General features: G+C 40.2%; 1 protein-coding gene across 1 annotated transcript; it reads left to right on the top strand.

The window, feature by feature from the left end:
• Window positions 1-22988: 22988 nt before the first annotated feature.
• Window positions 22989-51989, top strand: TES (testin LIM domain protein). Its single transcript, XM_050902448.1, has 7 exons — window positions 22989-23093; window positions 35435-35520; window positions 43886-44138; window positions 45273-45608; window positions 48936-49151; window positions 49714-49872; window positions 51091-51989. The coding sequence occupies exons 1-7, from the start codon at window positions 23067-23069 to the stop codon at window positions 51280-51282; spliced, it is 1269 nt and encodes a 422-aa protein (XP_050758405.1). The 5' UTR covers window positions 22989-23066; the 3' UTR covers window positions 51283-51989.
• The last annotated feature ends 20100 nt before the right edge of the window (window positions 51990-72089 follow it).

Below are 72089 nucleotides of genomic sequence, written 5' to 3' on the forward strand. Positions count from 1 at the left end.
ACACAGGACTTTTTAAGGTCGGAAACTTCTGCATAACAGAAAATCTTTGTCCCATTCAGATCCACACTTCCTCATAGCTGTCCCAAACAATACCATGTTTTGGGGTTTTTTCTCTGATGGGAAGCACGCTTACAGAAATAAGAGAATTCAAATTCTGCTTGTAGTTGATCTTTCTTCCCTTGTACTTAAAAAGTCTGCAATTTTAAGTCTGAGCTTGTCTCACAATTTCATCTAGACCAGTTACTTATATGTTAAAAGGTATGGAAAACCATTATTATTTAACACAAGTATTTGCTTTTAAGATGAAAAAAGTTTTACACAGTCTTGACCCCTGGCCAGGGAGAAGGGCATTCCCTATGTGTGGCACTCCAGAGTACATGGCAAGATCAGTATATCTTCAGTAGATATAGAAGGAAACTCCTTCAGCCATCAACAGGCAAGCCTACCAATGTAAAGCAGTATAGCATGTAGAGAGTTAAATGTCTGTCATCCAGACTGTTAATAGGGTTTTAAAAGTAGTAATTTAAGATTTGAAAAGAATTTCCACAAAATAATTAATAGACTACATAACAGACAAAAATACACATAAGCTGCAATTAATAAAATATAAAAATCTGTTTTTGGAGTGGGGTGTTAGTATCTACGGAGAAGATTGACCTTTAAAGCACCAAATGAGGCAGTTAAATAAGGCAAAAATATGGCAGGGTGGTTTTTTATTAAAATGCAATTAAAAATTAAAATAAATTTGGACTAGGGACAGGTTAGGCTCTCACAAGATCATCTATATATTAAGGAAAAGAATTTTAAGAACTATTCATAATAGTGTTGCATTACCTTTAGGAGAAAAATACTTCACAAACCCATAAGGTGGCAGCAAACCCCTTTTTGGTTGAGAGCAGTAACTTTCTGCCCTCTGTTTTGCACAAAGTTGATGTTTTTGATGTGCTTCAGCACTGCCCCCCCCCCCCATCGTCCAGTTAACACCAAAAAATAGTACACCAGTAGCATATGTATTCCTCTAATTTAAAAAATATTATTTCTCACCAGGAATATCAGATGCTTTCATAAAGTAAAACCAAATCCCATTTAGATACTCAGGAAAAAAACCAAACCTCCCACAATGAAAGGACAGCACGTGCCCCACTGTGAACTGACTGGCAACTTCTTTTCATGACAAATCAGCTGATCTCAGCGCTCTGCCTATTGAATGAGCATACCTAACAACATGGCTTATGCAACAGTTCACTGTGATAAAATCCCCTTTTCTAAGTTTCCATGTTAGTGAGCCCCATGCCGTTTTAATACTCAGTATCTCCGGAAAGCATATATTTGCAAGCAGCATGGAAAATATGTTACTTTTCACAGTCATGTTTACAGCTAAGAAATCTCTCCATCTGTGCACTAGAGAGGTTCACTGTCAGAAATGAACAAGCTGTATTGTACGTTAAATATTCTCATTGCTTCTACAACTCTACGGCTGCAGCATAGTGTCTGTGGCGCTGACAAGTCTGTAAGAGTCTCATCTACAAGCCCTGCCCTGTTTTTCAAATCTGCATGATGCTGGAAACAAGTTACCATATGTTTGGGTTTCCCCAGATATATTTAATCTTTTTGCACTGAAAATGTGTCCAGGCAGAGTGAGTGGTACTGTGCATCTGTCAAGGATTGCAAGGCACAGAGTTATGGCTAGACTCCTGACCACGCAGAAATCCCAGACACGGATATTCTGCATATGCATTCCTAATCTCAGTACACATATAGTTAGCCTGGTACTTCTGCAAAACATTTGATTCACTGAATCTGTATTGCACAAATAGTCCCATAATTTCATCATAGTTTCTGATTCTGTACAAATGCTAGCCTATAGCACCCACTGTACATAGGCCACGCTAACAAACACACAAAAAAATCACAGTTAAGTGTATGTAGCAGCCATTTTAATTTTGGTCATAATATGCACAAGCGTAACCACATTATTGGAGTCTATATTTAACAGCGAGAGCTTGTTTCTTCAGTTTCCAAATAAAGATGTTTTTTATGCCTGCTACCCTGGCAATCTCAGCCTGGAGTTTTGCAAATCAAGCTACGTTAAAAGCTGTTCAGCTTGTAAAAGATAGAAAGAACGAAGACTTGCATTTCTGAGTTGTCAGAGCCTTCCTTGGCTTCATCAACAAACTAGTGAATGAGCGATTTGTGGAGATCCCTAACAGTAAGATACAGCAGCCTGTGGAACTAGACCTGAACTAGATCGCACTGCTTCACAGTCTGCAGGATTTACAGCTACAACTTTAGCAACTGTCACCTTTTCCTTGCCTGTGAAGGAGCGAGGAGGATTGAATTTGCTGTTTCCTGACTTTCTCACAGGTGTTTCCTATTCCTAGGCCTCTCCTAACTGAGTTTTTGTACAGTTCAGTAGACACTGTTTTCCCTGTTTCTGCTTCCATAAACAATCACCAAACATTGCATTTTGTCAGCTGAGACAAAGAGGTCAGTGCACACTACGCTGATATAGAAATACCCAGTGTCAGGATATTCATCTGACCTTCAAAATTTACGTCCTTTTTCATCTGCATTTCATGCATTACTGTGAGCCATCTGTTTTTATGCTTTCCTGATTCCATAAGATCATATATTACTTTGTCATAATTAATGCACCAATATTAATGACTGTACATTACTTCAAATCAAAAGAAGGGAAAAGAAAAAGAATAAAACAAGTCCCACATCTGCTTATTAAATTAATATGATATCAGCTCTGAGCTAAACTTGTCAGAAAATTGAGCTGCTTTAGTCGAGAAGATTTATCAGCGGAGCTTTTACATGGAAGAACTGTGACCTTTAGTTACCACTGTACTTTGGACTTTGTTCAAAAGCTAAACTAACTTTGACTCTTGGGGCAAAGCAAAATAAGTAATAAAATGTCTTCTCTATGTAACAAAGAATAATTCTTCAGGCAGCTGGAAGACGCTCCTGCTTCAACACATACATATTTTGGGAATGGTTTAATGAAACCATAAAAAATACAGTGGTCTAATTCTGAAATGTTTTATATATTGAATACACAAATATTTATACATGGAATAAAATCGTGGCATGGGAAAGACATCTTCATTCAGCACTTACTTAAAGATATATGAATCAATGACAGGAATAAATTCTCTGATGTCATACAGTTATTCGGTTCTTTCAGAGCTAGAAACAGCTCTTAGGATTGCCTTCTTGGGCAATGGAAAACATGGGCCATTCATACTGCTACTTCTTGTATCGGTGGTTCCCTCATACCTCTCCCTTTTCTCCATGTGAGCTGTAACAATCTCAAATTTATTTACATAAGCTGAACCCTTAGGAAAATTGAGCTTTTTAAGCAAGACACATCTTGGAGTTCTTATTTGTGTGTAATTTCAACTGAAATGGTTGGTATGCTTTTAGAATAGAGAACAGCACTGCCAGAGCTGGATTTCTTACCATTGTAAGAGGTTATCAGCTCACCCTTTCATTCTGTTTTGCTTTCTGAGATGCCTGCTGAGTTGTGCCAATTAAATTGTCTTCAGAGCCACATAATAAAAGAGGCTGCTGTGATCCACCCACACCAATGTGGGCACAGAAATGTGCACGTGGGCACAGTTAAGAAGGAAGGGGACTGCTTTGGGGAGTCAGTGGTGATTTAGACATAACCCAAACTACAACCTGAGGATGCTGTTTTGACAGCTTCGGTCTATCTAAGTCAAAGGTGTCACAGTTCGTCTGGTCGCTTGTTTCCTCCCATCCCTTGATGCCAACACTGGCAGACTGAACTAATTCAAACAGGTAAACTGGCAGAATACTACCCTCTTCTAGGTTTCCTGCTGGCTTAGGAAGGCAAGAAAGTTCACTGCAGGATCAGACCAGCAGAAGAGAGGTGGTAAAACCCTGAAACTAGGAGCCAGAAGGTGTGGGGCAGCCTCCTGCTAACACTAGGTTTGATCAGCTCAAACTAATGTGGAAAGGGAAGTTCAAAGGGGCAGTGTTTCACTGGAAACAAGTCTGTGGCTTTCAAAAGGAAGAAGGCGGCTGGGGGTCACGGGCACCATAAGTTGTTTCCTTACAAAACTTAGATTGATGCGCTGGGAACCTTTGGAGATCAACAATTAATTGTAAATGACTAACTGATGCCTATGATGTTATTTGTTTAGTTTTCTGCTTCACATAAAAGTAATTAAATCTTAATTTTACTCCATTACTTTGTCAAAGTCAAATGCAACTTCAATCCCTTAGTATTATAAAAGGGCAAAAGGCAGTAGTATTGCCATCACCAACTGATTCAAGAATTGATTAAAATTTGGCGGCGGGAAGGGGTTAAGCAGGATGGATTGGAGGAAGAAGAGGCAAAGAAACCAAAGTCATCCGTGTAAGATGAAACCCGCTGGCTAAACTCCTTTGCATTATGCCCACAGCTAGATAAATCAAAATACTACTGATTCAGCACCCAGGTTATCTTTGGGTCCTATGAGTAATTTGGTTGAACTATTTGGTTGTGTTTCTACAATCCAAAGGAGCTTTCAAGGTTAATTTCTTCTGAGTTTCTACAAATAGTCTTGCTTTTGATGAAAAATTCTAAAAGAAAGTTGTATGCCTAATAATATCTGAGGTAACCAAACTAAACATTTCTTGGAACCTTATTTAGTGGTTACTCTTGGTGAAGATGTTAATTCATACAGTCCTCCTTCCACCTTTGCTTGGCTCTAACGGATGTCCAGAGGCCCTTCCAAGCTCAGCTGTTCTGTGATTCTGTGTTTCTGTGAATCTGTGAAAATGAGGTAAACTACTCTGGCCTCAAGGCGGCAAACACCACAGCTAGGGGTGATCTGACAAGAAAGAGTGTGATTAACTAAACATCAAATATAAAAAGAAATTGCTGTCTCTAAAGGATGAATCACATCACCCTAAGACTGGTGTCTAAGTAAGCCAGATGAATCACCCACTAGTAGTACTTATTTCTTTCCATAGACTATAAAGGGAGCTCAGAGTGACTAGCTGTGACTCATACATTTAACTCCTACACATCTAAAATTGAGTGATGAAAAGTTCTTGCTTAATGAGAGACAACTGTATCTGTCTTCAGAGGGAATACAAGAAGTTGTAGACTACTCTATGATCTGTGTTTATACCTGAGCAATAACGATGATTGGACAGATTTCTACCGAGCAATGATCTGTGGTAAAAGTAGGTACTGTTATCAGCAGCACTGCTGTTACACCACATACACCTCCCGTTGGTAGCTCTTTTCCCCCCAGTAGCTGGGGTTTGTTCTTTTATTTACTTATTCTCGTTTGGGGTTTGTTCTGTTTATTATTTTTCTTCAGATTGCTGTTTCTTGTAGCTTCTAGGAACATCCACAGATAACAGCATCTGGCTGACTGAGGCTTTTTTAGGCTGGTTCATGATTAAAAATTGCCTGCCTCTTTAGTCATTAGCTTCCTACTGATTAGGGAGCAATCTGCTGTTCATCCACAGTGGGGACACCTATTTAGCTGCTAAATAGGAATGCAGCAAACAGAGTTCGGTAGTTAGTAGGGCAGCTTGTTTAGAGAAGGCTTAAAAAAACCTGCTCCAGGTGGTATGGGACTGTGCAGCAATGGTGGTGATGTGCTGTGTGGTGCAGTCTCCGTCACCAGCTGGAGAAAGCACCCTGGCACATAAAAGACCTCGACCCTGATGGCAGTCTGGAGGGCAGGTGGCCATGTTGTGGCCAGGTGACAGGCTGCAGGGAGTCTCTGGGCTGGGGTTAATGGTGGCCTCATCTGTGGGAGGTGTGCTCTGTTGAGGCTGCCAGGTAAAGGGGTGAGGTGACTGACTGCACACCATCATGGAGGAGGAAGAGGAGACCACTGGGTCTTCCCAGACACCTTACAGAGGCAAAAGCCTGAGCCACACAATGAAGTAAGCAATGAGGCTATGCTTGAACCCATGGTGGATGGAGACTTCCACAGTGGGGGAAACTGGAAGCCTATGACTTCTGGCACCAACAGAATGGGTCCTCCTCTGCCTTCAGATCTGAGCTTACAGTGCCCTGAGAGCCAACAAAGGAGCACAAGCTCCACTGAGGAGACTCTGGAGCCTGAAATGTGCATTAGCACCAAGATGAAGTGGTGGCTGACAATGGTTCAAGATCCTCTTATGTAGGGGATGGAGCTGCTGTCATGGGAGGTTTGCTGTTTGCTGTGGACCTGATCCAGGACATTGTGGAGAAACTGCTGGGGATCATGATGCCCTCAGACTATGATTTCTCATTGCTCATCCACACAGGCACCAAGGGAGACCTGGAGCAAATCTATGGGGTCTACAGAGCTCAAGAGGCAAAGGTGAAGGACATGGGAATCCGAGGGGAATTTTCCTCAATCCTACAGGTGAATGGGAAAGGCCTGGTAGGTTTGAACATCCTCTGAGTTACCAGCTGGCTGCGTGGCTGGTGTCACAAGCAGTAGTTTGGCTTTTATGACCATGTGGTAAATTTCTTTTTCCCTGATAGGGGATCAAGTCAGAGGGAGATGCAGTTCACAGCCAATATTTATTACAGCATTTATGAATTAAGCTGTTGTTATTAATAGCAGATAGCTATTCACACAGTACATTTCCCTTACATAGTTCACTTAAACACACATACATAGTTACTAGTTGGAGCAACAGTTAAAAGGCCAACCTCAGCTGCTTACTCAGAAGCAGAGGGTCATATTGATGCATCAGTGGCTTGTACGTAGGTGTTGAGAATAGTCCCTCCAACGGTCCTTTGTTTCACCAGCTGTATATGCAGTCCTGTAGTATTCATCTGCATAGAGCAGCCACCACTGCTTCTTGATGTGGTCTGAGCTACACAACCCATTGTTGATGCCAGTGTAAGCTAATGGCCAAGTACAGATTCAGCAAACTCTTCATGTCCTGAGTTTACCAGTTCTTGTGGATTCAAAAGGACCACTAGTCTGTGGAAATCCTGGAAGATCTTCTTCACATGCTACTTCTCAGCATGTACTTCTCCTCTCTTCAGATTGCTGTTTTGTGGGTATTTCTCCATCCACGCCCACAGATACCCATAAAGCCCATCCACACAAATTCACACAGAAAGGGTTCTTATGACAACTATGGGTCCCTGTTTCAGGAATGAGGACTGCTGGCAAAAGATGAGGTCCATTTGGAAGAGGCGGCCAGCTTGGCAATGCACCTCAGTAAAGTGGTGTAAGGGTTTGCGGTTAAGTGAGGGAACAGAGGTTAGTAATTGTTAGCACAAGAGGCACGGTGGTGGGAATAAGAGAGCCCTCAGGAAGGATTAAAGAGGGCAAGAGTTCCCACCCGTATGCAGTTGCACACAGCTTGGGAGGAATAAGAGCTCTGCATGCAGACACAGAACTATGACGTCACTGGAACAGTTGCTAAGTGGTGGGACAACTCAAATGACAGGACCTCACTGATGGGGGGACACAAGTTCTGCAGAAAAGACAGGCAGAGGAGAAGAGGAGAGGGCATTGCCTTTTATGTGAAGGAGTATGTGAAGGAGTAGTTTGAGTGTGTGGAGCTCTTCTCTGGAATAAGCAACAGACTGGGCGAGTCAGGGTCAGAGAAGAGACCACTGAGGATGGCACTGTAGTTGGAGTTACAGACCACCTGATCATGGTCAGGAAGTGAATGAACCTTTTTTTAAGCAACTCAAATAAGTCTCTAGACCACAGACTCTGGCTCTTATGGGAGACTTTATCTTCCCTGACATCTCCTGAAGGGGCAACACAGCAGGATGACAATCTAGGAGGTATCTGGAGGGTGTCAGGGACAACTTCTTACCACAGATTTTAGGTGGGCCAACCATAATCTTGAACAAGAAAAACTGGTTGGCAATGTGATAATCAATGGCAGCCTTGGCTGTAGTGACCAGGAAACAGTGGAGTTCAAGATCCCAAGGGGAAGGAGAAAGACAAATATACAGACCCCATCATCAGGAGAGCAAGCTTTGCCTTCTTCAAGGAACTGATATATGGGATCCTGTGGGAGGGATCTCTGAAAGCAAAAAGGAGTTCAAAAGAGCTGGCAGGTCCTTAAGGGAAACCTCCAAGTGCAAAAACAGTCCATCCTGATACTCAGGGAAATGAGATGTTTCAGAAGACCCATTTGCCTAAACAGGGAACACAGCTAAGCTCCAGTGTAAAAAGGCAGTATATAGGAGGTAGAAGCGATGGCAGGCTACCAAGAAGAATATAGAAACACTGCCTGGACATGAACGGATGGTGAGATATTCAATGCCTTCTTTGCCTCAGTCTTCACCTGGCCAGGTGTCCCTGGCCTTTGTGCTTAGAGACAGGATTCAAGAAGAGAACTATCAGCAGTGGAAGGGAATAGAGTCAAATATCTTTAAGAAATATTGAACCATACAAATCCATGGGATCAGATGGTATGCATCTGATTACTTGCCGTCATCACTGTGAGGCTGCTTCACGCCATATCTGAAAGACTAGAAATCAGGAGAGGTCCTGATGACTGGAGAAAGGCAAATGTTGCATTCATCTTAAGATCTTGTTGATCTGAGGAACAGCAATCTGGTTGGCCACAGTTTAGTCCCTGCGAAAATCAAAGAACATGTCCTCTTGGAAGCTATTTCTGGGCACAAGAAGGCAAAGAAGGTGATTGGGAATAGCCAGCATGGATATGCTAAGAGTATACCATGGTTAACAAATCCAATGCCAAATGCCTTTTATGATGAAGTGACTACATCTGTGGATGTGGGGAGGAGAGTGGATGTCATCTACCTTGACTTTAGCAAGGCCTTGAGAAGATCTCCCACAGCATTCTTGTATCTATGTTGGGATGTTATAGTCTAGGTAGATGGTTGTACTGGTTTTGGCTGGGATAGAGTTAAATTTCTCCATAGTAGCTTGTATGGGGCTATGTTTTGCATTTGTGCTGAAAATAGTGTTGATAACACACTGATGTTTTAGTTACTGCTGAGCTTTTCTTACACAGCATCAAGGTCTTTTCTGTTCCTCACACTGCCCTGCCAGCAAGTAGGCTGGGGTTGCACAAGAAGCTTGGAGGGGACACAGCCAGGACAGCCTACCCCAACTGACCCAAGGGATACTCCATAGCATATGATGTCGTGTTCAGCAATAAAACTTGGGGGGGGGGAGGTTGGCAGGGACTGGCTGGGCATCGGTTGGTTGGTGGTGAGCAACTGTTTTCTTTTGCATCATCTGTTTTTCTTGGGTTTTATTTTCCTTTCTCTTTGTTTTGTTTTGGTTTTTTTCTTACAGTTTTTTTAAAGATTTCTTTTTAGTTATTAAATTGTCTTTATCTCAACCCATGAGTTTTCCTCACTTTTACCCTTCTGATTCTCCCCCCATAGCACTGAGGGGGAGTGAGCGAGCAGCTGTGTGGTGCTTAGTTGCCACCTGGGGTTAAACCACAACAATGGGTAAAAAAAAGTCTGGTTCTTCAGGCTGTGTACTGGGCTGTAAAAAAAAAAAAGTCTGCAGCCAGTAAGTCAAGGGAAGTGATTAATCCCCTCAACTTAGCACTCATTAAATCACTTCCAGTGGGGGTCCCCACTGTGTGGGGCCCCACATTCAATTTGGGCCCCCTCAGTGCATTAAAGACATTGACCAACTGGAGAGAGTTCAGCAAAGAGCCACCAAGATCATCAGCGACTGGAGCATTTACCTTGTGAGAAGAGGCTGAGGGAGCTGAGTTGTTCAGCTTGTTCAGAAGAGGCAGCTTCAAGGGAACTTAGGGACCACCAAGAGGATAGAGCCAGGCTCTTTACTTAGGTTCGGTGGGAAAATGAGAAACAGTGCCCATAAATTGCAAGATGGGATGTCCTGACCTCATACAAGGAAAACATTTTTCACTATGAGTATAATTAAGCACTGGAGCAGGTTGCCCAGAGAGGTTGCATAAACTCTATCCTTGCAGGTTTTCAAGATCCAAGAGGACAAAGCCCTGAGCAATACAGTCTGAGTGTTGATCCTGCTCTGACCAGGTGGTTGGAGTAGATGAGCACCCTTCCAATCTGAATGGTTCTGTGAAATATTCTTTTTCCCCTCCATCATTTGTATGCTGTGACAAATCATGGATAACTCTGTGAATGAGAGTGGACATAACTGAGAATGGCAAGGCTCCCACTCCCATCCATGCAGCAGCAACTCTGGAAATCCCATCTGGCTTTCCAAATTCAATTCTTAATTTTCTTTATAGGTGGGAACGTTAAAAATACTTACAAAAATTAGTATTTTGAGAACAGTATCATCTTCCCTTCACTGACCCCTGAAGTACACCAAGATTACCATCTGTGGTATTTTAAGATCTCACTGTAGTTTGATGATCTGCTTTTCACCAGATTCACCTGCCCTTCAAAAGACAAAAGAAAATCATGAATTATTTTTCCCACAAAAAAAATTGATACCAAAATTGTGATGGCAGCCATGGTAGAATTTCATCCTTAGTTATATTAGAATTTCAAAGCAGAAGGTATACTCATGCTATACTATACTAAAACGGGGTTTACAATTTAAATCGTAATTATCTCTGAAAGCTAATTCAAAATCACTGGCATTTTATAATGATCATCCAAAGATGTGAAAGTCTGTAAAGCAACTAGAGCATTATCAGACTTCACAACAAGACTACTTTTAATGTAATTATACCAATTAAGACCCTTCTATTAATAACTTTCTTTTCAGATTAACAAGCCACTTAAGTAGTACAATATAAAGAGGCTTCTAATTACAGTGACAACATTGTGATTTTTGAAAACTGTTTAATAATGTGTGATAAGTGACTGCCAACTTGCATTAAGATGTTTTAGGAATCCTGCATAGACCTGATGTTTGATAATCCTGTTTTGAAGACATGATTTGAATTGCAAATTGAATTCAAAGGAAAATGCAGCATTCTTCTGGCAGAAGGAGTAGAATCTTTTTTTGCAGTGCTGAGCAGACCTTTAAAAGCATAGCATACCCTTGATAAAACAAGTCTGTAATTTGTTGTTATTTGATATAGCTGGCCATCTGATGCAAAGCACACTGATGACAGGAAAACTTCTCTTAATCATCTGAGTGGATCAAAATCTTAAGTGAATTATCTGCTTTAAACAAGGCATCCTCTCAACAGGAAAGATAAGCTAGTCCAGAAGAAATAAATAGATATACGTTATTTGACTTAACTAACATCAGGAAATTGTAAAATGTTGGAACTGAGTCTATATTTGATTGCTCCAGAGCAATGTATCTATTTTAGGTATTTATGAAGTTACTCCCTTGCTGCATATGAAGCTCTTGGATTCTTGAATTTTTTTTTTTTTCAAATGTCATATGGGTTTAAGGAAGAGTTTTTATTCATATTTTATACATGAATAATGAGATATAGAAACATCAGATTTTTCAAAAGAGAAATCAGTAAGATTTAAAGAATGTTAGCTGACTTTTTTCCTGAAATTTTTATCTCCAATACATTATTCGGAGTCATGTAACCATTTCAGGTTACTGAGCCTAAGGTGAATGATTGCTGAGCTACATGGTATTGACAGGTTTCAAACTGAGCTACCAACTTGTGACAAGTTTTTGTGAAGACAATTTTTTAGAAGATTATAATATGGCAAAGTTAGAATCAAATTCACCTATTCTTTACAAAACATGAAAAGAGAAAACCCAGACTTACTTTCTGCAAAAATTCAAGTATTCATTGCACAGATTAGAAATATTAGTCTTACAGTTGGATGCATTTTTGGAGGGAATAATTGACTTAACAAAAAGGCAGTTTTACTTCATCTGATGGCATTTGTGAAGCTAGGCTGAACTTGACAAATAGATTTTATTTAAAAAAAAAAAAGGCCATTTACAGGGCATATTTACAAAACCAGGAAAGAAGGGTATATTTTCTTCCCAAACCTTACCTGCTAAGTGTGCATATATAGTGCATACCTGCTAAGTATGCTAATAGTGCATAATAAAGTTGCCAGGATTATAGAAATTGCCCAGTTTATATATTCTAAGTGTGACTACACTCGCAATTATCCCACATTAAATGGAGTGGATAATTATCCAGAAGCAGGGGTTGCTCCTTCACAGCAGGGATTCTGCACAAAAAGATATATCAGAAAAAGAACATTTCTTGTCAAAGCTGTTCTGCTCAGTACAAAATATTTTAAGTACGTAGTTGGTGAGACAGAATGTTTCCTTACCTTAGAGGTTACAGGATTTGTGTGGGAGATTCAGTATAAAAAGACAAAGTATTAGACAAGGACCTCCCATACTTCTACAGTTGAAGGCCCTAACCACAAGACTATCCAAGAGGAGATCAGTACATCCACTTCGCTTGTTTGCTGGATGTAGCCATTAACTTTTGTTCAAAATGCCTCCAAAATGAGCCTCTAGCTGTCAGTAAAATTTCCAGTGAAACAGGCACAAGAATTTTTAACCCTGACAAAAGAAGGCAAAATATTCTCCACAATTCGTGTTCTAGGAAACACTTTAATTATCTGGCATTAACAATAAATCAACTTCTTTCTCTCCTCTATTGTTCCACATCCACAAGCAAATAAAACAAAAAAGAAACAACAATAAACAAATCTTAAAAAAAGGATTATGCTGGGTAGGATGTGAGGCAGCAAAGCTTTCATCTCAAATGGCTGATGTTTGACAAAGCTATAACAAACTGAAAATAGACCCTGTACCAGGAAGTGTTGGATAGCCTTGGCTGTTGGTACTATATTTTGTCATTCATGGAAAAATGAGCAAAGAAAGAAATGAAAGAAAAAAGCATTGAGAGGTAGACATGTACGTAGGCACAAAGACTGCTGACTTTCTTTTCTTGTGTACCTTTTTGTACATATTCCCTTAGTAACACATAAATACAAGATGTTATCAAGCTATATTAAAATACTTTTTTTTGAGAAAGGAAGGCAAAACATGGATGAGAAAAGTAAACTAAGACTTCAGTCACTCCGTATAAGGGAGTGGGAAGAAGATGGAAACCAAATAACAGAGCAGCAAAGGGTAAGAGAATGCATACATAGAAAAAAACCAAGGAAAATATATGAAAAGCTCTAATCTGATGAACCATGTTGTTCATACTGCTTCTTTTTATTAATGTCTTGTGAATCCTTTAGTCGTTACCAGTAAAGGAGTACAGCTGATGCACATATTAAACAGCTGTCAGAAATTCTGCTGTAATTTTTCATGCCTAATACATACAGAAAAGAAGAAATACACCATATGGGCAATGAAGAAGTGAAAACACAGAATAATTTCAACAGCTTCTGTTTTTTTCAGCATTAATGCATCATATTCTATCCAACAGTTTTGAGACAGCAATACACCCATTGCTCATTAGAACTAGATGCTTGACTACTGAATGACTTGTTTTTCAGTCCTTAGCTTATATACTGTAATTATTTTACTACTGCCCATTGAACAAGCCAGAATCCAGACAGTACTGTACTTCAAGGTGTGCAAACATACTGATAATCTGTGGGACTCGCAGATTTGTTTCTTGCTCTGTGGTATGTAGAACAGCCAGTTTCCCAGTGATAGTATAGAAGACATGAATTCTAGAGTGTCTCCTGACCAACCAGCCACCCGTGCTTGCCTCTGCCTGTCCCATCTTCAAGACCCAATCCCTAATCCCCTCTGGGCATCACTTTGTAGTAAAACTGTCTCATGGCTGTCTTTAGTAGTCCTACCACTTCTGCTTCTGCGGTGACTTCTCCCTTCATCTGGCCCCCTCATTGCGGACTTCCATAAGAACTTCTCTGCTCCCAGCTACACCATCGTGTCCCTCTCCTTCTGCCCTCTCTGGTGTTTGATTTCCTCCACAACCACTTCAGCTCACTAAGCTGACAGGAAACTAATTAATTAAAAGATGAATACTTTTCTTCTGGTCTATTGAGTTGAACTGGCTACTCAAGGAAGCAGAGAAGCACCAGAGGTGGCACAAGGAAGGTCATGAGACTGCGCAAAGGGCAGCAGGGAGGGAAGTAGGAAGAAACAGAACTGCTGCTTTAGTCAGAAATGGCTGTTAGATATGATCAGTTGTCTTCTCTAATTGCTCCTCAGCTACATAGGTACCTTTACTGAGTTATTTTTTTAAGCACGTGAAAATCCTTTTATTTTTCCCCAAAACACACTTGTTAATTGTATTCAAATCAATAAACCATCTGAAGTCACTGGCACTATGTGGCTGTGTAAAGCTAAACACATAGGCAAACTACTTGTAGGACAAGGCCTAACAAAGACCAAATGTATGTCAGCATCAACCTGTGGCTGAACTCATGCCTTTGTAGGCTCTTTGTCACAGGAAAAGAAAACAAGTTTCCTGAAAGCTTTTGAAAACTCTTTTTCATTTGCTGAAAATGCAGTTTGCTCTGATTCTTGATCTGTTCTTGAGACAATGTCACCTTTTTTGTAGCGAATACCACTCCTGAAGATCAGTCCTCTTGAGCCATGCTTTTGATCTGTTTTGGAGCTAGAAAACCTCTACACCAAAGGCCTCCAAGTCAAACATCAGAATACAACGGCCAAAACTAATTGCATGTGACAGACTCCACAGCCGCCACAGATAAAAATGACACCTTTTCAATTTAAATGAAGGCACAAATGTAGGGAAATTCTCTCCATGGATGACTTATGAATCTCAACTAGCATTCCCATCTGCTGGATTAGGGACTAAACTTGTATTTAAATAGAGGCAGCAAGTGCTAGACTCATAGCAAAGTTGTATTATTATATGACACCACTTAAGTCTGAAGAAGGATTACAGTGCAGCAGAAAATCTTCCAGGACTGAAAAAAAGAGAAGTAGCAAGCCCAAGCAGGGAGTTCACTTACTGTAGTTTAGATAATTGTCCTAATTTTAATTTTTCTCACTGTATATCATACATAACACCAGAAACTATAAATCATTCCCACTGAGACTAGTCCTTTGACAAGCTGTAAGTTACTGGGTAAGATCTCAAATGGGTACCTTTTTGGTTGGGCTAAGTAGGTTTGATCAGTGACAGAAAAAGCAAGAGCGTCTGATCTGTCGAAGTGGCAGCTTGGAGATATATGACCCTAATGACAACCTCAATCCACTTGAGAGAAAAATTTCTGCATGCAGAGCCAAGCCAGAAGATTTTTCGATGGCTATAAAAGGAGTCTGGTATGCAGGAAAGCTGATGACCAGTGCCTGTTTCCTAAGACTTAACAGGCTTGCTTTTCTCAGATGTGGGTGGCAAGTATCGTAAGAGTCTGTACTCTGTGAATGGACACATAAAGAATTCAATTACCTATTAATGTTCCTTGGCATTTGTAGTCATAAAAGCATGACCTCATATACTGTAACTACTTTCTTTCAATAGTGTTAGACATCATCTCTGCAAGCCTAGGCTGAAGTTATTAAATATACATTATAGCAAAAGAGTCACTATGTTTCTATCCAGCTGGTACTTATGTTATCCCTTTTTAGACATTATATACAATCTTTATGTAAATTATTACTAATGGAAAATCTGAGAACTGCAGAACGTTTGCTGGAGCTCTCTAGCATGGGAAAGAAGCCAAACAAGTGCTCATAACATTATATTGTTAGCAGAGCCGTATAGGAAATTATTTCCCATCGCATAGTTTTTTGAGAGATCAAAAATTGTCTTGCATTGCATTGGAATGAAACCAAGAATGTTCAAAGTGAGAAACCTGACAGAAACACCCTTTGCCCTTTACTGAACTAACTACCCCCACAGTGAAAGCATTCACCATGGTTACATTTTTCTAGTCTGAACGAGGCGGAGCAGGATCAGATATTGGTCTTCTGTAACTCATGCAAATACCTTAATCCCAGGTGAGATGGAAATATTTTTCATGTGTTCTCTCACTGTGATCAGAAATTCCACTCCTAGTGTTTGAATTCCTGCAGAAAGTTTTGATTTCAAAGAACTGGCCTGTTCTCATGATAAAATAAAAACTGTCTGGCATAAAATTCCCAAATAATTCTAGTTTCAAAATTTTGCTACTGGACATTGACAGACCTCTGACATAATTTTCAACAAAAAACGGTTAAACTCATTGACTTAGATGAAGTCAATGCAGCTAATAGATAAACATCAAATTTTTGGATCTCTCTTCAGATGGAAAATACAAGTGTCTAGATAGCTGTTCCAAATCAAAGTAAAATATTAGAAACCAACAGAAATTATAATAAGGAAAAACTGCCACAACAGAATTCCTAACAAAAAAAATCATATTTGCCTTTTGCTATTTTTTCTTATCTTTAGGTGAGACAGCACCTCTCAGTACTGTCAAAAATCAAATCACAGAATCACAGAATGGCTGAGGTTGGAAGAGACCTCTGGAGGTCATCTGGTTCAACCCCCCTACTCAAGCAGGGCCACCTACAGCACGTTGCACAGGACCATGTCCAGATGGCTTTTGAATATCTCCAAGGAGGGAGACTCCACAAACTCCCTGGACAACCTCTGCCAATGCTCAGTCACCCTCACAGTAAAAAAGTGTTTTCTGATGTTCAGACAGAGCCTCCTGTGTTTTAGTTTGTGCCCATTGCCTCTGCTCCTGTCACTGGGCACCACTGAAAAGAGCCTGGCTCCATCCTCTTTGCACCCTCCCTTCAGATATTTACAAACATTGATGATATCCCCCCCGAGCCTTCTCCAGGCTAAAGAGTCCCAGCTCTCTCAGCCTTTCCTCATATAAGAGATGCTCCAGTTCCTTAATCATACATGCTGGCCTTCACTGGACTCTCTCCAGTATACCTGTGTCTCTCTTGCACCAAGGAGCCTAGAACTGGACAAAACACTCCAGGTATGGCCCTACCAGTGCTGGGTAGAGGGGAAGGATCACCTCCCTCGACCTGCTGGCAACACTCCTCCTAATGCAGCTCGGGATGCCATTTGCCTTCTTTGCTGCAAGGGCACATTGCTGGCTCATGGTCATCTTGGTGTCCACCAAGACCTCCAGGTCCTTTTCTGCAAAGCTGTTTTTCAGCTGGTCAGCCCCAGCAGGTACTGGTGCCTGGGGTTGTTCCTTCCCAGTTGCAGGACTTTGCAATTCGCCTTGTTGAACTTCATGAGGTTCCTGTCAGCCCATTTCTCCAGCCTGTCAAGATCCTTCTGGATGCCAGCATGACCCTCTGGTGTATCAGTCACACCTACCAGTTTTGTGTCATCAGCAAGCCTGCTGTGGATACACTCTGCCTCATCACCCATTAATGAAGATGCTGCTCTCATCTACCAAGCCAGTCATCTCATCATAAAAGGTTATCAGGTTGGTCAAGCATGACTTCCCCTTGGTGAATCCATGCTCTTTTTTTGTCCTTTATGTGCCTGGAAATGGTTTCCAGGATTAGCTGCTCCATCACCTTCACAGGGATCAAGGTGAGGCTGACTGGCTTGTAGTTCCCTGGGTCCTCCTCCTTGCTTTTTCCGAAGACAGGAGTGACCTTTACTTTCCTCCAGTCTTCAGGCACTTCTCCCAGTCACCATGATTGATCAAAAATTATCAATTGGCTTCACAACGGCATCATCCAGCTTCCTTGGCAGTCATGGGTACCTCCCATCAGGGCCCATAGACTTACGTGTGTCCAGTTTGCTTGTGTATGCCCTGATCTGATCCTCTTCCACCAAAGGTACGTCTTCCTTGCTCCAGTCTTTCCCCCTGGTCTCTGGGATTTCTGAAGGCCAGTCTTATTAGTAAAGACTGAGGTGAAGGCGGCTTTCAGTACCTCAGCCTTTTGCACGTCCTGTGTCACCAGGGCCCCCGCCCCATTCAGCAGCAGGTCCACATTTCCCCTACTCTTCCTTTTGCTACTTGTGTACTTAAGAATCCCTTCTTGTTGCTTTTGACATCACTTGTCAGGTTCAACTCCAGGTGGGCTTTGGCTTTCATAAACATGTCTTTGCATGCTCAGACAGTGCCTCCATATCCCTCCCAGGCTACCTGTCCCTGCTTCCACCTTCTGTACACTCCCTTTTTATGATTGAGTTTTTCCAGGAGCTCCTTGTTCATCCATGAATGAAATATTTATGGAAACTTACTATACAATAAGCTTTTCAAAGAACAAGAAGTGTATCTCTGGCTTTACTTAGTATTTTTCTGATACCATATTTATAATTTTTTTATAATATAATTTATGATACATTTTGAGTAAGTGTTGGGGTTTTTTTGGTCTAAGTAAATTCACCTCAAGTAGAGATTTAATAATGCAGGAACATTCTTCAGGTTGGCATGTTTGTAACTACTGATTTTGTCACTGGGACTAAAAAGCAGAGGTGAATTAAAGAATTAGCTCCATTCTCCACTACATAATTTCTGAGTTATATTCAGTAAAGGACTTAAAAGCCTAAAAGTTATGCACTATAATGCTTGGTTTCTATGCTAGGGCACCTAAAGCACATAGAGTTGATGGAGCAGTTCCATAATCCAGAACAGACTGCAAGCTATGAAGCACACTGAGCAAGAAAGGAACCACAGTCAGCAAGCAGCTGCCTCCAAACTTGTCTGAATCACCCATACTTGACAGAAAACACCTCTGCCTGTTGGGAAACAGAGCCTCCTCCTACCCCAGTTCTTTCAAAAAACAAAGCACAGTTCATTCTTTCCTTTTAGAAGAGTTTTTTCTTTTATTGTTTTCTCCCCTCCCCTTCTCTTGCTGCCTCTAATACTGTCCCCAATGTGGAAGATACAGGTTCAAGTTACTCTTCTGATTAAAGGGAGCTTTGATTTTCCCAGCAAGTGCCATAATCATGAACCTACAGCACATTTTTCCACCATTTTGCTTTGCCACTGTTTCCAGAACTGAAGACTCACAGGGACAGACACGGAGAACAAGAAAGAGCATGACTGTAGCCTGTGTTAAGGGTTCGTTGGGATAACAAGTCCTCCTCACTTGTAAAACTGTAGGTCTACCCAATATCTAGTTAATGTAGGTCTTGGGACTGCACACCCACTAACTTAGACATACTACTCTCTCACTATTTCAATGGACCTCTTTTTCTCTCCTGTACAGTGGCACTACTTCAAAAGCATAGTTAAAACATCTCGTTTAACTATGCAGCCAAAGTCTGGTAGCTAGGCCACAGTCCTAACAGACTGAAGCTGTAGTTTGAATCCCCTTCAGGCTGAGGAAAGCTCACAACTTTGTATTCCAACTTGGGGGCAAGTTCACTATCTACTCGGGCTTTACAGAAAAAGTAGGGCAGAGCCTCTTCTCACTATATTCTTTTAAAAAAGCAGTAGTTGTTACTGAATCTTGTAAGGATCTTAAATCAGCCTCTATTTCATGCATGGTCTGAAACTTCCCAACACATTAAGCCTCTCTGAAGAGTTAAATACAATGAAGTTTATTCTCTAGATCTTGAATGGACCAAGCATGAAACAGGTATCACATTACTCTGTCAATACCAACATTCACAGAATCTCAAACCTAAGTAAGCAAAAAATAAAACAATTAATGTACAATGGAGAACTAAGCATATGCTTAGCTGGGAAGCTGATAAACAGTAATGCAGTAAGATTTGCAACTTTTGATTTAGGTACCCAAGTTCCCTTCTGGGTTTTTTATTGGACCTACCCCAAGACATTCCATGTAACAGTCCTTTGTTTTATCCAAATGGATACAAAAAGGCAAATGTTATTCCTTTCTCAAACTGAAATGTTTTTTGAAAACTAAATGAGTGTATTAAGCCACTTTGAGGCAAGACAGACTCCTATATTTATATTACACTTAAGATAATACTTACAAAGAAAAATCTTAAAAGCACACAGTGTCATTAGTTATAACATATGAAGCACTGAGTAAACAGCGCAACTGGAAGAATTTAGCTGGAAGCTAGTCTGAAGTATTCGCTTCAAAATTTAAAGAAAAGAACTGTTTATTACATAACAGCTTTATTAGAAACAAATTTTCAGCATTGCTAAGTCATTATGATACTATCCTTTCTCTCATTCGAGGATGGACTTACACATCATCTATATAATCTATGTATCTAATGTTTGGAGACATACAGTTACTCCAAATGCATTCATCATTATGGTATCTGAGTGCAACAAAAATCATAAAACCAGGAAGACAATCTGACAGATTGTCCACTCTCTGTTGTCTATGTCCCCAGAAGTGTGTATGGTAGAAGTATTAGCTTTTTCCCGTCTTCTGGCTGTTGTCTCCATGAACGTTGTTGTGGGAAAGTTAATGCTGGGATGCGTCTTGCTCTTTCTTCAAAAAATACTAAGATTTAAAACAGGTATTGGATATTTCCTAGACAGTTATGAGAAAGCCCAGCTCTGTGGCCTGGCACATTTCAATGCTATGCGCCTGGCAACTTCAGAATCCTTAAGGGGAAGAGCTATACAGGATCACATTCACACAATAGGAAGTTATATCTGCCAGACTAATTAAAGTCATAGAAAACACAGAAAAGAGTTAGAATCTTAAAATGCATTCTTTATTGATCCAGGTCTCAAAGGAAGCGTGTTCCAACAGCAATCTGCTGGTTTGCAAAATAGAAGTCTTATGTTACTGTCTGCATTTTCCATTACATAAATGAATTTGTAGGCTTCATATACAAATTCATACATAGGAAGGCTGTTAAAGTTTACTGTATTTTGGCACTAATTTACCCAATTGAAAGATGCACAAATCACAACCAGAGCATCTCCAACTCAAGAGGTTCAAGAAAAATATAAGCAAAAGAAATTATTATTCACCCAGCAGTGTCATAGCTTAGTAGAGCTAAAAAAAAAAGAACAAAAATGTCATGATCAAAACTATTATTATGCTATTATTCTCAGGGAGATAAGAATAAGCAAAATACACTTAATCACACAAGATTTTGTTTCACCTTTTTTAGCTTCCTAAAATGAAAATACGGTTCTACCATCCATTCCCATATGAAAAGTATATAATGAGGACTATGATACTTTCATTTCTCTGCTTAGCACAGTCAAAGGTACCTAGCAAGTCTTTGTAATTGCTGGCATTTTTCACTATTACATTATATCATTCGACAGCGCTTTCACTGAACATGAATAATCTCCTGCTTAGTCCTTTGATCTTAGTGTGAGGAAGTTATGAGCATGGATGGCATTCAAACTATATGGTCCTAGACATATTAACATTTCAGGCACTCTAACTTCCCCTTGTCTTTTACCCCCAAAACCAGCAGAAATGAACCACGAAACCAAACAAAACAGAATGCAAACAAGAAATGAAAAACAAAATTTCAAAACCAACTGAACAAAATTCATGTAACAGCCCTTATTATTCAGCTCTCTTTGGAACAGACACACACTGAGAGCAGCAGCATTACCTGCTGGTCTGTGTTCTCTCCTTTTTTCTAATGTTAGGCTTGAGACCACCCTCTCTTAGTTTTGTATTGAACTTCTTGGCCAAGGTCTGCTGCATAGATTCATTGGTAGGAGCAGTTGGCCCATGCCACACACCATGATGCCTGTCCCAGCAGAAAAGTCAAGCAGAGTTTTGCTTTTACCTGTCAACAGACAACAAACAGATCTAGTCTCATTTTTGCTTTGTTGCAAACATCTTTCAACAAGTGATGGCAGACAAAAAAATTAAACACTGAAAGAGAAGTATATTTGGCCTCTGGGGAAGAGACAAAATGACCGAAGACTTACTTGAGAAAAGTTGGTACGTGTGGAGAGAAAAGATTAGATTCTGCAGATGAATGACAAAATAATCTACCAAATTATTCACCACCGCTGCCTAGGGTACCTACAAAGTCTGTATGAATGTTTGTTACTTTTTCCAAAGATCAAAAGAAATATGAAAGAAGAAAATATTTATGGAAGTATTCAGTCTTGCAAATGCTTAATTATTCTGTCATTTTATATTACATATACATTATATATAAAATAGATTTTATATTATCAGTGACGTCCCAGGACTGATCAGTTGCATATGAGTTTGAAGACTAGGATCAAAGTCTAAATTTTTTTCACAATATTCGTCCAGTGCCAACAGGAGAAAAAATTGTTGTTTGGTTCAATGAATAGAAAAAAATCACTATGGTAAAACGCTTGGTAACACATGACGAGGTCAGCTTCTGGAGTGTCAAAACCTCTTGAGTGGATTCTGGTGGAAGCAAATCCACTTGGGCAAAACCAGTAATTTCCTCCAGATGCAGTGGGGGCGAGAGGGAGCAGAACTAGGCCACAGAACCTGCATCAAAGAGCAGATCTTCACCATCTCAGGGGACTGGGCTGGGCAGAAGGTGGGCAGTAGCGTCCTGCCCCAACCGCCGCACCGCCCGCCCCGGCTGCCATACCTCTGCCTGGGCCACCCCCTGCGCAGCGGCCCCGCTCGCCACCACCCCCTTTGCAAATGGGCACAGCCAACGCTCCCCCGCGGCCTCAGCGAGCGCCCAGCCCTAGCAGGGCGAAAATGTCACTGTTTTTACACGGATGTGCCCGGCCTGTCCCCGGCACAGCCCGAGCGCCGGGCAGCCTGCCGGGCCGCCGGCACGAAGGTGGAGGCTGGGACCCAGCCCTCGCGGGCATGTCGCTGTCCGGGGAGTCGCTGAGGATGTGGGAACGGTCTCGGCGAGGCAAGGACTCGCCCGCTCTCGCCTCCCCCTCCTACTCATATCAATAAATCATCAGAGCCCGGGATTTTATTTTATTAACTCCTTCGGGAGGCACCGCGTTTCCAGGCGTCTGCGCTCGAAGGTAAACGGCTGCGCCAGCAAATGCCTTCCCTGTGACCTTATCATCCCGCCAGGGATGACTCAAAAGCCCTGCCCGCAGGCAGGCGCCCTGCCAGCCCCGGCTCCGCCGCCGCCACCGGGAAGGGCAGGGCAGACAGGGGCGGGCAGGGCGGTGCGGCGGCGGCGGGTGATTGGCTGGCGGGCCGGCGGGCGGCCGGGCGGGGATTGGCTGCCGCCCTGCCTTTGTTCGGCTGCAGCCACTGCCGCAGGGCAGCGGAAGTTTGAGCGCGGCGGCGGGTGCGAGGAGCGGCTGCTGCCACCTCGCCTCCGCGCACCGCAAGCCCGGCCTCGCCGGCCGGGAGCCGCCTCACACCCCGCTCCGGAGCCCAGCCCGGCCAGGCGGCAGCATGGACCTGGAAAGTAAAGTGAAAAAGGTAAGGTGGGGGCTGCCCGCCGAGTTACCTGACACGCCGGCCGGCGTCCCCCTCCCCAGGGAGTGCCGGCCGCGGGCCCGCCTCGCCGCTGCCGCCCGTGGCAGGGGCTCCGCTGGAGCCGGCCCCCGCCCCGAGCGCTGGGGTCGGCCGCGGAGCCGTGCGCCCCTCCCGGCGCCCTGCTCCTCCCGCTCAGGCTCCAGCGCCCCATCTCAAAGCGGGGGGTGTGGGGTGTGTGAGAGGCAGGGGGAGCTGCCTGCGAAATGACCTCCTGCTGCCTCGCCCTCCAGCGCAGCAAAAAACTTCTCCTCTGCTCCCGACGCTAATTAAGACGCTGCAGTTCGCTCCCCAGTTAGCCAAGTAGGTACCCCTGTCCTGTCATGCAAGTAAAAACACGTATCCCCCCCAAAAAACTCCTGAGATCTAATAGGTATGTTCAGGTATGTGCTCTGTGTATGTAGGTACGCGTGAAACCTAAATTACATGCAGCCAAAGTGCTGTTTGTGGATGTGCTGAAGAGTAATTTCTGACTCTTGATGTGACTAGCTCATTACAAATGTGTTGTCAGTGTTTGTATGGATTACTCTCCTGAGACAGAAACTTAGGGTTGGTATTTTTTTTTAAAGGCATATTGACTAGTTAGTTTGGAGTCAAACTGGCAAGAAGCAAAGGGTAAGTAACAGAAAGTGATAGGTAATCCAACTGTATTAGATCTCTTTCCAAAACTCACTATTTAAAACTTCACACGTAAAACTAACTTCATGTGGGACGCACCTCTAAATCTTTGCTTCTAGTGCTTTTGCAAATTAAATGCAGCACTTAAGCGATGACTTCTTTTAGTAAGAACATCTTTATAGTATCTGTTACGACACTATTTGGTAAAGGCAGAAGGAGCTTTGTATGTGAACGTGGGTTAAATCTGTACATAACCCTCACTGATATATGAAAACTAGTCTTTTGAAATGCATGTTGTATGGACATGCGTGGTTTGCGTTCCTGAATTGTTGTATTTAAGGGTAGTAACTTGTTTTAAAATATGCATATGCACTTTTGTATACCTGTATGCTTTTCCAACTTGCAGGCTAGAAACTGACACAGATATGGAAGTAGTTGTGCTGTGTGGAAGGCTACCTGTTAAGTCAAGGCTGAATTCTAGTGAAGCAGGTTAGCCTTGAGTTACAGCTTTTTCTGAGTGATGTCATGACATGATAACGTCACCTGGATTAGGGTCCTGGTTTGGAGAAAATACATATCTCATCCTCCAGTCAACATTAGGCCATCAGTGTATAGAGGGGTGTAGCTAAGTACTACCACTGTCTTTAGAAGCTAGTTGTGTGCACAGGGTTGTCTCCCTTGTGTAACTGCTTGTATGTAATGAAAACCAGCTTCTTGAGTAGATTTGCTTGTATTTTCTAAGCACAATTTAAAACTTAAACTTGACAGCGTCACGGAGCTTGTTCACTGATATTTTTTTTAACTCCAGGAGGGGAGATGCATATTTGTGGAAGATGGAGAAATTCTGAATAGGAATGCTCTATCTAAAGAGAAAATAAATGTGCTGTGAAACACTGATAAAATTCTGCTGATAGTAGAGTCTTGGTTTAAGTGAACATGTACTTGTTGAACATCTGCTCTAAATTGCACTGTAATTATTAGGTAGTTGTGTGTGTTGTAAGTTTATTTGGCTATTTTTGTCATATTTTTCTTTGGTCATCTTTTACTCTTCTCCTTCATCAAGTTCGAAGATTCCGGAAGACTTTTCTGAACTGCTCAGACAGACATGGAAGCTAGTGTCACAAAAGAAACCAGCAAAGCTATGTTTGTAGAAAGTAATTTGTATTTTCTATTCTGTTCAGCTTTAGTATTAATACTGCTAAGAGAGGTTTATGATATGAAGACCTTCATGTTTTCTCTGTTTCTACTATATGTATGTTCAGAAAACTACTGTTCTTCCTCTGTCTCCCCTCCCTTGTTTACATCTCCTTATCACCTTCTTTCTCTTTATAACTTGGGTGAAGCTCACTTCCCAAGAGAACAGACAAGGATCTGTCACAAGTCAATGCAGGGAGAACTGGGAAGCTTTGCTATGTACCAGTGTGTTCAGTACTAAATCCTTTCGTCCTTTTTTGACTACCAATATTTAGTTAATAAAAACTTCTTCAGATTTTGTACACTGGAATGAATGAATAACAGTTCATGTTGACTCTGCAATAGCTGCATGTCTTCAATCTCCATCCTTTAGTTCCTATTCTCAACCTGTTTGTTTCCTTATCTTTTACTTCTCTCTTTTTTGCCAACTTCCCCCTTTCTTGAAAGGTGGAAGAACATTCTGGGAAGTCTCCAGTCAAGTTTATCAAAACCAGTAAACTACTCAGCCTTTAAGAGAAACTTGTCTTGAGGTGGAGATGTCCATGTCAGATTTTTAGTCCATCAGCAGTAATGGGTTACTTAACCACACGTCGTGGTTCTCACCCCTGTCTATGTCTTGCACCCTGGGCCGAAATAACTTGAGTCCTTTTACAAAATCTGCTTGCTACGTTATGTTAACTTTTTGTTTTGTAGCAACTTGTACCTATTTACTGCCGGAAAAATGGAGGTAAATGTTAGGGACTCATGAGTGGCTGACTTGCCTGTTGGGAGGTTCCAAGAACACCCGGCAGAAGGCGGCAGCAATTGCCACATTGTCTCCAAATAAGTTGCTGTTCCCTTGCTCTTCTGAACTCAAAGTCTGAGTTTAGAAGTTGGCTGTTCCATAACCCTGGTGTTCAGCAGAGCAGAGGGAAAAGAATGCCAAGTGGAGCAGCGTGTGGTGTGGATGCTCAGACACTCAGCTGACGCTGTAGAAAAATTTCTTCCCCTGCCCACAACTGCTAATGTATAACTGCACAGGGTAATATAATGAGACATTTTCTGCTTCTAGAAAACTCAAGAGGTGAAGTTTCCAAGGTGACATTTCTAAGATTTCTCCAAGTGTCAGTAGTCTATGAATCCATTCTTCAGTTGTGAGCTTCTGCATTGTCTCTTTGGAAAGCTGCTGTTGGCTTTCAAGGAGCTGGTACTGTACTGGAGAAAAACATGCACATATATGTAAACAGTACATTTATATTTGTGTGTCTGGGTTTGTACGAAGAGAAAACACACTTCTGAACTGGCTCAGGAAAGTCTGTTTTCATTGTTGATATCAGGCTTGGGTTTTTTTCCCCAAATTTAACAGTTTTAGCACAGTTCATCTGACAGGAATTGCTTCCCCTCCAGTACAAGACCACTGGGGCTCCAACAACTTACCTGTCCTTTAGCAGGAAGAACTACTGCCCCACCTGCCATAACTTCTAACCCATCCTTTTAGCAGTGAGTAGCTTATATATTTGCTGTCTTGTGAGAAAAGCCGAAGTCCTGTGCAACATACACTTCTTAAGCCTTTGGCTGTGAGAAATCTAAGGACGCAATTACTTCAGCTCAGACTTTTCATTTAACTATTTCTGTTTGGTTTCTTTTATGTGCTGTAAAACTCATCTTGCTGTCTTCAGAAGTGGCTGGAGGAAGCAAGTCTACTATGTAGCTAGATGTCTCTCTTGGTCTGAATCCGAGGTTCTGGACAACCACAGTCTGCAGGAAACACAAATTTCAGAATAAATTTTCAGCACTGAGAATATATGCAGAACATATATGTATATGTGGAATAACGTGTAACTTTTTTGTAGTCAGGTCACTGTCCTTCTTAAAGACATAAAATGACTGGCAAACATCTAGACAGTGAATAGTATGGGAAAATATAGTTGCAAGGCAGTGTTTTTAGCTACTATGTGAATGCTAAGTCTGATACCTTACTGTCTGTTATAATTTCCCTTTAAAGGGGGTGGGGAGTTTAAGGTTGACTGTACAGTTTTCTCCTTTTTCTCAGGAGGAATTGGATTTGCTCTTGCATTTGAGGATCATGAAGATAGCTTTGTATATAAAAAGAGATTGCACAACAGAGCTGAAGTCTAAAAGCAGTAGCTCCAGCTTGAAAAGTACTTGTGCAACAAACAAACCACTATTTCTCCCAAATACAATATACACTGTGTTCTCAAACCTTGCTTTGAGGGTATAGGGAAAATGAAGATTTAATGCTTTTTGTTGAAGACTGTTAGAACAAAGTTCTGCTAGTCTGGATTCCTGCTCTGTCTGTCACCTCTGTGAACTTGGTAAAATGAATCAGTAGGTCACGGCCCTGCTTTGCAGTCCTGCTGGCAGCATGGTCTCGTGCTTCACTAGAGAAAATAAGAATCTGGCAGCGAGTCTGTTCTGTATAAGCTTTCACAGTATCATACTTGCTTTATAAAAGGAACTTTGATTGCGATGGAGAAGGGGCAGAAGAGGTGTGACTTCTCCAATGTGGAATGTCTGCATGGTTCTTTTTCTATGGCATGAGACTTAGTTTGTTCTGTTACAGTGGAAAACCAAACACAGAGTGCTTTAGCCATCGTTAAGTCAACAACTGTAATGCTCTTTGATAAATGAATGGTGAATAAAGTATGTATAGGAGCAAAGTCAACTTTTTCGTGCTTTGCAAAGCATGATTTAGTAATATCTGCTGGGCTACGCTTCCTGTTGAGGTCACTGTTTGTTTTGGTGTTACTGCTATGGAAACCCACGACAGCAGAGCTTTTTCGCTGTTCCTTATGTACAGTGAGATCAAGGAAATGCAGTTTTATTCATGGATGAATTTTGCCTGCAAGAAGTATGAAAACAAGTGTGGAGATGTGAGAGGAACTACTTCAGTTTTGTTAACAAGGAAACTGAGTAACTGCTTCCTGCATATGTTGTGGTGGGATTTTTTTTCCCCCCTCAAACTTAAAAAAAAAAAAAATTGATGTGAATTGTTTTCTGGAACACCTATCTGAATGCACACCTCTAGTTACTTTTTGTCCAACGTGCCTGGATATCAGCTTGGCAAAGACAGCAAGGCTAAATTAAACTTTTTTGACTTTTTTTTTTCCTGTGGCAAAAGTATTCCCCAGGTGTTTGACCATAAAATATCATGAAATGTCTGAATAGCAAGCCAAGAAACTCTGTGAATGCAGGACTGCATGACTTCTAAGCTCAGGTGAAACTTTCTTTGATATGGTGTAATTATAAGCCAAGTATTTGCCAGTGAGATGGCAAATTAACTTACTTTAAGTTACAGTATTCTGTCATTAAAGGCACAAAGATCTGTTTCTGCAAGTGTTCCTGGAAAAGAAGAAATGTTTTTCCTTTCCTCTAAGTAAAATAATAAAGATGAGTAGCAATTGTGAGTGAAACTTTATTGGTAAAAGTTGCTTAAAAACACATTTCTTTTACCTCAAGAAAGAATACTGAACATCTTGCAAATTAATGGCTTCTTCCTAGCAAAAACAAAATTTATATTTGTAATGGGGTAGATGTAAATATATATATACTGTATTTAAAAATTATATTTACAATCTATTTTAACTAGATATGCATTTTGTTTATATATATAACTAATATATATGTGTATGGGATGTGTGTATATATATGTTTTATATAGGACATATATGTAAAAAAAAATCCCTAATATATACTTTCTGCTAACATGCAGAGATGGGGAGGTTCTTCTAGGTGCTGGAGATCTGCAAGAAGAGTAGGGCTGTGAAGATGAAAGCTTGTCACACCTTTTATTTAGAGTCTTAGACTTGGTCAAATGAATAGGTCAAGTGTCAAGGGAGTAAGGAGGCTTCTGTCATGACAATTCTGGATTACACCAGAGGTAACTGTACTCTGGTACTGCTGTATGTGCGTTTCTGGTATTTTTGGTTTTTTAAAGTCTGCCTAACCCTTCCTTTGTGCCTTGTTTTCAGTCTGAGGTTGTCTAGCTGTAGCTTCTAAAAGCACTGGCTGAAAAAAATCATGCACTTTCCTGCATGACTAGAGATCCTGATAAGTAAGTGTGTAGATTTCTAGGTCTGCTTCTGAAAACCTAGTATTAGAAGATGCAACTGGGCAAGAGCACTGATGTCAAAACAAAATAGGCCAAGTATTGTGAAAATGCCTCTGCAGCACTGGGTGATGGATAGTGCTGTATTGGAGGTTTATAGACAGTGTTATAGTGTGTGTCAGCTGCATTCAAACTTAGCTAGCGTAATACTGGACTTTGAATAAACACCACTTGATTTCTATCCAGCTGAGATCTTTAATAGGTGTTGGTCTTTTGACAGTAGACTGTGTAGCAGTGTCTTAAATATTTATATTCTGAGCTGTTTGATATTTAGTTGAAGACATCACAATAAAATAAATTCTTAGTACTTGCGTACTATTATAGGCTGCTGCAGCTTCTTGATTTATTCTTCTGCCCATCCTGCCCGGATCATCTTTCAAATATTTTTCTTGGATGCAATCACTTTTTGGCATCCTTCTTTCTGTGCAAATGGACTTCCTTACCCAAGCTTCTACATCTTAATTCCAGTCAACTTTTCCCTAAATCGAAATGGATATTTAAAAAAAGCTAGGACAGACTTGCCATCAATTTTAATAGACATATTAAATAATAATAAATATAGAGTGGTTTGTGGGATACTGCTCTTCACTACAGATGAAACTTTTTTCTTCTCTTCTCATACAGTGTCTGTAGAAGTCTTAAGAACATTGTCCAGATATAAACATGTCTTTCATGGGTGGTTTTTTCATTCTGGAATCATAAGAAATAATATAGCTCTTCTGTTTTTAAAGTTTAAATGCTGTAACCTATTTTAATTTCCAGTTTGTTGTGTTTCCCTACAGGAGAAGACTTCTGCTGGTACAGAATATAGTGATACAAGATCAGGTCTCAGCAATAAAGCATGCACAGCATATGAGATTTCTAATGTGTCTTGTTCTCACGGTCTCTTTTTTTTTTGCATACTTGACTTTACCTTCACTTCTTTGGAAGTTCCTGAAGTACATCAGGATATGCTAGAAATCTGTTCTGTTGTGCTATACAGGTGTTTTTCTCAAGCTTACATTGGAAATGGGAAACAATATCACTTGACGTGGCCCCTCAAACATCCAAATGAATCAATAGTTAGGTAATCTTCAAACCAGAAGATTCCTGGGATTTTATGGTAAATCCAAGAATAGCTTTACCATGGATCTCTTCACTTCTGCCCTTGGAGCACTCAAGGGCACAGGAGAAAGATCTACAGAAAGGACAGTGAAGAGGATTTAAGTCTATTCTGGGGCTCAGATTCTTAGTTATCGCAGTCCATTAATGACAACTTACTCACTGTATAGCCACAGCCTTACAAATTCTGGAGAAGTCTCAAACAGTGGAAGGACTTCCAATCTTCTGCAGAGGCTAAGTGCCAGCATTGTGTCTTACTGTCTGTGGCAAGGTGAAAGATTAATACAGCTCACCTGTCTGGTGGTACAGGAGTCCCCTCAGGGGGAGGAAGGAAAAGCAGCCAAGACCCAAGGTAGCTCTGATCTTTTGGTGGGACTGAGGAGGCAAAAGAAATCTCGTGGGAGGGAGACCTAGAAATGCCAAGTGGAGCTTCTGCATTTTGTTACGGGTTCCTCTTTTACCTTCGTACCGCTGCACCCCAGGGTCTCCTTTGTAAAGGGGCAGGAAAGTCAGAGCAACTAGCTTTATTTGAGGGCTATATTTGTGCTGGGTGTGATGACTATTAAATGGTAACTACTAAAATAATTAAAGACTTCCAGTGGAACCTGTCAGGATACTCTTTGTATTGTTTGTGCCCAGCTGCTTAGTGGGAGAGAATAGAAAAGACAGAATCAGACTCTAGTCACTGTACAGTGATAATACTGAGAGACAGTGGGCAGAAGCTGCAACGTGAGAAATTCTGATTAAACATATAGATTGTCTTTCCTCTGTCGTCCAATGTTGTAATAGGCTGTTGAATCTGCATCTGGACAAGGCCCTGGGCAAATGTGATTTCATTGCACCTGCTCTTTGTGGGCAATTGGGTGACCTACAGAGAGCCCTTTCAACTTAAAATAATCTATGCTTATTAAAAGCAAGTATAGGCAAGCTTTAAAAACTACTGCTCTGTCTTATGTTTTAATTCATCTAAGATTTCTTAGGGCTTATCTTTGTTTTTCCTGTAAGTGTCAATAATAATCTTGAGTTCTGTGACATTACACTCTTTTAACTATTAAAAAGTTAATCCTCCATTCATCACAACATTATTTTTTTACCAGCACTGAGAGCTGTGGCACAGTTAATTCCATGTAGGAACAAACTTGTTAACAAACTTGTCCATATTTTACCACATAAGAGAAACCATAGCTGACAAAATATAATTGCATTTGTATCGGCCTGCAGACTAAACTGGCCATCTACCTCTACATGCATAATCTATTTGCGTCCATAACTTATTTTTTTCATAGCATCACATGTGGGGAGATCTTTTGTTATCTGATGATCTCTGAAATCTGCTCTATTTACAGGAATACAAATTCTGAAATTAGTATTCTAAAAATGCAATGACACAGGACTTCAATATTTGCTGGTGGGTTTAAGTTAATAGGAGGGAGAAACAGACTTTCGTTCTTGGTCATGTTTGATAAACTTAACAATAAACCCTTCTGGTAAGCCAGGTTTAAACTATTTTATAGCAACTGCTGTGTTTCTCTTACACATCTGAGCAAACTGACACCTGAATAGGACCATTTGGGTTTTTAAGATGACAATAAGCTTTTACACATGGCTCCTTAATGTAAAGACAACTGACTTTTGACACTGGATTCCAGTATGAACTGAAATGGGGCAGTCTTTCACTAATTCTCACTTAGCTGTAACCATTTAAAATTCTTTGCCCTTGAGGACTATTTAATCTTGAAAGCAGCATGCAACGGATGATCTCAATCATATTTATATCGTCTTCTGTAGTCAGACTATTTAAATCTGTATTGGATATGTTAGTAATACCAGATGGTTTTGGATAGCTTTTGCTGTAAAATGAAAATTAATGGCAGTAGACAGGCAGGAACCTTCTTCTGGCAGTATTTCAGCTGACCTATCTGTGCCATTTCTCCCATAACTCCATTTATGGGGAAAATGGATTCCCTCCTGTTCTCAGCCGTGCATTCCTGCTCCAGTGCATGCTCAGCCTGCTCTGTATCTCTGGGTGCTCCAGCACAGAGCTGGCCATGTCCTTCAGAAGGCATAGGGAATAGACACAGGCAGCAGCAATGAAGAAGCACAGTGCAGCTTTAGGCTCTCTGAATTTCCCAAATTACAGCAGAATCGGCTGCTGAAGAAGAAACAGTCACTTCTGAGGCTGGTGCTTCCTTACCACTGAAGGAGATCCTGTTACAGGACTATGGAGGAATATTTGACGTGCGCTGGCTTTTAGATAGAGTCAAACTCAAAAGCACTGTGTGCTATTGTTGTTTTATTTTTGGCAAGCAGCCACATAGTTTCTCTGTCAGAACAAAGGCAGAGGCTGTGTATGCATCTGGAATCATGTCTAATTTGGTTCTCAATGTGCCCCTTAGTTTCAAGCTAAACCTCTTCCATAAGGTGACCAGACATTGCATATAGAAAGGTCATCCCCTTCTTTCTGTTTTGCAGCAAACTGAGAAATACATTTCAAAACAAGGCTATCTCATTTGCTAATTTAGTTTATTTGTCTCAAGCTGCATAAACATTTACTTAACGATGTGCTCTTTATTACTGGGGAGGGAATGTGGAATCCTGTATTTCTGAAGAAATCTGGGCAGAGACTGCTGGTTGTGAAGATGCAAGTAGGCTGGCTGGTTGTTGTCCATTTAGTCTGGAGAGGGAGTATGTTTTGGGTGGAGCATTTAGCACATATTTCCTCTCCTTAATTTGCTTCTGGAGAGGTATTTTTAGCTTAAAAAACCCTTAAATGTTAGGAGGCTTGGAAATGATGTATTAAAAAATTGCAAAAAAAGTTTTCATTTTCTTACTTGCATTTCAGATTCTGTTTTGGGAATTCTTGAAATGTTAAGGCTATTTCTCTGTGTACTGTGCAATAGCGCTCTATACACAAGTGATCCTAGCTTTCTAAGCCTTCTAATTACAACACTAATAAAATTATCATTATTCCACTTTCTTCCCCTTCCCCTCTTTTTAAAGGAGGGGAGAGCCTAAGCATAAAGAAGTAATGCCAGTTTGTAGCTGCAGTAGCAGCAAGAGAGAATGGGTTAATGTTGGCTTTGCTTTTTTGGGGGGGGCGGGGGGACACACACAAGTTGGGGGTTTTTGTTTTTTAAGGCAGTGCAAGCATGTTTTAAGTTTAACAGCTTTTTAGGGAGGATGATCTTAAAAACCAACCAAAAAAAACCCAAACAAAACCCAACCTGTCCTGAAAAAAAACAATTGTTTTGTGTTGCTTTAGCTTCCTCTTTCTCTTTAGAGAACATCCTGGCCAACATTTTGTTCTCTTCGTGTATGACTTGACAAGAGTGCTCAGTTGTTTTCTGATGTACGGTGTGTGTGCATGAAGTATGGCATGTGTATGGTGGGGCTCTGGACTCCAGATGAGAAGACCCCTGTAAACCACCATCTTCAGTGGAGAAGAACTTTTATTAACCCAATAGCTTTATATATCCAACATAGACAAAAATGTAGTTGATGAAAGAGAACTTAACTTTAAAGATTATGTTTATTTTAGATGTCTACTGTTCTGGCTTCAGGTTAGTGCCTATGGCACGTGAATTTCTTGAGCCCTTAGGCTGATAAAGATGTCACCATGATCACAGCAGGCTTGTATTTCTTCTTCCAGATAGGAAAGGAAGAAATAATTTCGTGTCCCTCTGTCCATCCCTGCAGTTGCAAGCAGTAGCTTAATAGCTGCCAAAGTATCTCTTCTCCCTAAATAGACCATAATCTGCAGGAAAGATTTGTAATTTCCTTGGGGATGTCTAATGACTGTGGAGGCAGTGATCCTTCAAATTATAAAATAACTGAAAACGTGGTCTTCCCTGCATCTTATCATGTGTTCTCTGTTGAGCAAGTGGTTTGTGAATAATCTGTTCCTTCATTTTGGACAGAAACAAGTTGAAAGTTGAGCTGTTTATGTCATCCTTGTACATACAACAATAGTAGTACAACTTCTCAGAGTAAATCGCAAACCTCTTAATAATAAAACTGTATCACCACATCTAATTAACCCTGGCATTGTATTATTGTTGCCAGAACTAAGATTAGTACCAGAACTTGTCAGCTCTAGCTCACTTTCCATTCATGGTAAAAGCCAAAACTGCAGGTGAGCTGTATCCTCCGCGATGACCATCCCTCCCGCCGCATCTACCCACAGCTAACTGGGAGTGCTCCTCATGCTGCTGGAGCGGTGGGTGGGAGTGTGGGGATGGGTTCTCCTCTGCCTGTGGGGCGTGAGTCTGCACACCCAACCGTGGCCACAGTTCCAGTCCTTCATCTGTCTGATTTAAGAGCAATGTTCCCCAAAGGTTTAAAGAGCTGGAGTGAGGCATTTTAAATTTACTGTGTTATATGAATGCATGAGTTATGGTGCTTGGTGTCTATTTTTCACCTCGAACTTCCAGTGGCTGTTACTCAGTTAAATTTGCTGATGTGTTGATATATTGTGTGAATACCTGGCCTTTACTCTGCGCTGGTTTTTATATTCTCTCACATTTCCTCTGCGTTATGAATTGGTTGTCTGTCCTTTTAATCTTTTCACAGTGAAACCCTTTGCATATCATTTATGGTCATTGCTTTCACTAACTGTGCTGTTTCTCTTTCTCCTTGGAAAGTAAGCTGGTATTAATCCAACTGAAACATAATTGTAAAGGGTATGTTCTGCTCTCAATCGCTATCAGAGTAGTCTCAAATATACTCGGGAATATTAGACTAATCACTTAGATGTTTTATTTGTATTAGATGCCCAGGTTAGTGCATATAAATGTGGGATCTGTTTATTTCTTGGTCTCCTATATTTTGCCAAGTCGTATACTGCAAATCACTTTGTCCTGACAGCTGGATTAAATGTCCTTTGACTTGAGGTCTTATGGCCTCCCTCGCTGTGGTTTCACAGCCACAGACCAAAGGAAGGGCTGCAAAGAATCTGCTTCTTCCCTTGTGTGAAGCCTGCAGAGCAAGCTGGGCTGGGGCGACAAGTCACCAGAAAAATACTTGGTTTTGGCTAAGACTAGCTTTCTGCCTGCTAGCTCAGCCCTATGAACAGGCTCATGCAAACACTGTCACTTACATAGGTACAATAGAAAGGTGAGTGGACCCCAAAATACTGTCCTGATGTCAGCTTAGTCAAATGCTTAATCTTTTGCTTTAGTTGTGGACTGTAGATCATAAAGGCAGCAGTAAGATCATTCATGCAGCATATTTCTTGAAGCTGACTGTAGTCATCTTGCTCTGTACACAGATGGGCTTGGGCCACGAGCAAGGATTTGGTGCTCCCTGCTTAAAATGCAAGGATAAGTGTGAAGGATTTGAGCTTCATTTCTGGAGGTAAGTGACACCAGATGTCTCAAGCTGTGACTCAGCACTGCAGATCTTGGCACATGTATGCAAATGTGTAAGTAACTGCTTTTGTTCTCTCTTTCCGTTAAGCTATTCAGATGCTTTAAAGAAGCTGTGTCTAGGTTCAGGGCCAGGGCTTCTCAGCTGAGTTACAACAGAGTGTTTAAGTATGTAGTCACTTATGAACATACATTTCATCTGCACTGAAGTCAATGCTAGTACTTCTACTGAAGTATTTGCTCTAGCTTAATAAACAGTTGAAGTAGGTTTGTAAAAACCTCTTATCCCTACAGTAAGAGAGATGATAGGGAAGAAGTGTGCTTTGTCTCAGTAATAAAATGCTTTCTCAGCTTGTGACCAAATATGTAAACTTTGATCTGAGATTTTAGGTAAAATTATCTTATCTATGTTGAAAAGATGTTGAAACTTTGTATAGATCTACAAATGGCTTAAAGGGGGAAGAGGTGTCATAATTCAACTAAGTTAGATAGTACTTGGCCTTGGATGACACACTGTTCCTAAACCAATAAGAGTTGACGATAGTAGCAGTAAATAGTCTATGCTGTGGTCTACGCCATTACTTCTGCAGAAACTTTGTATTCCATTAAGACCTTTCTTGTTTTACTGAAACAAGATGTATATATGTATATTAATGTATATATCTGGCTAGCCCAGTTCACTGATTATACTGGGTGTGCTTTAAGATGTAGCTTAGTTATTCTGATTTAAAAAAAAAAAAATCCCTCTCAAAGGGAACAGCCTAGAAAGGACATAAAAATAAATGTTAGTAGCACTAGCACACGCTAGCAATGAAAACAATTACATTTCACCAATGCTATTTAGCTACAGTCATAACTGTATCTGCAGTAGGGTTTTATTTTGTGGGGTTTTTTTAAGGTAGTCTTTACGTCCTAGCCATAGTGGTATCAGGTGCAGATAAGGCCTAGGAGATTTTACATCTTTGCCTAAGTATTTGACTGCAGCTGAGACTCAGTTTAGAAAATAACCGGACAAACAGACCACAGCAAAAACTTCCTATAAGTTGATGAGGATATAGCTTCTTGGTTACATGGCTCTAATATGTAGCTATAGAAACAACTTACAAATAATGACATGGAGCAAGAAGTGTTAATACACTAATAAATACATGCGATCATCTAAAGATGAAAGAAATTATTAATTTATGGAAAGACTTTTTCAATACGCACTCAGTCACTGAGGGGACTCATGTAGAGGTACTAGTAAAATAAAACTGAACACAGTTAATGTGTATAGGTAATTAAATGAAACATAATAAAAAAAAATTGCAGGAGTAAATAGTGTTGTTTATCCATGGTTAGATGAGGAAATTGTCACTTCCTACTTGAGAGAAAGCTCTTTGTTCATGGTTAGTGTGATAGATGGGGAAATCACAAGTGGGGGAGGGAAAAAAAAAAAAAAGATTAGTCCAGTTAACTTTTTTCTCAACTCTTCCTTTTTGTCCTCTTTTTTTCTTAGTTCCCGTTGTTAGACCTTGTAATTCCTAGCTTATTCTTTAACAGGGAAGAATTTGGGATAAAGAGAAATAAAATGTCTAAAGTGATTTAGTCACACAAAGCATGATTACCAGGGTAGAATGTGTCTGCTTCTGTGTGCGTATTTGGAGATTTTTGTGTGTGTTTTTTCTTTATACACATCTCACTATGCTCCTGTGGTTAGGGCTCGTTGTGCCAGGTCCTGAATACGTAGCTTGTCAGAGTACTGTCTCTCCTGGAAAGCAAGAGCTAAAAGACAGCAGTGAATTAAAGAGCAAGTAAGAAAAAGACATAAAACCAGTGACTATTTAGTTAAGATTAAGATTTAATTTGGAAATCAACTCTGTATAGGATAGACCAGGTAAATAAGGTGGCTGGAAGTAGTCTGAGAAGCATCATCTAGGTGTCAGACAAATGTGGCACATACCTCTGAAGCAGTTGAAAAGTTAGCCATTGAGGCAATTCAAGAATGGGTTAGAAAATAGCTGTTTCTCCAGCAGAGCTGCTATTGGGGACAGTAAGGGTGTGAATCTGAAGTCTAAAATCAGTTTTGTATAAACAGTTTTCAAAAGAAAAAATGTATTAATATGCTTTGCATGATACAGAGATTTTGGGAGTCTTAACACTTGAACAGAAAGGGATGGGTCCCAAATACCTGTTCACTTAGTCATGTTAGCCTTAAAACCTGAAACTCCATTTTAAGTAGAAGCAAACTGTAGCACAAGAGGACAGAATATTGTCTTTATGACATGAATGATCAAAATCAGTTCCAGTTTAATCACTAATTTCACTATTACTCATCTGTAAAAGGTAGGTGTTGAAGTAGGGATTGTAGTTAGAGAAACTGTTACACGCTGGGGGGAAGAATAACTGTGGTGGGTTGACCTCAGCCAGCAGCCAAGCACCTACACAGCTGCTCACTCCCTGTCCCCTCATGAGGCGGGGGGAGGACGGCAAAAATGAAGAACAAAAGTGAGAACTCGTGGGTCGAAATAAAGTCAGTTTAACAGGTGAAGGAAGCGGGGGTTGGGGTTGGGGAGCAAGTGATGCAAAGGCAGTCACTCACCACCTCCCACCAGCAGACCAATGGCCAGCCAGTCTCCAAGCAGTGTCTGCTTTGGAAGTCAGGAACCCTGCCGCCTTCATCCTCTACCCCTGTCTTATTGCTGAACATGACATTATATAGTATGGAGTATCCCTATGGCCAATTTGAGTCAGCTGTGCCCCCTCCCAGCTTCTTGCCCGCCCCCAGCTTACTTGCTGAGGTGGGGACAGAGTTCAAAAAAGAGGAAGCCTTGACACTGTGGCAGAAGTGCTCAGCAATAGCAAGTGCTACCAACGGTGTTTTAGCCACAAATCCAAAGCACAGCACCACACGGGCATTATGAAGGAAGTTACCTCCATATGAGCAGGATCCAGTACAGTAAGTGAGGCAGCAGTTGTATTTGCAGGCTGCAGTCCTTGCTGTGGTCTGTGTAAGGGTGACACTGCCCTCTCCTGGGTGGAGCTGAGGAGCTTCAGCAGATCACAGAATTCTTGGTCTGATACATGAAAACTCCGGTGTACCTCAAAGAGCTGAGATGTAATTTTTTTTCTGTATTTCTGTACAAAAAAGCCTCAATTCTGCCTTTGGGGAATCAGATTAGAAAGTGCACAAAAAAAAATCCAAGTATACCTATCTAGTAGCAGGGGTTTACATGGAGTTGCTACACTGTTGTTCTCTATAGTGCGAGCGTTTGGAAAATACCTTTTCTGGGGTGGCAAGTGCTCTTTCAGCACTTCGTGCTATAATTCTTGGCACAGTTTGCGGAATGGTTATGTAGGTACAGAACTGTTAATTTAGGCTAGTGTAGAAATGGTGGTAAACAAAGCCCTTAGTAAAATTTGTTCCTAAACTTTGAAGTTCTGAAAACCTCAGTGTTGTGAGCTGAACACAAAATGCATACAACGAGAGCCACGGTCTACAACAGTAGCTGAATGGTGAACAATTACCTGGTTTATCTTAGTGTGTTAATAGCTGTTGCTTTCAAAATTGTCCTCAGAATCATGCTTCCATCCAAGTGTAGCAGCAGCAGCAGGAGGCAGGGTCTTCTCGGTTCAGGTGTTCTTTCATACTGCAAAACGGCCTCCACAAAATTAGCAGGGCAGGCTGGCTGTAAGAGACTGCTGCTTGGATACATGTTTTCTCTTTGGGAATATGTTTCCCGCTAGAGGGAAGTGTGGGACAGGAGTCGGAAGTTGCTAAATGCAGGAGGGAAGGTTCTGATTTATCTTGGTCGTGTATATACCGGAAAGAGATAATTGTCTCCGGTGTGGCTTGCCCAAGATATTTAAAAGCTTCTGGAGACAAGGATCTTAAGCTTGGGAATGACCTTGTTCAGCATCTGGCTTCTCTGCACAGATACAGTCGCTGGAAGGCAGGGAGAGCTTTAAGTTGGCTTTAACATTTTCTGATACTACAGCTGACAAGCAAGTACTGACACACAGTTCGAAACATTTGCAATTACTATAGCTGCATTCATAGCAAGAAAACATAACAGAAGGAATCATAGGAAGAGGTTAGTCTTTCTGCAAGGAGGACACAAGCCTAAGGACTTGCCAGGTATTTGTTGAGGGCTTCTCTGAGCTGGCGCCTCCTGTCACTAGGAGCCACTGCAAAGCCAGTGTAGGAAGGGTCATGATCTGAATTATTTTTCCTCTCCATACACTAAAACATAGAAAAGTAGGAGGATGGTTGATGTTTGGCTTTGGAGAAGGAACTGGAAGTCTTTGATCCTTGCTGTCACTAGACATCCAGGACACAGGAATTCACCAGCTTGGGAGAGAGGGTGGAATCTGTTTACCTTCCTTCTTCCTCTTTCTACCCACCCAAGACCTGGAAGCAAGGCACAATCTACTAGGTCTGTCTCTTACAGTGGTATGCAACTTTTAATTCCACAAATTTTGAAGCTCCTTCCATATCTTCCATGTTTTGAATGGGAAAAGCTTCCTGAATTGCTGAGATTTGACTGGAAGGGCATTTTTCTCCTTTGAAGTCCTGAGAGCTGTGAACACATAAGCAGAAGTCCCTAATACCTCCTTCAGTAGTGATCTTGCTGAATGTCCTGAAGTGAAGGGAAAATCTTTTTGACAATGCAGATGGAGAGAACAAGAAATTCTCACTGCCTCTCTTCTTGATAGAGCCAAAGGAGATAGTTAAGTCTGTACGTATACGTGTGTGTGTATATATGTGTCTGTGTGTGTATATAATAGCAACTAGTTTTCCTGGCACATGTGAGGTGTTTGCTTTAACACCAAAAATAAAAATTAAGCATCAATTATCAGACAGACTTGTGAAGTGTAAGTTTGAGATAATGGGACGGGGTCACTTCAGTAAGATAGCTGTATCGTAGTCAAAGAAATGACCAGCTGACCTATTCTAAGTAGTAATTGGCCATATCCCTTCTGCAGAAGGGACAGTGACTAATGAACAGGACTCTGATGTGGCAACTTAGTGGAAGAAGGTGTGACTAAATTGTAAACAGTACTATGCAGGAAGAGTTATGTGTGTAAATGTCAACTGGATATCTTTTAGGACTGGAAATTATTCAAGAAAAGGGATTATAAATCAGGACAGGAAACCTTTTTTTGGCTGTTAGCAGTGTAGACATCTTCATGTGGCTGAGATCCAGGGGAGACTTGGGGAGCAGGGGAAATGGCAACAGCCTCAGGGATTTTCCTTCGATTTACTGAGATATGCTGTTGTGACTCAGCATTTTCCACATTCTTTCTGGATTGCTTTCTCCTGCATTTGGAGACTTAATTATCCACAAGCTCTAATGCCGGGGCTACCACACTCGTAACTTTGTAACATAGCCCCTGTGACAGCTTCTTGCGAACTCCATGCAGGCAGAGAGGCATTCACTTAATCTTGAAAGAGCAAGGAGATGACATTAGACTGAAATGTACGCAGTCAAATTCTTACCTTAAGTAAGTCTGGGGTGGGGGGAGATCAGTGAGTATCTCATTCTTTTCAATGCAAGTGTAAAGCACAGTAATTCTATGCTGGCTTTCACAGTGGGACCCAGAAAGGACCTGGGGACAAGTTGTATGGTTTCACTTCTTTGCAACTATCTGTTCATCTATTCATCAGGACAACAGAAAATCTGTCACAGATACTGAAATTAGTGAAACATGTTAAGACTTCAGGGTGGGACTGAGGATGACAAAAGCAATTGCGTCAGGGTGTTTTCCTAGTTGGAAACAGAAGCAGGATCTCAAAGCTGTTCTGCATTCTGAGAGAATACTACTAGAAAATAGATATGCAATTTCATGATGTAGCGTGAGCAAAAATAAGGTGGCCTTGTGTCTTTTCCAGCACGTGTGAAAGTCTCAGGGGAAGAATTCCACCACAGCTTCTTGGGGATGGTCTGGTCTCTGCAGGCTGTCAATGCTGCTTCGCTGTAGTTGGATGCCGTACAGAGTGGGGACACCTGCACAGACTGTCACGCTGCTGTTGTGACTACACAGGCAGTACAACAATATGAATTGTTCTTAATGAGTTCTGTTTTGCAAGCAGAGCAAAACAGCAAGACTTCTGGATAGCAAGACTATACTTTACTTACCTGAGTCTATGCAGGTTACCTGAGAATGTCTGTTCACCAACGTTCTTAGATTGCATCCTGTCAAGAGGCAAGACTAAAACTGGGGCTTACTATTGCTAAAGACTTAAGTTGAAAAAGTGAAGAAAATATCTGGTAAGCTATTGTTCAAATGGACTAACTGCTTGAATTCAAGTCACATGTGCTGTGAGGCATATAGCTGCATGATGATCGTGATGTAATAATGAACTAAACCTGCAAAAAGTAAGGTCTGATTCTGTCACCTCATATTAGATCTCAAAGAAGACATGATTGAGAGTTGGTAATAACGTATAATCATATGCACACCTTAAAAGATGAGCAAAGTGAATATAAATTGCTTTATTAGTATATTAAATAGTTTCTAAGTATTAGCTAGGTAAAGGACTCATGTAGACCGATGCTGAAGATCTTGCAAAATTTTATGTTGTGCGTGCTTGAGATGCATAGTACAGCATTTAGGCTTAATGGGCAATGCTAGTTCATGCTTGAAAGTTTTGGTAAGCTGGGAGATTACAAAGTGCTTAGTGTTTACTAGGTATCCAGATAAGTATCAGCTTTGAAATTCCGTGCATCTTTTGTGTTGTGGAATGAGTTGGAAGTCATGCAAGCTATCAGACAGCCTACACTTCAATTATTGATCTCTTTAGGTTTTTATGCGTTGCACAGCAGAGTCTGTTCTGCTTAATGTTCTTATTTTGCTCGTTATTTTTAGAATGGCTCATTTCTATTGCAGAGTTAGCTATTTTTATTTGGAGTGGGCTTCATAACTTAGGTTACCGTGACTTATGGTTGCTGTATAATCACATGACCAGGGCAGCATCCATCACACACTGAAATGATAGTACTCCACATCATAAACTGGTATACATATGTAGTGTGTATCTTTGGGGCTGGCTGTGCGTCACTTCACATGACCAGTTACATGCAGGTCCTCCTTCTTCCTTCCTTTCCCATCACCTAATGGGCCTGTTGTAGTCGTGGCATGTTCTTGTCATGTACCTGTTAGATGCCTTAAGATAAGGTACATATCTTGCCTTCAAGACTTGAGAGCAAGATGCAGAATAATGTTAGAGTTCGATGGGTTTTGGCAAGCAGGATTGAGAAGCATTTTATAGGTAGTAGTTTTATGCTATTTGCTGTATGAAGAATAAATAATGGGGTGAAATATCACTCATTCATTTTCAAACTAGAGATCCAGAAGGTTGATCTGTTTTCTTAGGCTATAATAAGAACCTTTAGTTAACATTCAGCTTCGCTAATTTCCATGTAGTGTGGCTGACTGCTTTGAACTGAAGCTCTGAGGAAGCCATTAATAAATAGCAAACTAGCTTGTCTAATCCAAGGTTCTGTTTATTATAGTGAATTGTTTAATTATGCTTAAGGTAATAAATTGCTATCTAATATCCCTTAATCAAGGGAGTTCAAATGTGTTGTATATGAAAGAATACCATTTATATCTAAGTAAGTAAAGCCTTCTGCCTTTTAAGGATGTTATCTGTGAAAATTCTCTGTACAGCGTGTGCCAGAGTACCTCTGATTTGGTTCAGAGCTGTCTGAAAGGCTTTGTCCATATAAGCCTTTCACTTTTCTTTCATCTTCTCTTTTAAATGCTGAACTTTGAACAGAACTTGGTGCAACTACACTGTATATATGGCTGTATGCAATTTTTTCCTTTCTAGGAAATATTTATTTCCACTTGATAGCAACCCTGTGATAACCAAATATCACGCATACAGTGAAATGCGTATAAAGAAAATAGTATAGTGTCTGTAATTTTGAGTGTATAAAGAGCACCTGAGAAACTAAAAGCCCAAATAAATGATTGCTGGGGGGATCATTGATGCATTTAAGTTAACTCATGGGTGACTACCCATAATAAACCTGGTAGGTAGGTGATAACGGACATGTATGTGTGTGATCAGTACTGAGATGTAGCTGAAGGAATGATGTAGCATCATATTTAGAATGCATTAGTGTAGTTGACTGATACCTCTCTGATCACAATCTCTGTGAACAAAGAATGTAAATAGTACAACAGGAGAAATAAAGAACATCCTCAAGGTGTTTGACATATTGCAGAATAACTTGTATATTTCCTAATCAAAGCACTGAAAACAAAGGTTTGGGTTCCCAGTGATGTTGTTTCTATGCATGCAGCTGGTGTGAGATGTAATTTTCAGCTGAGACTGACTTAGTTGCTGTTTCCATAAATTTCAGAAAAATATGCCGCAACTGCAAATGTGGCCAGGAAGAGCATGATGTCCTCACAAGCAATGAGGAAGATCGGAAAGTGGGGAAACTCTTTGAAGATACGAAATACACCACCCTTATTGCAAAGCTGAAGAATGATGGCATTCCCATGTATAAACGCAATGTAATGATACTGACTAATCCAGTGCCAGCCAAGAAGAACATATCCATCAATACTGTGACTTATGAGTGGGCTCCTCCTGTTCAGAATCAGACACTTGTAAGTCCAACTCACTTTTTCTTAATGTTCAAGGCAGGAGTTAATGGGAGATAGAGAAGTAGAGGTTACCAGAAGGATAAATTTGCTTCTTGTAGTCTTCTTTTCCTCCTCCTCAAAACATAATGCCTGTTTAATGAGTCTTGCCTCTGTCATCTTGCAGATATATGGATGCTTGTCTATGGAACTTCTTGAGAACTGGGGAGATGAGGTGGTTTTTAATAGATAGGATTATCTGCTAAGTCCCTGGAGTCCAGTTTCTCTAACCTGCCTTTTTTTAGTAAACTTGAAAAATTTGCATGGAGTGTGGGCATAAAAGCAAAAAAAAAAAAAACCCAACCCCACAACAATTTCTGTCATTGTTTAAAGTTAAGGGGAACACTCAGTCTTGCATATAGCTTTTACTGTATATGGTAAGAACAAGGTCAGTGTTGACATCTGAAAGAGCAACTCTCTTCCAGTATGTTTTCAGCTGAAGTAGATGAGATGGTAGATAGCCTTCTGAGGATTTTGCTTCACTTTTCAAACTTTTTGATTGCTCATTTACTGTACTGCAGTGTTGTGTGATCCGTGCCAGAATCGCATTATCTCTGACCTACCTCTCAAAATATCCTTTTTCAGTGAATTAATCAAAGCTTGTGCATCTAAATTGACTGTTACTTAACATTCAGTTACCACTTTTATTTTTAGGCTTGTCCTTGCTTTATTAAAACTAGAGCTTTTTTTCTTTATTTAGCTAGAATTATTTCTGCAATGGGCTGTGTGCCCCAGGCAGACCATTTCAGCTTCTACTTTTTAAAGCTATACTGATCATCAGTAGTTTTAGATAGCTTTGAAGAGACAAGGTGCTGTGTAAATGTTATTATTTACTCTGAGAAGTAGTAACTCTATTCTGCATGTTGTAAAAAGCTTAAAAGGAAGCCTGTCTCTTACGCTGGGGAGAAGCCAATTAATGCATCTGCTGTATTTTATCTCCATCTACTGTGTTTCGGGAGCCTAATGTTTATGGAAAGAACCTTGTTTTTGACAAACTTGACTGTTGCTAACAACAGTAGAGATGATTTATGTTGTGTGTTTGCTTAAAAGGATGGGTCTATAGTTGAAGTGGCATCTGATATCTAATTCCTCCTGGTTCAGGCTAGACAGTATATGCAGATGCTACCAAAGGAGAAGCAGCCTGTTGCTGGCTCAGAAGGCGCGCAGTACAGGAAGAAGCAGTTGGCTAAGCAGCTGCCTGCTCATGATCAGGATCCTTCAAAATGCCACGAGCTCTCCCCCAATGAAGTTAAGCAGATGGAACAATTTGTGAAGAAGTACAAAAATGAGGCGCTTGGCGTAGGAGATGTCAAGCTCCCTGGTGAGGTGGAAACAAGAGCTACTGACAAGAATAACTTGAACAATGGTGACAGAGGCACCTCAGCTGCTGTAGGAGCGATGGAGGGCAAGTCCCCAGATCGGAAGGCATCTCAGTATGTAAGTATAAGAAAGGAAAGATAAAACAAGAAGATATATTACCATCTGAGTGGTCTTTCTGGTTGTTTTAACCCAATTAACTTGTTTGTTAACTTGGAATAGTAAAAACCTGGGGAGAAAAAGAAGGGGAACTGGAAAATGTTGTGAATGTCTACACAGAACCCTGGTTTCTGACAGTATTTAGTGCATTGCAGCAAATAACTTCCTAGGTGACCTTTTCATCCTTGTTGCAAAAAGCAAAAACTTGTTAGCTTGGAGATATAGTATAGCAGGGTGGCTTTTGCAGAATAATAATCAAGAAACTTATGGACTAATTGCTATACTTTTCTTCTCTTGAAGAGTTTAGTTTAATTTTAGAAGCCTGTTTTCTCCTCTTTCTTGGAAGAGCACCAAAATTACCCACTTGACAAATTGTGTTTAAAATTAAATGAAACTAAGAAATAATGAAGTAACACCTCTCCCTTCCATGTCCAATAAGCCAAGCCGTATAATGGCTGTTTTCACTAGCTGCCTTTTCATATTCGGATCTATTTTTTTGATCTATTTTTTCTTTGGCATCTGATTTCTGCCTTGTAATAGCTCAACAAAAAATAAGGTATGTAAAATTACCCAGTTTTCATTGATATTTCTAAAACTATAGCCTCAATAATGTATTTCTGACATAACTTGCTAACTTCTGCTGTGCATGTCTCTGCTACCAATTATGAATACAAAATAGGGGTAGGATTACTGAAGTAACATTAAATTAGTTTAGTGAAGGTAGACCTTCACTTCAGAGTGGCAAAAGCTCCTATAACTTGATTTCCAGAAATGTTGCTATTATATGTATGAATCCCAAAAATTATTTGTCTCCAGGTTACTTACAGAAAATGAATGTACAAGTTCTAGATAGAGAAAAAAGTTTGTGTGTTAACATGGCTGTAGAATGTGGCTTTCAGTGTTACTGGGGGGTGTGGTGTGCTTTTTTGGTGTGTTTTTGTTGTTTTTGTTAAACTGACACAGTATATTACTACTTGTGTAATTCATATGGAATATAAAATTAACACTTAAGTTTTAGCTTTGAATATGCCCACTTACCTTAATCAGTCATATGCTGTGCCATGTTACCTGTAGCTACTTTCTAAAATTAATTATTCAGTTATTTTTGCCATTATCTTGTCATGGAGATTCTAAGGTACTAAAACATTATTTTTAAAAAGTTATTTTATCATGGCGTGATTAGGTTGCTATCATTTTGTCTTAACTCAGCCTTTCCTGCTGGGCTATTTTAGTTTCACCGCAGCAATTCTTCACTTATCTCCTTGAGAAAGACCTACAGAAATACACGTCTTGCATTGTACCCTGCTGGCCAACTGGCTTGGACTACATTAAGTCAAGGGCAGGAGGCACTCTGTCCTCTTGGGTAATTCTATCAAAAGGTGCTTTGTCTTTACATGACACCTATTTATCACTGCCAAACTTTTCTTACTCGAGCACCTGAGTATACCTCCTGCTGTTTAGGCCAGGCGTATCTCATCACTGTGGTCAGTGATTTAGAAAGAGGCTTAGAAGTGTTTAATAGTGTAAGTGAACATTTGAGTTGCTTATCTATTGTTAGTATTAAGTTTACCCTGGGCTAAATAATCAGGATTTAGATATATTATTTTTAAGTATTTTTTGTCTGATTTCTGCAATGTGACTTAGTCTCAGCTATATGCTGTAGCATTATCTCAACTTCTTTTTTTTTTAACAGTTCAAAATAAACCAATACAGAGAAGAACTCTTAAATACCTTGCAGAAGAATTGCCATCCTTGTCTACACTTTTTTCTATCCATTAGTTCTGCATCTTTGCTCTCCAAATTTTCTTGAGTCTGAAAGCATGTATTCCTGTGGCTGTGGTAAAGAGAATCTCTTGAAAAATTTATTTTTGTTATAGGAATGGATTGCAGTTCTTTCAAACCTGATTAAAAAAACAACACAAAACACAAACAACCAGACCTCTGCTATTAATGTAAATATATCTATAATAATTGCCTCTGCGTTTAAAAAAATAAATCTATTTCACCATGACTGAAAGCTGAATAACAGAAAAATGGATATTCAGCATATATTCATCTTGTAAAGAAGCAAATCTCTTTTATGCACCTTTTAACCACCTAGGCTGGGGACGTTGCAAATGGTAGGTAAACAAATCATCTTGCCCTCATCTGGGTCCATACAACTACTGAACCTTCCAATTGACTCCTCTTGGAGTGTGAGGTCTAAAGCAGAAAGAAGAGTCTAAAAGCTTTATATACACATATATGCGTCCCCTTTCATTTGTTCCCCTTTCATTCTGTTCCAAGCTGTTCTTTCTCCCCTTTTGATGTCTCTGTATATTTTGAAATTGTTTGTCTGAAACAAGTGTGGGGATCTGATCAATATGCCTTACAGCTGAGACACTTTATGTGTATTTTATTTTTTATATATATACACACACACAATTAAAAAAGCCATTTGTGGCTGGGCTTGTAGTGATGTGAATCGTAGAGAAAGCCTTCCCAGGATGTTCAACCCGGTCCACAGACCAACTGGAGTGCAGGAAATGCCACACTGGTGATTAAACAGTGATAAAAATTTTTGTTTCAGTAACATAAACCACCTGTGTTTTTTGATTTGATGACAAAACCATCTCTGTAAGCAGGTATAGGGCAGAAGACTGACTATGAACTTTTTTGAACTATTTGTAGTGTAGCTGTGTTCATAAACTTTGTAGTCCCTTTTCCATAATCACTTTCTCCATCCTAAGTTTGTTAATCACAGACTTGGACAACAGCCATCAGTGACTAGCATCTCTAGAACAGAGCTTTAAACAGAATGAGTTTGAAATATTCACAAAATTTTTTCTCACCGGTGATGCAGATATGGCTTGATCTTCTCACAACCTATAAGTACAGCCACTTTCTTATAGTGTATTCTAGTCATAGTCTAGTTGGTTAGCTTTGATGGAGGCTCCTTATTATTCTCTCCTTATTCTTGAGTATGTAAAGCTTATAGAATGTAACATGAATTATAATTGCCTGGGTTTTTTTAAGATCTGGACTGTAGTTGCAAGAATGAATACGACAAAATACAATAATCCATTTAAGTAGCACTAGTGCTATGTCAGTGGAATGTGCATCATCTTGAATTGCTTAGTTAAACCTGTACTGTGGCATCATGTCACAATACTATCTGATCATGGGAGTAAACTAATGCTTTAATTTCAGTCTGGGAAGGTGGGATTTATTAAAGATGTCAGTAATATGTAATTGCTATAAATGTACCTCTTCAAAGACTTATTTAACTTGGTAATAACCTCTTTCCAGTCCTGCTATCGCTGCAAACTGAGCATGAAAGAAGGTGACCCAGCTGTCTATGCAGAACGTGCTGGATATGACAAATTGTGGCACCCAGCTTGTTTTGTCTGTTGCACCTGCAGTGAACTTCTAGTAGACATGATCTATTTCTGGAAGAATGGTAACCTGTACTGTGGAAGACATTATTGTGATAGCGAAAAACCCCGCTGTGCTGGATGTGATGAGGTAGGAAATATCCTAGTCCTTTGTTTTAGCACACAAGTTTGCTCCCGAGAAGTGAATATTATTTTTACTAAAATATTTCAGTGCAGGGAGATGATGTGCCTTCACCAGTTCTAGCTGATCGTGGTTGCAAGAAACTGAAAATGATATGGACACTCCACATCCAGGAAGATCCATAGTTTGCTTTGGATTTGGTGGGGATTTTGTGTGGTCTACAGGGACGTAGGATGTAATACATGAGTGCAAATTCTTCCAAGTCCCAGTTACGCAGTTGTTTCTTCAAGAAGGGCACTAGGGGGAGCGCCTTACTAAATTACACCTTGTGCAGCATACAGAGAACAGCCTGCCTGGTGTCTTTGGCATCTACCGGCTCTTAATAAGCGAAATGGAGGCTTTTGGGAAACAGTCAAACAAGTGAACGCGTTTGGTTTTGTTGTTGAAATAATTTGAAATGGTGGAATCACCAGGAATTCCTTGGAAATTACAAAACTTCCTGAGGCTACCTTTATTAAAAGACATACTATTCAAATGCATATATTAATATTTGTTTGTATCTTCCTCATAGCTAATATTCAGCAATGAGTATACTCAAGCGGAAGGTCAAAACTGGCATCTGAAACACTTCTGCTGTTTTGACTGTGATTGCGTTTTGGCTGGGGAAATCTATGTAATGGTGAATGACAAGCCAGTCTGCAAACCCTGCTACGTGAAGAACCATGCTGCGGTAAGATCCTTACAGATGTGTTGGTGCTGTGAAGGAAGGGAATGTTCATCTATGGAGCTTGAAGCTTTTACTTTCTCCCAGTGTGGGAGTATCTGAAGAGTCTAAATTGAATGCAAGTTTAGGCTCAAGTCAATCATCTTTTTCCACTTCGGGAAAAAAAATTTAAAAGCAGACAAATATTTTGTCAAATCGTAAACTTGAACAAAAGTCACTGGGGGGGGCGGGACAACGGGACGACGACTGTTCTGAAAATACCTTTAACTTTGCCAGTCGTGAAGCAGGATTTGTAACAGGAGGAGTAAAGTCAGTGAAGATGAGTAATGCTGCTAAACGTTTAGTTTGTGTCAATCATAGTTCATTGTGACCAGTGGGATTCAACTTCAGCTGGTCTGCTAAAAGCCTGTAGTGGCAACTGCAATCTAGGTACTCTGTTTCTTTGTATTTCTAACCACATGAGTTACAAAGGAGAGTGACTGATGGGATAAAGCTAGAAGTTTGGGAAAGGATGGTAGTTCTTGATTCCTAGTTATGCTAGGAACTCTAATCTGAAATGATGGTCCGTTCATATCTACCAATTAACTAGCTATTAGTTGGGATTTCAGTCTAATGTGCATCTAGACCATTTATATAGTTAATGGAGGGAAAACTATTATCTAGCTGGCAGTTAATAATCTTCTGAGGTAAGTGTGAGGAATTATCTTTTGGAGAGGCTTTTTTTTTTCCTCTTAAAACATTAACTTCCTTGAGATCTAAATGACAGTTTTTGACAACCAGATTTTAAGATTAATTACATCCAAGACTTTCTAGTAACCTTTAATTCTTTGGCATTGCTTTACAGCTGCCAATGCATAGGAAGATTTGTAACTAATTTCTTCAAATGTATGGGTTAATATATGAAGATCTGTGCTGTTTGGCACAAGAAGTTTTTATCATTATTTGGGCATTGAGAAATCCTAACCCTCATAACTGTCTATGTTTAGTCCCAACAGCAACTAACTTCTTGTGTGCATTTTATTATTTTGTTTTGTGTCCTCAGCTGCACTCTGATCAGAAACTCTGCTTTAAAACTAAAGGAAAATCAAAAGCTGGAGACTTGTTTCAAAGGCTTCTTTTAACACCTGTTTCTCTTCTCCAAAAACACTTAAGAATTCCTGCTTTTATTGGACTTGTAGAGAGCATGTGTGTGCTTCATTTAAGTGTTGTTTTGTTTCTAAACAGATCTGCCAAGGCTGTCATAATGCTATAGATCCAGAAGTTCAGCGTGTGACATACAACAACTTCAACTGGCATGCTACGCAGGAATGCTTCTTGTGTTCCTGTTGCAGCAAGTGTCTAATTGGGCAGAAGTTCATGCCAGTGGAAGGGATGGTCTTTTGCTCCGTGGAATGTAAGAAAAAGATGATGTCTTAAGAGAAGATGTGCACAGAACCAAGCATCGCTGCGTTCCAAAGGCTCTTGCATTTCTACTGTAAAATATGTAGTATTGGGGCATTTAAAGTTATTGAAAGTATTAAATAGCATTTTCCCAAAGATTTTTTTGAATGACTAAAACTTGCTATGTAATCTTCATTTCTTAGCTGTAATAATACTTTCTTTTTTGGAATATTGTTCCTAAGTCTTATGTCAAATGACTTTGTATCCCAGAAATGCAAGAAAAGATGTGTTATGAACTATATACACTTTAAGGGAGCTCTTCACCGTGAAGGATCTTTTTGCTGTATCTTGTCTAATGGAAGAAGAAAATGTGAAAATGCTCCAATTTTTCTTGTTTTGTATGATAAATGTTACTCTTCCACTTTTGGTTTCACTAATTTATCATTTTTATAGTTTCCCTGCTTTCATCAAGCACTTTAGACCAAATGATCAGCTTTACTGCCACATACAGTTTTGTTCACTAGACTTCAAGTATGCAGGGAGAATGAAGCTTAAAAAAAAAAAGTTGCCTGTAATCAATTGCTTGTTGTTTACACATGGGTTCTTGAGGGATAGTGACTACTTTCACATCTAGTTTGTAAAGTAACTGCACCAGCAGAAAACTGTGTTGGCTCATGTTTTTCTTTCTTGCAACTGTTCATGCCTGGAAAAGTTTTTGTGAATATTGAACTTACTTTACAGATGGGGGGGGAGGGGGGGGACAGAAAATATAACAGGAGGTCTTGCCCAGATTTAAAAAAAAAAACACAAAAAAAACCCAAACCAAAAACAAACAAAAACCAAAACCCTACCAACATTAGCGGGTGTCACTCTTATCCTTTCAGAACTGGCTTCTGTGTTTTCATGAATGTTCTTTTCATAAATTGTGCCTTCTATCAGAGGGATGTGGCACACAATACCGTATGCATTTCTAAGAATGTAATTCTGCAAAAGGATCATACTTGGGCTTTTGATTTGTAAGTTCTTAACTGAAGCACAAAGAAGTCTTTCCCAGAAGACTTCCAGTATTTGAGTGAAAAAAATCACAGCTGTGTATTAGCTTTGCTTACTAGATAAACCAAATGTGTGGTTCTCTTTCTTTTTCTTAAGATGATCTACAGTGAAACTTGTTAGCTATCTTTGTGCCAAACAGTGAATGGAGAGTCTTTAGCCTAAAAATAAATAAAATAAAAAAAAAAAAATCTATGCAAGTCTTATGTTCAGCTCTTAAGTTTTATGGTGGCTGTATTGTAACACTCAAAAATAAAAATTAGTGTTGTTCACTTGAGTTGTCTACTAATTCCGTTCTTGTTGAATCCCCTTTAGGGGAGGCAAAGAGGAAGGGAAATGTTTCCATGCTTCTCTTCAGCTTTGACTTTATTTCAAAAAAAAAAACTGTATTACTGTAAAGTGCTTACTGTCTTGTGTAATACTGTTGATGTGCTTGTAGGTGCAAAACAATGGGTCTTGTTCCAACAAATATACAACTTCAGAACTTAGTGTGAATTTACTCTTTGTTCACATAAACTATGGCCTTAATTATATTTTAAGACATAGCACGGGAAGATTTTAGTTCACATAGGTGAGCTAATGTGCTGAGAAAATAAAATGCATTGTGATCCTTTGAGTACTGCAAAAATAAGACACTGGTGTGAGATACATACTTTGTTTGTTGTCTAAATTGAGATGTAAACTTCAGGTCCATGTTCTGGAAGCCTGTACAGTTTTTCTCAGGGATCCTCAGGATGCACAAAAAAGTGTATGTCTTCCAGGTCATACCAATGGGGCTGTATTCCTGCCAGATTTGCAGTTTTAAACCACGGAAAACCAGGATGCCTCAGTAAGAGAAGGCATTTCTATTTTTCTATTTAAGTGCTCCTTAAGCTGTAGCAGGACATGCTGTGAGAATGCCATTCGGTGGGTGGGATAAGGTCTTACTTAATTATTATCTATAAGGATGGCTTAATAGTGTCTGGGGTTTTCTTGTCTTGAATGCATCTGTCCTCACCCACTCACTAACGTCTGTTCTAGAAGATGCAGCTGATCTTTATAAAGAACTTTGAAAAGCCGTGCAACTTTCTCTGCCCCTCCCTTGCCACCCCATGTAACAGCTCTGTTTCTCCTTAATGTGATTGCTTGCACTGATGGCAGTCTTACTTTTCACTTTAAATCTTGTTCTGTGCAGTTTTGTTTATTAAACTTTATTATTCTGTAATCTTCACTTAAAAGGATGATCAGGCACCAGCTCAGGACTTACTCATTCCATCAAGCGAGAATTGCGAAGGAAATTCATGTCAAACCAAACATCTCAATAGTCCATCATCTTCTGGGACTGGCTTTTTCCATGCCTCTTCTGAAGCATGTTGGCTTGCTGTCTTTAGCTAGCTCTCTTCTGGAGAATCTTCCCTTGCCTGCTTGATCCCTTCTGGCTCTCTTCCCCTGGAACCTGATGCATCTAGATGTTTCTGCTATGGGGTAGCCAAAGTTTAATCTATGTCCATGCAGTAATTGGAAAGGATCATGTCATAGGAAGGTCAAGTGTAATGTGTAGATGATACGGAGGGAAGACAAAGATACTGCTGTGTGACTATGCAATAGATCAGGAGATGATTAGGAGTGCTAAACAGTTCTTGTAATGAGCTGGGAAGGAATTTATGTTCCTGAAGATAACGCTTTTTGTATTAACTGAAAGATATGTCAGCGTACTGGAGCTTGAAAACAAGCATTAAGGAGATTTCATTCTGTCACTGCCATAATAAAAACATTGGCAGTTAAGTGTTGGGGTGTTTTTCCTCTTGTATTTTTGGCTATTTTATCATGGAGGTCCCTTTGGATCTATTTATCTTAGTAAGCTAAGAATAGAAGCTGGAAGCTTTTGCATATTTCAGTAACAAAAGTACATACTTTGCAGATGAAATTTTGAACTCAAAGTATGAAAGTTGAAGTTCTATGCTTAAGAGTAGAACTTTGTTGGTAAGAAAGCCTTATAAGCACTCGTTATAACAACGTACTCTTCTTTTCAGAAATAGTTAATTGGCTGTAAGAAACAGCCTGAAGAGGCACTTAGCCAGCTCTGTTTATCATGCCACTGCCAGAGTGACATATTTGATTTTAACTCTTCACATGTAAAGCACCAAACGAAGACAAAGATTCACAGCAGAAGACAAGTTTGGCCTTGTCACTATCAGCATGTGTGAGAAGGAAAAGCCCAAACTTACCTTCGGGATGTAACTTTCTGCCTGTCTTAGCTTTATGTTCTGGTTGCATTTTACATGGCTACTGTGACAATGTAGGTTGTTATGACTCAAAGTTCGAGGGTTTTAGAGTAAATTGTGTTTTTAGCAACTGACTGTGAAGAACAAGTAGGGTTATACAGTAGAACAACTTAACTATAGGGTTGAAACAAAAGTGGGGTGCAGCTTAAGCACCAAAGGTGCAGCTGAGGGCACCAAAGAGACTATCCTGTCACTGACCTAACTGGGACATCTGGGAATTTGATTTTTCTTTTTGATATGGCAGTAGCAGTCAGCCTTTTCAAAGAACCCTTAAAATTACCAGGTTTCTGTCCACTTATGCTTCTGACACTCCCTGAAATTTTGAAATTTGCCTAGTGCCCAAAGATTACAGACAAGGTGCAGTGCTGTTGAGATTATTGGTAAATCCTGCTTCACTTTTAACCTGTTGATAACCTTGGCTGGAGCATCTAGGTATTACCTGTTGGTTGACTGCAGAGCTCAGGCGCCCAGGAGGCCCACTGTACAGGCGTTGCAACACAGCCTCTTCCATGCCTGGAGAGCAAAGAAGGTCTGTGGCACTCTAAACATGCATAAGTCCTGCTGCTTTTCAGGAGATACGGATGTTTACGCACATGACAGGCTTTTAGCACACTTCTTAGGTTTTATCTTTTTTTAATCACTTCATATAGTAAAACTTACTTGTATATGTCATTCCAAATATTAGTGTATTAATTGGAGTCTTTACAGTCTGGAGGAAGAAAAAGTGGTAATGCCATTGTAGCTCTTATGGTACAAAGAACAAGGTTTTCTTTATTTTTTTTCATGACTTACTGCTACAAAAACTTGTTTTATGTGAACTCCAGGCAAAACATTTCCTTTCTCTGGGAAGAAGTAAAGTCAAGGCCAAGTCAGTTCCATACAGGATGTTTTTTTGGGGGACACTTTAGCATACGGGCATAGTTAGCTTTGGATTTCATGAGACCGCTACTATCATTAGTCAGAATTTAATATTGCCTTTTATTGAAGAAAGAGTTATCCTGCAGGTCTGTAAAGTCCAGGCTGGCAACGGCTTTGCAAAAACTTTAAAAGAACGAAGCTAAATAAATGCATCTTTGAATTAGTAAGAGATATTTATACACGGTAGGAATAACCTGTAACTTTTATTGAGATTAGGATTGCATCTCAAACTTATGGTTATACATATGCTAGAAAGAAAAGAAAAACATACTTTAAGCAGCTTTTTATATGTATGTTTTACCTCTGGAAATCTAACGTCTGTGTCTCTTAAAATACATGCTAATGAGCCATCAACACAGCAACTTCCCATTTTCCTGAAGAATCCTAGGTTTTGAGTGTTGCAGAACACAGCTGATGGTGTGAAGCAAAATTATCTGGCTTTGTTGAAGTAATGACCATTAGCACAAAACTATTTACATTCAGGACTAACTTGAGGTGCTTGGAAACTCTAGACCATCAGTTCGCAGAAGAACTGGTGAGGTAGAGGTGGCAGGATGCTAACTCTTGGTTCCACAACCTCTACCAAGTTTAGCAAATTCTGCCTCACACCTTCTGGGAGAACGTCCCAACCATCAAGCTGTAGTGTCACCTCCAGGCAGGCATTCTTCACGCCAACTGTTGGAGGTAGGCCATGGCAATTAAGAACGTCGTAGTCAACCTAAACTACACGAGGCAGCCAATACCTGATGTTAGCTGAAATACGCTGTCAAAATTGTATCGCTGTGTCATTAGCAGTCAGCAGTGAGTCGGATCACACAGAACTAGATTCGGCAATTTTTGTCTTGCAGATAGCTGCTTGCTAATGGTATAAAGCTGGAGACTCTCTACACTTACAAAGGTTGTAACCGAGCATCCACGTTCACGTATTGCATCTACTACCTTATTGTTTCAAAGTACTAAGGCCAAAAAAGTCTATAGCCCAGGACCTTCTGAGTCTGCCTTTGCTCAATCCTTCAGTAAATAAGTAAACTGAGTTTATTAATTAAGTATAAGGCTTAAGAATGGTACTTCATAAAATTAAGTGTACTGCCAAAGAGGTCCCAGAAGTAGGTGTTAAATGGAAAACAAATCATCTAAAGATCATCAACAATCCAGGAGAAGTGGAGGGAAAAAAATTCAGTCAAAGAAGTACTGAAAATAACATGTTCATTCTTTCAATGTCTTTATTAACAAAACGATGGATAAAGGAGCTTTAGGGAACAAAAATCCAAAACCATCCAAGCCAGGACTAGGCTCAGATTGTAGATTGCCACCCTGTGTTCACTGCTTAAATCACAAATATTGAGCCAGATATTTTTTACCTTGCACTCTGGCAAGCACCTAGGCAGTACCTGCTTCGCTGTGCCACCACCAGAGCAGCAATGCTGAGTTTTGTGGTTGCTATGAGCAATCACAACAAAACGTAACAGATCAGAGCTTCCCCCATTGCCTCCCCCCTAAACAAGTGAAAAATGACCCAAATAAGAGGATGTTTCTGCTACAGATTAAGCCCAGCATTGTTCAGATTTGGCTTCAAGCCTAGCATTGTTGTAGAAAACTTTTGCACCCAGTTTATGAGAAACTAGTCAAGCTTCATGTATTTGTTAACTTTTCACTTGTTAAAAAAATGTGGCACCACAATAAAATATCCGGAGTGTTTATTGGTTGCCCTGGATTCGTTGTTTACATGAATCAAGACTTGATTTTTCTGTTCGCAGCAACTGAAATATTCAGAGCACCCACATGATGTTCTTCAGTTACCCAGCAGATGCCGTCTGTGCTACGCTCAGCACACGTGCTGCACCCACAAGGCGAGACCCTGGGAAATACTCAGCAGAAAAAAAGAAGTTTTGAACTGAAAGAGAAGGGATGTTCTGAAGGTTTTAAGAAAGGAATAAGCTGAGGAGGGGGCTGTAAGTCCAGGAGGCTCTGCGGGAGTGGAAAACAGCAGGATCATGAATTTGGATAGGAGGAGGAGGCACAGGGGAGATATTTTAGGATGAACATAAATAGAGTGGGAAAAGGGGGAAAAAAAGTGAAATAAGCCAGGGGAGATAATGCTGAATCACAGAGGCACTCTGGAATAATTTTGACTTACTATGAAAAGGTAGAAAACTTAAAGTGGCAAAGGGCAATTGCTCTAAACAAGGAAAGTTGATGACGCTGTTTAATTGCTATGGCTAGAAAACAGACCATGAGCTTAGGGAACAGCCTGCAATAATCAGAGTTGTGAGACGAGGAGAAGAGGACGTCAAGAGGACACATGGTGAGGAAAGGTTGTTCTTCAGCAGTAATCCACGCTCCTAATGCAGCATGCTTGCAACATATCTAAAATCTAATTAATTATGCCTGTACGTTGATTAATAGATGTGCCCCATTTAAATAAAAAAAGCAAAATGTTTTTTGTGTGATAATGAGCTGATGTTCTATGCTGAAGTCTGCTGTCTAACTTTATGACACTTCCTAGGAAGCAGATCTGACTCTGAGGAATCAGATCCGGAGTGAAACACAGGGATAGCAAGAAGGCATTTGGAAAAGTCTGAGTCGATCTCTATGTTCCCAAACAAGCAGGACACTAATGTCCACTTAAATTTTCCAAAAGCTAAGGGCATCCAGGCCAAATGTTCATGCACTGGTAACAGTTAAGCAAAATAACAGCAAAACAATTACCTTTCTTTCAACTGTGAATTCAGGGTTTGAGGGCTCATAACATCACGGAAAGATTGAAGCTGAGGAGACCTCTGGGGGTCATCTAGTCCAGTCCCCTGCTGAAAGCAGGGCAAACTTCGAGGGTATATCAAGTTACTCAGGGCCGTGTCCAGCCAAGTTATAGTCACCAACCTGCTTATTCCAACAACGGGTGCTATTTAGTTCTTTGTATCTCATGGCCTGCTCTGGTTTGCAGTATTGCACATCACACAAAGGTACCCACCAGGTGCTATTTCTCCCTCTAGCTGAGATCATTGCTCCATTGTGTCTTCCCTAATTAAGCCCAATGCCCCCAGTAAAGAGATGCAGCTGGATCCTGGGACTGGGAACAAGCATTCCCGAGTACGTAAACCAAAGCAGCTTAGCTCCCAGTGGTTTTGTGATTAATAGACAATCTAATTGTATTATATTAAGTTGCAGCAGGATTTTATCCCTTACAGACTTCAGAGAATCTAATTGGGAAACCATACTTATAAATGTATTTATGACTTCTATCCTCATCTGCATTTTACTAGGCAGCAGAGACTCCATACAGGCGAGAACTCCAGTCTGAGGTTTTTCTGCTGTTTAATACATAAACTCTGACTAAAGCATTTCCCATGGTTAGGGAATTCATTAGATCTCATTTGTCCATGTGAAATTTCTCTTGTCTTTTAGAGGCTGAGGCTCAGCAGAGGCTCAGCATTAACAGACAAAACTTGTTTTGCAAGTTTCCCAAAACATGTAGGAACTTAATATGTGTTAGATCTCCATCCCTCTGCCAAGTTTGGCTGAGGTTACAGGAGAAGAGTCTCCTCTGTTTCTCTGTCTCTCTCTCACACACACCCCCTACATGGAAAATGCATCCACACATGACTCAGTCTGAAGAGTCTTTCCAAAAGTACCTTAACTAGCACTTTAGTGTGGTCTGCACCCATTTCTATCTGACACTAGTAAGCTTCAGAACAGGCTGAAAAATCCGTGTTCAGCATTTTCAGCATTTCCTACTGGTGTGTTTTGATGGGGTGACTCTCTGTTCAGCATGCTGGTTATTTTGGCACTAATCTTTTCCGCATTTCAAATTCTGGACCTAAAAATGACACGTTCTGACAGCTAAGTTTTAGGTACTGACACCTTTATGTGGCCTCAAGGTGCAAAGAAAAGAGTTAGATTGTGTAGGAATTTGACTCAATGGAAGCTATTGGGGCTTAACTTGTCTCAGCTGGACACAGATCTTCATCAAAGAAAATATGGAAAAAAACAACAAGATAGCTTAAAGTTCCAGTTGAAACAACCCGGGAGGCATTTTTAATGAATAACTTTGAAAGTGTATTCAGGACAAATCAGGAATAATCAGTAAGAATAAAATCAGTAAACAGTTCATCAGTTCTTAGAAAACATTTTAATGACCTTCCAGACTAGGAAGCCAGAACATTGTGGGCAGAATACAAACAGCATGTCTCTCATTCCAGGAATTCAATGCACGTTTTTCAATTCAAAAACTCTCTATATGATATGCATTCAGAAGCTTTTCAGGGTGCTTTTGTGGACTTGCATCTATTCCATCGCTTCTTTCTTTTTTTTTCTTTTTTTTCTAATATGTTGGGGGAATTGTCTCTAAAACTGAATATTCCTCTACAAATTTCTTATTTACAGCAAACAAATGGACTCTTGGCCTGTTCTAATTTAATCATAATGCATTGAGAGTATCAATATAAGCTGTTTGGAATCCTTTTTATGTGATACTTTCTTCCTGTCTAAAGGCATAAGGAGTCAGCATAGTTTAGTTGACTGCAGACTATGACTGCAAAGCAGAAACATCTGACATCTAATTCCAGTCCTCTGCTGAATGCAGCAGGACATTGTCTAAATTCCTTGGGCATTCTGTTCCTCAGCTTACACCCTATGTAAGATGGGTGTAATAGCAACATCTCGGTGATCTTTTGAGGCTTAGTTCACTCTAACTGGTGAAGTTTATTGAAACTGTAAACTGTATAACTGCAGCTGTTACCACGCACAAATGGTCTCAATAGTCTTTTCCAAAACACTTTTTATTTTCTTCATTCTGGCACTCCCATACAAAACTGCCAAACAGAATTTGAGGTTTATATTTATGAAGCCTGTAATCATTCCATGAAGTTCAAGAAATCTGGCAGTGATCTGGAAAACTTACGAGGTAATAAAAGGTTACCAGCAGGAATGCAGAGCTGCCTTGTATGGTAGTGGAGAGTAGAACCAGTACATATTTTGATAATACAGCGCAGCTCTTGTCTTTGGGGAGGGCCTTGATTGTATAGCTTTGCCTGCATCTGAAATGCATGGCAGTGTAAACATTCTTCTAATAACACAGAGGTTCTCTTAAACATTTGTAAGTAGTTCAGCAATTTTGAGAAATGGGGTGGAGCCTGGAGATGGCTAAAGAAAGAAGCATTATTCTCATGCTTGTTGAACTCACTGTCCCAAGCCCATTTCTGCTCTTAATGTAAACCGCTGCCACTTGCCTTCAGGCGCAGTTGTACAACGTGCATCTGGCCAGACTTGGAAGGCACACGCTGTTCCAGAGCAGGACGGGGCTGTGCTGCATCCAAACCTGACCCAAATTTGATATCCTAAACTGAGGATTTGTTTCTACTTAGCAAGAAAAGGTGCAGTATCGGCTGTATTGTGAGTGGTTTGGAGGAAATAATACTATTTTTTTACTGGAAACTACTTATGGTGGAAGATGTAGAGGGAAAAACAAAATTGTAGGGTCAAATTCAGTGACATTTTTGCAAGCTTTGATTACGTCAGAAAAGCAACTTTGTGGTATAAAGTGTGAAGTCCACAGAGGATAGGAAATTCTGAATTTCAAGCATGCTTATGTTAGTTAATCAGTTTGTTAATTAATTAGTTTCATTCAAATTACAGTAATGCACTTCTGGGAAAGATAATAATACCACACTTACTTTCAGCGGTAGTTACAAAATTAACCATGTTCATGTAGGACCAGAACTCCTGAGGTATCATTTTGGGGCTGGCTTTTCTTCCTTTCACTGCTAACCACTTATAGAAAGCCATTACCTTTTCTAATTCTGTGGTCTCATTTTTTAAATGAGGATGGCAGCACTAATGCTTCTGGAATCTTCTGGAGGCAATTAATAACTTTAAAATAACTTGAAGGTGGAAGGTTGTAAATGTTCTACTCCAGGTGACTGCCTGCGTTCTCAACATTCCAGATTCACCAAACTCAGTATTGAGGGTTTCTGGGCTAGCATTACCTGGCCTTTACACATGGGCCTTGAGGCTCTCGTTGTATCCTGCCTCTCAGCTCCCATGCTCTGAATCTTGGCTCAAGGTGCAGTTTCTTGTATTTCAGAAATACCCTGATGCTGTTACTGCAGGTAACTGTCACTACTTAGTTCAGCCAATTGAACTTGTACACTGAGTTAACTCCAGCTATTTATTTACTTACCTTAAGACAACATTTTAAATAAATAAAAAATAAAATAAAATAAAATAAAATTTAAAAAAACCCTCAACATCCTTTAATCCAAAGTAATCTAAAATGATCTCATTAAGATTGCCTGATTCTAAGTATTGTTTGTTATGGCAGCACTACTACTGCTAATCATTCAGAGAACATCTATGGGGTGGGAGACCTTGTTAGTGCAGGAAAAGGTTGTATCTGCAAGTCCTTCATCTTTCAAATTGATAAGAACAGGTTCCCACTGACAGAAGTCTGTGGGAATGGAATAGGATGTGGAATTTAAGACTCCCATTTCGAAGAAGCCTGCCAGCATTCATCATACGTGGTGGTACACAGGTCTCAGTCCCATTAGTGGAGGCAATAGGAAGCGGGAGCTCTGTGGGAAGGGTCCCCTAGAGACTCCTGTAACAGGACAGGAATTAGAAGCCTCTGAGGAATGTCAAAGCCCCACCCCATTAGCTACCCCATATCCTTCACTTTACATTCATAGGGATAGGACTGTCATCCATAAATGAAGCAACGGTAGATCTGAGTAATATCTAATCTAGCTAATTATTTTCACAGGATTCTCCACATAAAATGGACAAGAAATATGAAGGTATAATTTTTGTTTAAGCACGGCTCTTTTACACCAAGCCAATGCCATCACCTCTGCTGTTGCTAATACTGACCCCTACAAGAACAACTGTCAGAAGGGGAGACACAGAAATGAGACCTGGCCAGCTGGACACACGTACCAGTCTGCAGCCAATTTAACTGCCTGACAATTCTCAGGTTTAGGAGGGACTTCTTTCTTTTGGGCTTAAATCAGAAAAAGTTGTGGGGGAAGAATTTGCTTTACTAAGCACAAAAGGCCAAAAAGTCCATTGTCCAGAACATCTGCGTGCAGCTGACAGTTTCTCTTGTGTTAAAACAAAGCTTGCTAGATGTTCTTACTATCAGGACTGTGCAGCAGCTTACTTAGAGCATGACATTGAGGCATGGCTACTGTATGCCTGGAAAAGTAGCATGAGACCATTTGGAGATAAGTGATGATGCAAACTCTGGTGAATAATAGTAGAAAACTGTTGGGAAGAAGCCAAAAGTGGTTTCCTTTGGAAAATGTTGCTTTTGGGTTCCCAAAATGAACTGTCTCTTAGTCCGCCAGACTGCACTAGGTCTTGACTTAGAAGGAGCTATTAGAAGATGGCCAAAACAGAGCAAGGAAAAAACTGTTGAACAGTGTGGATGAGGAGGAGACATGTGCTTTACTTCTGCCTCTGGTCTTTTTCATTTAGCAGCCTAGACATGACCTGACATTAGATTGACTTTATAGCCCCTCAGCAATGTCAGCACAATCACATACAGATGATGGGCTAGTGAACAGGAAATCTCTGAACTTTTCTGCCAGCTTCTGAGGTCATACTTTATATCATCTGTTCTGATATGTAAGCATGGAAGCAAACATCTAAAGATGTATGTTTCACCCAGATTCAAAGGCTCAGATTTATGGGATGCTGGTGTCTGATGGCTCTGGTGTCATAAGGGATGTGAAAATCCAAACCACTGAATTTCATTTTTGAGACTGGACTGTAACCCTCCTACCACAGCAAGAACTTCTTTCTCTCTTGTGCACCATCTTGTGCACCTCTGCAAGGCCAGAGCTGTATGCAGGGCTCTTTAAGAACAGTATATCACAAACAGGTCCTCTTTGACATGTCCTTTATTACATTTTTGCTACTAATGCCATACCTAAGATGGTGGAAGGGTCCTGCAGATAACTGCAGCAAGTCTCCTTTGCTCCCACTCTTTCATTCAAAAAGGTGGAGGTGGCTGTTTGTTAGACATCTGTTTGATTTCAGAGTTCAGCTCTCAATACCGGAGTGGTCTGTAAAACTGGCAAGTCTGAGGGTTATCAGAAATACTGACATCCACATTTTACCTTAATAAGCATGTCAGGATAAGGTCTCTTCTTTAAACTAATAAACAATGCTTTACATCAACAAATAGATCAAGGTGGTAATTTCCCTTCCCCTTTGTGTAAGGAAGCGATACAAGTGTAGAAATTGGTCCATCCCACATGAAATTTCCTTTTTGCTGATGCACTTCACTAGCACACTGACCAGTCAACATCTGCCAACTTAAGCAGATATTTCATTTCCTGCCACGGGTGGGAGAGTAAAGATTTAGGCCACTGTCTTAGACAAGACTTTTCTCAGAATGAAGCTATTTGCAGTGGAGCCTCACAAAAAACGTGAGTCATCTTGGATGAGCAGCACTGCCAAACACCTCTTGTGGCAACTGGAGTTGGAGAAGCAAATGCAAAGTCCTGTTTTATATAGGCTGTAAATAAGTCAGTATGTAATAGTCTTCAAAATCTGAAGTGTTTTCTTTCCTTTGTTTTGACTAGGTTTGTAATAAGTCAAACAGTATAATGAAAGTCAGAGCAGAGCCGCTTAAGCCAATCCTCTCCTTGGCCTAAAACAACAGTAATGTAGGCGAGAGAAGTATTTTACTCTTTCAGTTCATTTTGGAAACTAAACTGGGTGGCTAAGTGAGTCAAAATCTATTTTTCTGGAAATTTGTCACAAATTCAACATGTTTGTTTTGGCAGGATGACAACGTGCTATACTCACCACATTCAAAGCCAAGGCATAACATTGTTAAGTCGCTTCTATTTTATCTTTGTGATATGTACACAAATAGAGTTTAGCCTCTTAAACTGCAACACAGTTTATGCAGGCCACTTATCTAGATTGCTGTGAAATACTACTGTAAAATATGGTAAATACTGTGTGAAAAACACTTTTGTGCTGCTTAGACACAAGGCTTCAGTGAAAGCAGGGTTTGCTTGCCAGTTTACAGGGGAGTTAAATGGGCTCAAAAAGGTGCTCTATGTTCTTGCAGTATCTTATTTTTCCATGTGTACTTTATACCTTGCCAGGAAACAACCAGGCATTAATGTTGCAATTAAATAGCAAAATGGGTAACACTGGAGATTACGGGCAGCTAGCTCTGATGTTCCCACTGGCCCCTGAGTGCCTCTTTCCGTGGACTGTAAAGGAAATCTGGATTCCTAAACTTGTATGTCCCGAATTGCACCTACAGTAGACTCCTAAAGTAAGCTTAGTAGGTCATTAAGTAAATTTAATAATTGTATGTGAGATCTATTCCCACTTCAGTGTCTGTGCTCTAAATATTCCTGCCTTTTTAAGAAGATCCCCAATGAAAATAAATAACTTTCAGATGCTCAGTATTCAGCCAGATGTGAGATGTGCAAGCTCTTTTTCTACACCTTCACTTCCCTCTGGTAAAGACAGCAGCATGGACAAGTGATAAACAAATCCTTTCAAGTCTGGCCTTCACATTTTGAAGCTGTAACTGCACATTAGTGCAATGATATTGATAGGAATTTCAAGTGCTAAACACCATTAAAGATACAGTGTTTGATGCTGCAAACTGATGAGCACTCTGGACCTGCTCCAGCAGAACACTTAGAAAGATTTATGGCACTTGTCATACATTGAAGTATAAGCTTGCTATTAAATGCTTTGCTGTATTGGGTGGAAATAGATAATGGCTAGATAAGGTTCATGTCACCTAATTTTAGCCGTTTAAAAGTAAGGTGACAAACTGAAGCTAATCGTCAAAGCTCAGCCTGTTACTAACAAAAGGAGGTAAGCATCTCCAGAGGGTGATTCTATTTTAGACATTTATTTCTGAACGGACTGAATTGTACCCACACGTTCCTCTCCTTCTCACTCTCTCTTGATGGTAGCTCTTTAGCTTGGACTAGACACCTGACTTTCAGAAAGTCAAAGTAATTCAGGTTAATTATCTGTTCATTTCTGCAGAATTTGTACTGATTTCACATTTAATCCACGCATTTTACAGATTACATTTAAAACATTAAACCTTATCACCTCAAAATGTTGATATAATTTAAATACAAATTTGAGGCCTGCATCTCTCTGTTATCACATGTAAGCAGAAAGAGAAAATAAATACTAGCAACCTCTTTTTTTTTTTAATATTACACAAGGAGTGAAATCACTTGGCCACCAAATTGCCAGAGAGGAATAATTTCTTTTCTTCCTATCTTTTACTGAATCTGCAGATTGCTGTCACACCCACAGTGATAAAAAAGAAGGTAAATTTATACCTAGTTCTTTGATGGAAAAAATTCAGGCAGGGAGAGGTAGCTACATGTTAGGAGTGGAGCTCTTATCTAGACATGGAGTCTCAGCTAAAAATGAATTAATAACTTGTTGAGACAGAAAATCACAGCATTTCAGTTCTTACATACTAAAGTGTTTTCGCAACCAGTTGATCATAACTGAAGCTAAAGATTGTCAAAAAGGCAGCCACCCAGCATTGTGAAAAACTCTGTATTTGACATTTGCCAAAGACCTCCTTGTGTGGTCCTGAGATCCTCTGAATGTTAATAAAAATCCTAAAAAAAATGATAATATCTAATGTCTTTTTCTCTGGAAGTACACTTGGTACTGGAAGGAAGACACAGAAATCTTAATCATAAGAAACTAAGATGAGTGAAACATGGATAGAAGATGTAAAATTTCGCTTAGTACATGGCTACATTTTTAATTTACATGTAGTATCAATAAAATAAAACTTTTATCACAACCTTGACACAATATATTTTTTAATGTGGTGAAGTACTGGATAAGGCACTTTACTGATGTGTTCCCACAAGCAGAAGTTAGCACATCTTCATTGCCTGTCAGTCAAATCGCAGTGACTGGTTGTGCACATGGTCCTAGCCCATTGCAAACATGCAGTCAAACAGGCAGCTTAACCAGCCTTCATGGGTGACTTTCTATAAACCCATTTTACTTTGCATATGCAACCGTCTACGAGTGCACTTGGTGCAGTCACTACCAGTTAACTGAAAGCCAGTAACATCTTGCAGTCAAGAAGGCACAGGGAATTAGAAATGGGAACCTGAAGAACTACTGACTCTTTCACCAGTGGATTTGGGGGGGGGAAAGGTAAGATTTTCCCATTTACTACAGTTCTCTTTTTTAGCTGGCAAATAATTGTGTTACAGTGTAAGTTTGAGCCACAGTTTGATTAAATTGTGTGAATCCACAAGTCAGTCTGCTGAAGGAATAATTCACACATGGTTAGTGTGTGAATTCATACTAGGAAAAGTAACTCCTACCTGAGTAAAAAGGCTTCAGGAAAGCAATTGATTTGTATCCTCCAGCTTTTTTTTAATCATAGACTTCCCTCTGTTGAATTAAGAATGAAAATTGAAGTGCAACCTACCTTTTCTTTCTTGTGTTTTCCCTAAACATGGCAATATTTGAAATAAAGTTTTCATTTGTAATAAAATTGTGATGATTTTTTTCACAAATTTGTACTATATTTCTACAAGTCATTGAAATTAACACATATTTCTTCTTAATATATGATTACAGTGTGGTTTATTTTGCTTCCAAACTATTTACAGCAGCTCCAGGTCTTTCTTTTAATCACACAACAGAAATGTATGTTTTTGAAATAAATCTACTGGTGCACCTTTGTTTTCAAGAGCTGCATTTCTCATCTGATAATTTACATATCTGATTTGAGCTTACATGGATACTGAACACTTTTTCATTTAAGACCCTTTGTACATTTTAATTCATTCCTGAATGTCAATTTAAATTGAATTTTCTCATTAAGAAGAAGTGACAAAATTGAAGTATACTCATCAAAAAATCATACTGTACTAATTATAAAAGGTAATGCACTGTCCCGCAGTACGGTTAGCCTGTATGGACCCAGAGAGGCCACTGGGGTTCCTTGTGAATGCCGGAGTCAGTGTGGGATGTAGGGATTGGGCATAAGTATCTGTTTGCTTTACCTAGGAAATGGATTTGAAAAATTCCTGGGAGGGCTTTCAGGCTCTACCCAGATGAATGTGTTCCATCCTGAAGATGGATAATACTGATAACACACAGATGTTGTTTATTTGTAGAAACTCATTTCTTAGATTTTAGAACTATCAAGGGTATACTGAGGAAAAAAGATTTTCCAGTGGGGTGCAGCCTACCCTTGTTAACGAAGCATTTGACTGCTTCCATAAGCTGCAATCCCAACAAGTGACTCACAGGCAGTCTGAAGTGGCTAAAACCATGCAGAACTGCTTTATGTGTAGGGCCAAGAGATTCTGGGAAAAGGCGTCTCTGGAAACTACTTTGTAGCCACAAAAAACGCGTAGCATCTAAGAGAACTTCCAACAGTTGATGGGTTAGATCTTCAGCTGTTGTCAGTAAGTGTCCCTCGTAACATTATAGCCTCGGGACAGTTGTAGTAGGTCACATCAAAAACCCATTTAGACCAACATCCTGTCTCCAGCAGCGATCACAAGTCAATGTCTAAGGAAGACTGTGAGAACAAGGAAAACAGAAGATATTTCACTGAAATGCATTCTCACCCTTGAGTGATTTTCAGATAAAATTAAACTGATTTTCCTGAGATCAATACGGGTGGGTTGTTGGGTCTGGTTTGGTTTCGGTTTGGTTTTATCTGGTAATATTTACTGATTTCTTACCCATGGGCTTGTCTTACCCGCGGGCTTGTCCAGTTCCCCCGTAATGCTGTGTAAACTTTTAGCATTCACAGCATCCTGTGGCAAGCAGTTCCCAAGCTGAACTATTTTGTGAAGAACAATAATCGTGCTCTTCTTTGTTTCACACCTACCTCCCTTAACCTAGAGACAAGAATATGGACAGTCGTGGCAGTTCATTGAGATTTGTCACAGTGACGCTCATTAAGAAAGCACTAAGCTTTGCAACTGATTCAGCTTTTGCAGTGGCGAGTGCTGCTTCATTTACCCCTGATGCTGCCTGGCTCCCTTGCCGAGGAGCAGCCAGGGTCAGTTCCCAGCTCTCCCGCAGGCTGCCTCTGCGCTCTCTTGGGCACTCACCTTATCTGCATAACCAAGTGTTGAAAGTGCTGGCAGTTTAATCTCCTTATGCTTAATTTCCACATTCTTAACAATAGTTTACTTCCCCCACTCTTTGCTTATCTTGTATATGTAGACAGAATGGTTTGTCTGGCAGAGGGTCTGCTTTTTTCTTAGTATTAGTAGTCCCCCAAATTCAGAGTAAGCACAAATAAACTTTGAAGTTGACTTTAAAATTGTGACACGAAAAAAAAGAAAAAAAATCTGTCTTCTTTCTATTCTGTGTCTGGTTTTGAACTCTTAAGGCTTTCCTGCACAGTTATGTGAATTAGAATTTTTTTTTTTTATTGAACTGTAGCTGAGACTCTCACATAGCACAAGAAAATGGGAAAAAAGGCTTGAAGAAGAACACTAAAAATCTTGAAAGCCATAACAAAATCATGAATATTACTAACTTCAATTACTGTATCTTGACACAGTGCCTAGCACAACAGGCAACTAATACTGTGTATTATTTTTATTCTCATATTGTTGACAGCTGCTAGTCTCAGGAGCATTATGCTTCTGAGGAAAAGAAAGTGGAAGAACAAAGCGCACTTGTGTGTCTTGCAAGTAATTTTCTCCTTGGTCTAGTTGTATTCATTATCATTTTACTTGCAAGAGGTTATCTCATAGCTCGCACTATGAAATTCAAGAACATTTGCTTTGGGCGTATTTCAGGTGAAGCCACACTAAAATTGTGATCCCAGTGGTGTGTCATGGTATTATCAGGGTCAGAGTAAAGAATTTGGGGACGTGCTCTAAGTACGTTCTTCAAGATAAGCACTTCTTTAAGTCTTCTTTTAAGTCAAAAACACTATAGCTTTGAGCATGAATTGGAGTCTATTCAGAGACCCACTGGCTTAAACAGAAATGGAATCGATCTTCTTTCAGGTCAAATGATGCATCTCTGAATTCAGATCAACAGACATGGTTTCCATCATTTTATCTTTCCCTTAATAGATAAAAATAGAGGGGTGAGAGAGATCTCAGGATATCACTAACTTACCTTCCACTGAAACCATTCCCCACAGATGATTGTTTATCCTGTCCTTTTAGATCCCAATGAAGAATAACCTGCAGTATCCCTTGACCATTTGATGTAACTCATTGACCATACGCTGCTAAGTGAAGCATGCTCTTTGCTGGAAAACACTCTCAATTTGGTAAACTAATCTTAGTAAGATCTGCTTAATAAAGAAATTGTTCATGGGAGCTTTCATTGTAATGCCTCCATCCCCGGTAAACTGATTAGGCAGTCATGCTTTATTTATACCTAATATAGATTTTTCCCCATCTCAAAGTTGAAGCCTTTTAAATATCCCAGAAAGTGGTGATTTAAAAGAAGCATGGATTACTCTGCAATGTACCTCTTCAAGTGTGTAGCTTGGTGAGCTAGAGGTTTTCTAATTTTTCTTCCAAACGTACTCTTCTTCGACCAAGGCTCTTAGTGAAACAGCAGAGGACCTTCACAGTGTGGCAGCAGACAAATGCAGCGAGGAGGACAAGAAGCCCTCCCCTCGTGGGGGCAATGTTCAGAGCCCCCACACCGCCACCAGGGAGGCCAGTGGCCCCCCCATGGCAGGTGCACCCCGCATGCAGCCGGCCCACCCCGCCGGGACATGGAGCCCCACTGCAGCTTACCATCGGGGACACGAATGAAAATTCTTGAAATAAACGCTTTCTTTTTTACTTCACTATTGGTGATGTTTCATTCCACGTAGTTCAATCTAGCTTAGCTTCACTGAGCACCAAGGTTTTTCACTGCATTTGAAACCTTTCGCTAGCTAAACGCAGAAGGGAAAAATATTTAGAAATAACCAGCTTCGAAAACTATGCAACAAATGCAGCTGTAGCGATTAATAATATTTGTCGGCATTCCCTGAACATATTGCAGATCATTTACAGGTCTCAGCAAAATGCCTACAGAATGCCAGAACCAAGGAGTGAATTAGTGTGCTTCACGCTGGTGAAGCCATTTTCTTTAAACAAAATACAAAGTTTAGGAACTGTGTGAACTTTCCAAATGGCATTTTCTCCTTATCTGGATAAGAAGCAGTAACCCATTAATTATTTCTGGTTAGTTATTCTTAGCTTTTTATAATTTCTTACAGCTCCACTGTCACTGAGCAATCTCTATATGTATTTGAGGTCTGTTACCCAGATTGCTGTCCTTGAGCTGCTCACCACAGTCCCTGACTGCCATCTGATTTTTTTTTTCTGTCATTTGCATGGAATATGTCTGTAATCTGGCAGGATGTACTCTGTCCAATAGCCAGGCATGTTGCAAAACTCTCTTATTATTTCTGTCCAGCTTAGCAAAATTATTCGAGGAACTTCCAGTGCCTTACATGTTAAATGGTTATCTAGGTATCTGCTGGAAGGGAGTAATTTTTCCCGACTGATTCTAAAGAGTATGGATTCTACTTTCTTTGTAATAAAATGATTATTTCTGCTCATGTAAAAGAATTCTTCAGACCAACTGGAATAATAATGTGACATGCAGCTACAGTCCAAGCAGCCAGCCAAGCAGAGTATGATCCTTTATCATAGTTTTGCATTGTTCTGCTAACTGTACGATGCCAAAAAATAATAATAATAAAGAGAAATCCTTTGTTCCCTTTCACTAACCTAGAAGGTCACAAAACAGACAGTTCCTTCTTGATTACACTAAATAAATAAAAGTCTGATTCACAGAGGGGAAACAATCATCTGCCAACTGCCAAACCCTATAAAGGGTAAATCTGCTTTTATTTTGTGAGCCAGATTGATGAGTCACCGAGGCTATGACTAATACTAACAAGAATTAAAATGTACCCAACAATATAACCTCCCTTTGTACTACAGAAGGGTTACTCAACAGCAGACCCCGGTCCAACAGGTGCTGCTGGGGAGCAGGGACCACCCCAGCACCTGCTCTCCGCAACCACGGCCCCCCTCTATCGCAGCTACTGACATACATTTACTGTATTCACAGGCATGAACTCAGCGTGGGAGTTGAATAACTAGGTTCTTCGTTTGGGAAATTAGCCACTATGGAAATAAACATCCCCCTCTCCTCCCTCCCCCCTGCTCTGGGTGAGCTGCCTTCAGAACATGCCGTAACCAGAGGTTCCTCCCGGAGCCCCCGTGACGTGCACTTGGACGATGACAGGAGGCTTTTCAGCAGGGAAACCTGAGGAGGCCGGTTCAGAGAAAGCATGGGGTTTTGAGATAAAGATGAGGGTTTGAGTTTGGGTCTTCTTGGGAAACGTACACTCCAACATGTTCATGAAAGCTGGATGAAAGGAAATGGTGGCTTAGTATTTTGAAAATTATGTAAGAAAAATGTGTTACAAAAAAAAAGGGGGGGGGGGGTGTTTGTTCATGCATTTCCTTTCTTTAAATGGGTGGATTTGCTAGTCCATTACAGTCACTGACAAAATTCCTAGTGATGGTAACTGGGCCAGGATTTCACCAAATGTACTCATCCCCTAACTGCATATTT

This window comes from Gymnogyps californianus, chromosome 1 (genome assembly GCF_018139145.2).
Source record: "Gymnogyps californianus isolate 813 chromosome 1, ASM1813914v2, whole genome shotgun sequence".
Lineage (NCBI taxonomy): Eukaryota > Metazoa > Chordata > Aves > Accipitriformes > Cathartidae > Gymnogyps > Gymnogyps californianus.

Excerpts from the sequence above, each read along its gene's own strand:
- TES (XM_050902448.1), top strand. The coding sequence starts at position 23,067 with ATGGACCTGGAAAGTAAAGTGAAAAAG. Across the intron at positions 45,609-48,935 it reads ATCGGAAGGCATCTCAGTAT|TCCTGCTATCGCTGCAAACT; the intron begins GTAAGTATAAGA and ends ACCTCTTTCCAG. Across the intron at positions 49,873-51,090 it reads ACGTGAAGAACCATGCTGCG|ATCTGCCAAGGCTGTCATAA; the intron begins GTAAGATCCTTA and ends GTTTCTAAACAG.